Here is a 68,650-nt window from a genome sequence, read left to right as displayed (position 1 = left end):
GTAATTGTATGTGGTTATGGATATTGCAACTTGAAGTTTCGGTGTCATCCTACTTCATTCACATTTAGCTTGCATGATTAAGAACGCACGAATTTCATTACAAAATAATTTTTTTATTTAACATCTCACATTCAAAATGACAATCGATATGTATTTTAATGACTACTAGAGAATGACGCCTGCGTCCACGAGCTATTATGCTAGTTTATTTCTTAAACTTTAATCGCTGTATTCACTTTGAAGTCTCAAATGTTATAACTAAGTTATTGTTAAGAGTGAGCACTTCCTGGTTCGGAACCGAGAACCGAATCGAACCGATCAAAATTGCGGTTCCGGTTCGGTTCTTACCTAATTGGGGTCCGGTTCGGTTCTTGTTTTTCTAGAAATTTCGGTTCTTGGTTCTGTTCGGTTCTTAACATTCTAGAGCCGTAAGAACCGAACCGAACCGTATATAAATGAATAAATACAAAAATATATACAAATATATGTATATATTACATATTATGTTTTCTTATTTATAATATTTTAATAAATTTTAAGAAAAATATGATTTTTATTGTATTACTCGTTTCTTTAAATATTTATGGAGTTTTGAATATTTTTATGAATATTTTTCTTCTTAAATATTAGAAAGTAATTGAATTCAAAATGATCTGCCACTAATAAAAATCTTCTTTTACTAAGTTACCGTTAAAACGTAATCAAACTAGTCAAAATTTAAAAGTTAGAATATAAAATAATGCAAAATAAATAAATATGAAATGAAAATAAAATTCGGTTATTTCGGTTCAGAACCGAACCGAACCGAATTTTACGATTCGGTTTCGGTTCGGTTCTTACATATAAACGGGTCTAGTTCGGTTCTCAAAATATTCCTATTTCGGTTCTCGGTTCTTTCGATTCGGGTTTGGCTCGGTTGGGTTCTGACCCGTTGCTCACCCCTAATTAGTGTGACAGTGTCTATCATACTCTGTGTCATCGCAGCAGTGACAGCCCTGCTCGTGACAACAATTTTCACATTTTGGACGAAAGAGGAACTTAAAAGGTTGTGCTTGATTGGATCGTCAGTGTAACTTTATATCAGCTATGCCATGGACTCAATCCCTGGGAATCACAATCTCCTGATTTCTTGTTATATAAAGAAGATAAGGCTGGATCCATTGAGAATTGTCCGTATGCCTTTCCATTTGAGTTAAATATCAAAATGGTCACTAAATTGAAAGTCTGTTATTCCCTAACAATACAACAACAATTACAGAAGGGGGGTTGAATGTAATTCTGGCTACTTTTTACAGATTTTAAAAACAGTTCTAACTCGATAAATATAGTTTTTGATTTGCAGATTACGGAATGAAGTAGTTATATAAATCAAAACACAAAGTAATAAAAACAAAGGCTTTAAAAAATTTTGGTGGATTTGAAAGTATCCACCAGATATATATATATGAGTAAAGTTTTATGGAGTCCACCTTTAATTGGAGTCCTCGGAGTCCATATATGTTCTGCAAGTAAAATATAGCTTAAAATATTGCAAAACATATTATTTTTCGACAAACATCACTATTCTATCAAAAAATCTTGTAGATTGCATACATTTACGGGCTGAGTTCTATGGAGTCCACCTTTTGTCGAGTCCTCGGAGGTCCATCTACGTTCTGCAAATAAAATATATTGTAAAACGTGTTATTTTGCATAACATGTTACGACAAATAGCATAACTTCAACAAAATCATTCAATCTCATATATTTACAGTACAGATCTGTATGTTCTCCAATATGTTCTGCAACATGAACATTTATGTTCTGCAAATTAAACATATTTTGTAGAATACATATATTTTTGCAGATGTCCTGCTTGTAAAATGTATGCAATCTACAAGATTTTTATAGAATAGTGATGTTTGTTCGAAAAATAAAATGTTTTGCAATATGCTAAGCTATATTTACTTGCAGAACATATATGGACTCCGAGGACTCCAATTAAAAGGTGGACTCCATAGAACTTTACATATGTATTGTAGGTTATTAGGACCTCCTTGGTGGTGAGACGATAATTCTAAAACTTTGGCTCAAGTTTATGTTTATAAGAAAAATAAGCGTTATTTTATATTGCTGATAATAAGCGCGATAAGATATGCTGTAACAATCATCTGGTTCAATCATTTGTCTTATTTAACATATGATATGACATATAATAAAATTTGTGTGCTAAAGATTAGCGAATCTTGTTTGAGATCATTGTAAGATAGAAGGAAATGCACCTGAATATTATACTAATTTTTTATAATATAAAGTAACTAATCGACCAAATAAAATATACACATTGCTTTAAAATGAGTAGATGATTTTTGATGGGTTGGGCCTGACCCTGTAGTGCCCAGTAGTCTGTAATTATTAACTTGAGTGACTTGTGACTTGTTGGTACATAACTTTCTCTAAGTGGGCTTTCAGTTCTGTACTCAAGTACACGATTTATAAGTTGTTCCACAGTCTCTAATCTTGCTTGAATATTCATTTTCCTATATATTAATGCAAACAAGCAAGGTTCAACTAATCATACTTTAGCAAAACACAAAAAGTTCTAGTAATCACAAATTGTCCATAGTAAGTGCATATATATATAATATGTACTGCAGCTCCACTAATTTTGATGCCCATAGTTACATATGGTCTGTTTTTAAAATTTGTAGTTATTAAGTTCATAGATTAACCTGACAAAAAAAGGTTCATATATATTAATCCAGTAGATATGCCCAAGTAATTTACAACTAACAATATATAAATTTGTGTAAAAATCGCATGCATTTACGAATAATAAGTTGTGAGTATCAAGTTTAACTTTGTAAACAAAATTACATTCAAGTTGGAGATGACAACTGATCAAATATTTTTTTGTAAAACATACTATAAGATTTTGGAGAATGTTATATTTAAAATAAATTAATTATCATTTTTTGGTCGGGCTCCAGGTATATCTGGTACACTACGGTTAGTTAATAAAAATTGATATTCTTGTGTCGTTATTGGGGGAACTAGGGATGGATATTGGTTCTTAGACCCGTCATTTTTTCATGTATATTATATAGTAATATATTTTGAGCATATATTTATTTCGATCATTATAAATTATAATGTGATTCGAAGTTATTTTAATATTAAAAAAAACAACTTTTGTCCATACATTTAGTTCGGTCATTACAAGTTTCTAAAATAAAAAATAACAAAATCAACAAACAGTCTATGCTAAGTAAATTATTTTTAAATCTAAAATTTATGTAACGTGTTCAGCTCCATGTGAATATACTTAATTGTTTTGTTGGATTAATAACTCAAAGAGGATAGGGAGATGAGACGAGAAAATAGAAGCTTAGAAATGATGGAAAAGTTGTTTGCTAGAAAATTGTATTGTATTGTTGTGCACATCATATATAATGTGAAAAGTTGTTTGCTAGAAATCTTCGAGAGACAGGTATTATGTCTAGTTATTTCAGAAACCGCTACGTTTTATATATGTACTTCTACTACATGATAGTTCCGAATTTAAAGATCAAACTATTGAATAAAACAAGACAGTTGGCTGAAATATTATGTTTGAGCAATGTTACTATATCAAGATAGCAGCAGTTACAAATATGAATGTACATAGCGTATAGTTTAAATATTGCTGATCCCTGGCATTGTAGGTTGTTATAGGACCTCCCTGGTCTAAAACTTTCACCTCAAGTTTATGTATATAAGAAAAATAAGCGTTACTTTGTATTACGGATAATAAGCGCGATAACAATCATCTGTTCAATCATTTATCCAATTAAACATATGATATGACATATAATAAAATTTGTTTGCTAAAAGATTAGCAAATCTTGTTTGAGAATATGATAACATAGAAGGAAATGCACCTGGATATCTATTATTTTTTTATAGTATAAAGTAATTAATTTGACCTAATAAAATTTACACATCACTTTAAAATGAGTAGATGATTTTTGATGGGTTAGGCCTGACCGTGCAGTTGTTAGTGTAGGTGCCCTAGAGGCAATACATTATTCTTTTTTCTTTATGTCAGTTGATCATTCAATAAATATATTTATTATGACCTTAATTACTGCGATATTTTGTTAGCATAATAAATGTCCTTAGAATCATGATACAAATTGTATAGTTTAAATACATGACTTGAACTTGAGATTATATAATATATCATATTCTTAAAGGTCCCTAGTCGAGTATTATTATATAGGACAATAATAATACATAGATAGACTAGTAGGTTGTTTGACAAGATAACCACATCTCATTGGTTATAAGTATGGGGATACTAAAGTCAATACATAGGTACATGTGAGAGTACATGGTACTCGACAGACCCATAGTGAGATTCTTCATGTTTAATAAAGTCATAAGAAAGACTCATAGTGATAATGGTGTAACGATCCTTTGACTTGAAATTATTATATTTCTATACGAGGATTAATATACTTTAACTACATTAAAAGTTACTTTTGATCGGGTGATGATAAAAGTGGACATCGGGTATATCATGAGTCGTATGAGAAATATGAATGATAGATAAAGGATTTAACCCTCCTATAATTAGGAGAGATATTATTGGCCTCTTGATTGAGTGAGATTATAAAAGCATGGCCATGCTCAAATAATAATTTATCTCGATAATCTACTCATGGATCAAGTAAACCCGGATTAAATGTGAAGAGGATGACTAAATATATGCCTCGAGTTTAATCTATAATATGTATGGTTAAAGGGATTATATTACACGAAAAACATTAATCACGAAAGGTTTTATCTAATCACGATTTAATTATTGTTTAATTGGGTAACAATGATGTATTACTAGATACCGCTCATTATTTATAATTTTATTAGAGAATAAAATTATTGCCAATTAAATAATAGCCTATAGGGTCGCACAAATAGAGCACTTAATGGAATAGTTAATTTCAATTATGGATTTAAATTAATTGATGATTATTTGAATTTTATTATAATTAAGTAAGACTTAATTGAGATAATATAAATTCGAATTAAAAGGAATGTTTTTGCCCATAATAATTAAGTATGACTTAGTTATTAATTAAATAATGGAAATTCATTTTTATTATTTAATCCAATACCTACTAGGGTTGGGCTTTGCTATTATGGGCCTTTTTAATCAGTCATTATAAATACATAATGAGAGGTTAAAGAGGCTTGTACGTTTTTAAGAAAACCCTAGCAACAAAGAGAGGCAGAGGTAATTCAGATCGTCAAGAAGGAGGCTTGTACATCCATTCCGTAGTCAAGTTCGTGAGACGTTCTGAAGGTGCTCGTGTGGATACCATAGAGGTGTTTCTCCGAGAGGTAGACACAAAGCGTGATAGCTAGGATCTCCGTTGAGTTCGTGAAAGTTAATCTCTTGAAAGGTATGATTCGTTATCTCCATAATCTGCCCATAATTATACATGGATCCTGTTTTTGGGTTTCAAAATTTTTGTTTTATTTACGTTTATCCGCTGCATTTTTATGCCTTCGGATCCCAATAAATGGCATCAGAGCTACGTGTATAAGGGGCTGATTTGGTTACGTGTTTACTGTATTTTTACAAGTATGCATGTGTGATGAGTCTGCCATGATAACAGTTATGTTATATGAGTCTGCCATGATAACAGTTATGTTATATGAATGATATGATGAATCTGTTAATGATCTATATGATGATAGTAGTATGTTTAAGATCTGCCATAACTCATATGTATGCGATCTCTTAAAATATGTATACTGATACACGTTTTTGGTAACTGGGATATGGATCGTGTGTATACTGATACATGCTTCTGGAATAGTATTCTGATACATGTTTTTCTAGTATTCTGATACTTGATTTTGCAAAAATTTCCGCCATCGGGGGGCTCGATCCGCGTGCTTAGGGTTTCGTTTTTAATTTGTGCTTATGACATATGCTTTACTTATTTATTATTCTTGATTGGATCATGATAATTGATAAATAGTATGTCATCTTTATATGATCTATCATGTTCTTTAATGGTTACTTGAGCATGGTGCATAGTTATGGCCTTAAGACCTTAGTTGTAATGGTTTATTCTTTTGGTTTGTAATAAATACGACTTGCATGTCGTTTTCTATTTGTAGTTGTTTGATCTCGAATATAACTCGAGTTCTTTTGTAAGTTCATTAGTATAATTCTTAATGTAACATCCAAGAAGGACAAGGGAAAGAGGAGGCATCCTATGGAGGCCAAGGAGACAATGGAAGCAATAGAGAAGACATATGTAATAGTTATTTTTACACCATAGATTGACCTTGATCTTTTCATTAGCCTGAAAAGATCACATAGGATTGGGCCATAACTATTGCACGTTTACTTTACGTACTTTTCATATGATGTATAAATAGTATGTGTGGAGTAGAAAATGCATGTTTTAATTAGATTAATGATGCATGTATGTATTAGATACATCACCCATGCCATACCTTTAAACAAGATAAAATCTGTAACGACTCAAGATTTAAAATTAACAAACGATCATGAGATTCTCGTGTTTATGAAACATGAAATAAAATACGAATTTTCTTTATTTCTGACATGGGGTGATTTTGTCAACAACGGGTTCATAGAACTTGTAAGGCTGTGGGTTTTAAGCGAGACCGATGTGACTCCTCCACTACCTGGAAATCAAACCATTGACGAGTATTGATTTGAAGTATTTTATTCAAGGAAAAATTGGGAATCTCTTTATGATGGGATCATGATCGTTCTAAATTAAAAATCCCTAAGTAAAAATATTAAGTTTTAATCAGATGCTTTCCAATGAATGAACACTCATTAAATCCTAGATCGATAAGGGGAAGGGCTGTCAGTGGCAGGGGACTCCTATCTATCATGGTGAAATGCGACGAATATAAACGGTTATATTCGGACGTTGTATCATTGGGTCTAACTTAACTGAGTCATCATAATAAGGTGAATATAAACGGTTATATTCAACTATTATGAACTTAGAAGCATAGAGTTTGGTTAAAAATCTATTAGATAGATAAGATCAATTGTTGTTCACCAAATTATCCAAGAATTATATATGATATAATTGACAACTGTTGTCTACCTAAATAATCATGTTTTAAGGATACCAGTGGTTGACTTAGAACATGACGAAATATGGATCTTGGCTCACTAGAAAGATTTATGGGATATACTTTCCGAATTAATAGTTAGGGCTATTAATTTAATAAAAAAAATAGTGGGAGATATATTACGAATATATCATAATCATATGAACATAAAATTTTAACTCAGACAATCTAATGTTTATTTTGCGCTTTTATTATTGTAGATACTGAGTAATGGCAAACAACACAAACACATTATCCGTACGTTTAGTCCTTGAGAAGGACAAGCTGACAGGAGGAAACAACTTCCTAGACTGACAGAGGAATTTGAGGATTGTCCTCAGGCAGGAGCGCAAGCTTCATGTCATTGATATTCCTCCTCCAGGCCCCCTTCCTGAGGGTGCTACGACTGATGAACGAGCAGCACGCACAAGGGATGAGAATGATGCAAATGATGTTGCATGTCTTATGTTGGCAACTATGAGTGCTGTGCTTCAAAGACAGCATGTGCATATGGATGCATATACTATCAATGAGCACTTACAAAGCATGTTTGCAAGCCAAACTCGTCAAGAAAGGTTCAACACGAGTAAGTCACTTTTTAATTGCAAACAAGGGGCGAGTGAACCAGTTGGCCCACATGTTCTGAAGATGATTGGTTACATTGAGTACCTTGAAACTTTGGGTTTCCCGATTGGTCCGGAAACTGGTATTGACCTAATCATGAATTCTTTGAACAACAAATTCACTCAGTTTGTTGTGAATTACAATATGAATGAATTTGACAAAACATCTACTGAATTGTTGCATATGTTGAGAACATATGAGACCAACATGAAGACAGCTGAACCTGCTCCCATACTGATGGTGGGAAATAAAGGTAAGGCCAAAGGGAAGGGAAAATGGAAGGGTAAGAAGAAGATTGGATCTGATTCTACACCCAAGCCAAAGTCAGGTCCCAAACAGGCTTTAAAGCCTAAAGGTGGTGTATCCAAGGGTGAATATCACTACTGTAAGAAAGATGGTCACTGGAAGAGAAACTGTCCAATTTACTTGGAGGATCTGAAGAAAAAGAAAGCAGTTCAGATTTCTGGATCAGGTATTTATGTTATAGAAGTCAATTTGTCTATTTCTACATCTTGGGTATTTAATACTGAATGTGCTTCTCACATTTGTATAAATGTGCAGGGCCTGCAGAGAAGTAGAACTTTGGCTAAGGGAGAATTGGACCTAAGAGTAGGCAATGGAGCAAAAGTTGTTGCTTTAGCTGTAGGGACTTATTATTTATCTATGCCCTCTGGGCTTGTTTTAGAACTAGAAGACTGTTTTTACGTGCCTGTGATTCGCAGAAACATTATTTATGTTTCTTGTTTGGACAAGAAAGGTTTTTCGTTTACAATAAAGAACAACAGTTGCTCTTTTGCTTTGAATGATTTAACCTATGGTGTTGCGCGTTTATTTAATGGTTTATATGTTCTTGATTTAGATAACCCTGTCTATAATATAGAAAACAAACGACTTAAAATGAATGACTCAAATCAAACATACCTCTGGCATTATCGTCTAGGCCACATAAATGAGAAACGCATATCCCAATTACATAAGGATGGATACTTGGATAAGTTTGATTTTGAATCATACCAAGAATGTGAATCTTGTTTGCTTGGTAAGATGACTAAAGCCCCTTTCACTGGTAAGGGTCAAAGGGCCACTAAACGTCTGGAGCTAATACATAGTGATGTATGTGGCCCAATGCGTGTAATGGCTAGAGGAGGCTACTACTACTTCATAACATTTACTGATGATTTCAGTAGATATGGATATGTATATCTTATGAAGAACAAATCCGATTCTTTTAAAAAATTTAAAGAATACAAGGTTGAAGTAGAGAAGCAAATTGGCGGAGATGCAAGTATTAAGATCTTACGATCCGATCGTGGGGGTGAATACTTAAGCACCGAATTTAGAGAGTATTTGAAAGAGTGTGGTATTGTATCACAACTCACTCCGCCAGGAACACCTCAATGGAATGGAGTTTCAGAGAGGAGAAATCGCACCTTGTTGGACATGGTGCGATCGATGATGAGTCATGCAGATCTTCCAATTAGTTTCTGGGGTTACGCTCTAGAAACAGCGGCTTTCACACTTAACCGTGTTCCTACTAAGAAGGTTCAAAAGACTCCATATGAGATATGGAAAGAGAAACGGTCAGGCATGAACTTTATGAAAGTTTGGGGATGTAAGGCGTTTGTGAAACGTCAAGAATCTGACAAGCTTGGACCTAAATCCGAAGAGTGCATTTTTGTAGGATACCCTAATGAAACAAAGGCGTATTATTTTTATAGTCCTTCTAAGCAGAAAGTGTTTATTGCTCGAGATGCTGTCTTCATGGAAAGAGATTTTGTTTCCAAAAGAAACAGTGGGAGAACTATAGATCTCGATGAAGATCGAGAACCGCAAAATAGCATTGACCCTGAAGTGGAACAAGAGCAGAATAATGATAATGCTCAACAAACACAGGTTGTTCGTAGATCTGGTAGATTTCGCCATGAGCCAGAGAGATATGGATTTCTCATGACTCAGTGTGGTGATTTGATGCTCATAGATGAAGATGAGACTCTCACATACCAAGATGCTATGAACAGTCCAGACTCTAAGAGATGGCTTGAAGCCATGAAATCCGAGATAGATTCCATGTATGAAAACCAAGAATGGACTTTGGTTGATCCACCTGAAGGGGTAAAACCCATAGGGTGCAAATGGGTTTTTAAGAAGAAAAAGGGCATGGATGGAAATGTTCAGACCTATAAAGCTAGGCTGATTGCAAAAGGTTTCAAATAAATTCATGGTATTGACTATGATGAAACTTTCTCACCAGTGGCTATGGTCAAGTCTATAAGGATTTTACTTGCCATTGCAGCATTCCATGATTATGAAATCTGGCAAATGGATGTCAAAACAGCCTTCCTTAATGGAAGCGTTGAAGAGGATGTGTACATGACACAACCTGAGAGTTTTGTCGATCCAAGGAATGCTGGCAAGGTATGTAAATTGCGTCGATCCATTTATGGATTGAAGCAATCCTCTAGGAGATGGAATATCCATTTTGATGAAATAGTCACAGAGTATGGCTTTGTTCAAAACGAAGATGAACCGTGTGTTTACAAGAAGGTTAGTGGGAGCTATGTGGCATTCATAGTACTATATGTTGATGATATACTACTAATGGGGAATGACATACCTTCTCTAAAGGCTGTTAAGACTTAGTTAGGGAGCAATTTCTCCATTAAAGACTTAGGAGAGGCATCCAACATTCTAGGAATGAGGATCTATAGAGAAAGATCTAGAAGGATGATCGGTCTAAGTCTGAACACATACATTGATAAGGTTTTGCATCGTTTTGAAATGCAAAATGCAAAAAGGGGATATGTCCCGTGTCTCAAGGGATAACGATCTCTAAGGACCAGTGTCCGAAATCATTGGATGAGAAGGACCACATGAATAAAGTTCCATATGCTTCAGCAATTGAATCTATCATGTATGCAGTGGTATGTACTCGCCCAGATGTCTCGTATGCTTTGAGCATGACGAGCAGATACCAGTCTAATCCGGGTGAAGGTCACTGGACGGCAGTTAAGAATATTCTTAAGTACTTGAAAAGAACTAAAGATTCATTCTTGGTGTATGGAGGAGAAGAGAAACTCGTTGTAAAAGGTTACACCGATACAAGTTTCCAAACAGACAGAGATGATACTGTATCACAGTTTGGTTTTGTGTTTTGTCTAAACGGAGGTGCTGTAAGCTGGAAGAGTTCAAAGCAAGAAACAATAGCTGATTCTACAATGGAGGCTGAGTACATTATAGCTTGTGAAGCAGCTAAGGAGGCCGTTTGGATTCGAAAGTTCATTTCTGATTTGGGAGTGGTTCCATCGATCGCAGATCCCATTGATCTATACTGCGATAATAATGGAGCCATTGCACAGGCTAAAGAACCTAGATCACACTCCCGGGCTAAACATATACTCAGGAGATTTCACCTTATTCGAGAGATTAATGAAAGGGGTGATATACATATATGTAAAGTGCACACAAATGATAACATTGCAGACCCACTGACCAAAGGCTTGTCGCAGCAGAAGCACGATGGTCACACTAGTTCCATGGGTATTAGATATATGGGTGATTGGCTCTAGTGCAAGTGGGAGATTGTTAGTGTAGGTGCCCCAGAGGCAATACATTATTCTTTTTTCTTTATGTCAGTTGATCATTCAATAAATGTATTTATTATGACCTTAATTACTGCGATATTTTGTTAGCATAATAAATGTTCTTAGAATCATGATACAAATTGTATAGTTTAAGTACATGACTTGAACTTGAGATTATATAATATATCATATTCTTAAAGGTCCCTAGTCGAGTAGTATTATATAGGACAATAATAATACATAGATAGACTAGTATGTTATTTGACAAGATAATCACATCTCATTGGTTATAAGTATGGGGATACTAAAGTCAATACATAGGTACATGTGAGAGTACATGGTACTGGACAGACCCACAGTGAGATTCTTCATGTTTAATAAAGTCATAAGAAAGACTCACAGTGATAATGGTGTAACGATCCTTTGACTTGAAATCATTATATTTCTATACGAGGATTAATATACTTTGACTACATTAAAAGTTACTTTTGATCGAGTGATGATAAAAGTGGACATCGGGTATATCATGAGTCGTATGAGAAATATGAATGATAGATAAAGGATTTAACCCTCCTATAATTAGGAGAGATATTATTGGCCTCTTGATTGAGTGAGATTATAAAAGCATGGCCATGCTCAAATAATGATTTATCTCGATAATCTACTCATGGATCAAGTAAACTCGGATTAAATGTTGAAGAGGATGACTAAATACATGCCTCGAGTTTAATCTATAATATGTATGGTTAAAAGGATTATATTACACGAAAAACATTAATCACAAAAGGTTTTATCTAATCACGATTTAATTATTGTTTAATTGGGTAACAATGATGTATTACTAGATACCGCTCATTGTTTATAATTTTATTAGAGAATAAAATTATTGCCAATTAAATAATAGCCTATAGGGTCGCACAAATAAAGCACTTAATGGAATAGTTAATTTAAATTATGGATTTAAATTAATTGATGATTATTTGAATTTTATTATAATTAAGTAAGACTTAATTGAGATAATATAAATTCGAATTAAAAGGAATGTTTTTGCCCATAATAATTAAGTATAACTTAGTTATTAATTAAATAATAGAAATTCATTTTTATTATTTAATCCAATACCTACTAGGGTTGGGCTTTGCTATTATGGGCCTTTTTAATCAGTCATTATAAATACATAATGAGAGGTTAAAGAGGCTTGTACATTTTTAAGAAAACCCTAGCAGCAAAGAGAGGCAGAGGTAATTCAGATCGTCAAGAAGGAGGCTAGTACATCCATTCCGTAGTCAAGTTCGTGAGACGTTCTTGAAGGTGCTCGTGTGGATACCATAGAGGTGTTTCTCCGAGCGGTAGACACAAAGCGTGATAGCTAGGATCTCCGTTGAGTTCGTGAAAGTTAATCTCTTGAAAGGTATGATTCGTTATCTCCATAATCTGCCCATAATTATACATGGATCCTGTTTTTGAGTTTCTAAATTTTTGTTTTATTTACGTTTATCCGCTGCGTTTTATGCCTTCGGATCCCAACAGCAGTGTCCAGTAGTCTGTACTTATATACTTGAGTGAGTTGTGACTTGTTGGTACATAATTTTCTCTAACTGGTTGAACTATGTTCCAGTTCTATACTCGAGTACAGGATTTATAAGTTGTTCTACAGTCTCTGATCCTTCAGTTTCTTGCTTGAATATTCATTTTACTATATATTTATGCGAACAAGAAAGGTTCAACTAATCATACTTTAGCAAAAACAAAAAGCTTTCAAGTAATAACACATTGTCCATAGTAAGTGCAAATATTTAAATGTACTCTAGTTTCACTAATTTTTTTTCCTGATTACACACGCACACACATTAGTCGAACCCTTGATATCTCGTAAGGAGGCATAAGAGGTCAACCGGTCCACCAACACTTCGTTGACCGTCCCACTAATTTTGATGCCCCTTGTTTCTTTATTATAACAGAGTTGTTCTGTATTAACATGAGATTTGTTTATGAAAAATGTTGGAATTTTGTAGTTATTTTGTTCATATATTAACCCCGTTGATATGCCGAAGTTAATTACTACTCACAGTAAATACATTTATGTAAAAATCACGTGTATTTGCGCATAACTAAGTTGTGAGTATCAAGTTTAAAATTATAAAATTACATTTAAGTTGGAGATGACTGCTGATCAAATATTTTTTTTAAAACATATTATAAGATTTTGGAGAAAGTGATATTTAAATTAAATTAATATTGGGGGGCCTCCACGTATCCCTTCCAAATTAATTAATATCCTCCTATCGTTGGAGGGAGGAGTATTGTTTTATCGATATCACTCACCTTTCATAATTGATGTTCAGTATATAGTAATATATTTTTGACGATGAATTTATTTCAATCATTATAAATTATAATGAGATTAATTCAAAGTTATTTTTAAATTAAAAAACAACTTTTATCCATATATTTAGTTTGATCATTAAAGGTTTCTAAAATTAAAAAAAGTAAAATCAATAAACATGATGCTCAGTAAACTATTTTTAAATCTAAAAATTATGTAACGTGGGTCGGTCCGATGTGACTATACTGAATTGTTAGGATATGGGAAATTCTAAAATGGTACCATTGAAGATGTGGTAGCAGTGATATAAAAGAAAGCGAAAATTAAGTTTACAGGCCCGAATAACAAAGATATTGAGGCTTGTGTAAAATCTTTTGGTCGTGGCGCCAACAAAGAAAATACACATGTTTTCGCCTTCTAGAACAATATCTTATTACTACGAGAAAATTAGGTTGTCAAATCTTCGTAGTTACTAGAGATAACTCGGTGTCTAATAATTTTCAGATCAAGGACAAAAGAAGAAAAATGTTGTGCTTGAAGGGATGCGAAGTGTTTCGGGAAAATATCAAAATTTATTTATAAGTTTAGAACGTAAACATTTACTAATTGGTTCTAAGGTCCTTTTGTTCTTATCTCGTCTTGAATTTTGTATTTAATTTTTTTTTGAGTATTATCAATAATGGATGTCAAATTTTTATTTACTTCAAAAACGTATAAACAATTAAATATCCAAACTAGAAAAAAAGATAAGCAGACCTGGGGAAATATCACAAAAACATGATTTTTTTAATAACGATCACAAAATTACTTATGATTTTATATAATTCTAAATTTATTGAAATTTAAAAAGTTTAATTATGAATTTGGCATGATACATAATTTGAAAAACTGTCTCAACTTTTTTTCTAAGGTATCATAGAAAACTTTGAGAGACGAGTTTTCATTATTTTGGGTTTTTGGCAAAATTAAAACATTAAAATATTAATATTAAATGAATGGATTATATCAAGTCGGAGTGTTTTTTGCAAGTAATTTTTTGTTTCCTTTAAATAGCCGCTCTGTATTAACCCCATTGCTTGCATAAGTAAATAAAACTCATAACATATACATTTGGCGTAAATTACATGCATTCGTGCATAAATTAATAATGAGTATTTAGTTTAATATTGTAAATGATGTTACATTTAAGTGGAGATAAGAATTCATCACATATTTTCGTTATATTTAAGTGGAGATAAAAAGGGATCACATATTTTTTGTTTTTTAACCTATAAAATTTTGGAGGATGCTAAATTTTGTTAACGATCAAAGAATATCATAGTCTATTAATATATAGGTTTGGTAAATTTGTACCTGAAACAATTGATCAATTGTTATTTATTATGTTTGAGAGTTGTTTTGTTATGGAATAGAAAATTAAGGATATGATCGCTTTTTACCATCCAACATACGAGAATATTATAAGTTGTTAAATTATAAGGATATTCTCAAATACATATCACATGCGACATATATATATATATATAGTTAACTACACGTCGTCGCCATGAATATTACAATATTGTACATACACTTTAATACCATAGGAATAAAATTGGACTAAGACATTGTCGATTCCACATACAACAAGTTTCAATTACTGTACACCTATAAATATTGTACCTACACAAACTACAATTAGTATCGATAAATTTTTAACTCAAAGATTGCATCTACTCAAAATATCTATCATAATCAGAATCATCAAAGACTGCAAAGAAAAAAGCCGAAACACTAAAAAATATTTCATCAATAAAAAGTCAAAACATTGGGTATAAGATGTTTCGAATGATATTTTACTACACTTCAAATAAATTATTAAGTAGTATACATTTTATTTTTTAATAAAACTCGTAATAAATTTTATTAAAAAATAAAAGTAACTTTTTTTGTCTTTTTTCATGATAAAATCTAAGAACAAAACTTTGTATATAATATTAATGGCCATATTTTTTTCTTATTTTTTTAATTTTTAAATATATTTACACTTAATTTAAAATTTAAAAGGTGAAAAAACTAATAATTAGACCACCTTAAGTGACTGTAAATGATAACTTATTGAAATCGGTGAACAAAATGATATATGTGCTCCATTTCAGTGACTAGTTTAATATTTAACACACTGAAAAAATCATTAAAATACTTAATATTATATCAAGAATATCATTCTGAAACTCTGTGCATTCCAAGTTAAAATCATAAATATATTTTGTTATCCAACACTTTGATAAATACAATGTCACATGTGTCTTGTAGTGTTTACCACTTACGAAAATTGACGACAATAATGATTATGGTACGAAGTTGAAAAACTATAAGGATCCTGAATTGCCCACAAAGATGGTTTTCCTTTTAATATAAAAAGATATAATGTTATCTACATCCATACTTTAGAACTTTGCATTTTAAAATTTATTTTTCTTTTCGTAAAAGATATATAAATGTAATTGTATGTTGTTATGGATAATTGCAACTTTAAGTTTCCGGTGTCATCCTACTTCTTTCACATTTAGCTTGCATGATTAAGAACGCAGGAATTTCATTACAAAATAATTTTTTTATTTAACATCTCACATTCAAAATGATAATCGATATGTATTTTAATGACTACTAGAGAATGACGTGTGCGTCCACGAGCTATTATGCTAGTTTATTTCTTAAAATTTAATTGCTGTATTCACTTTGAAGTCTCAAATGTTATAACTAAGTTATTGTTAAGAGTGAGCACTTCCTGGTTCGGAACCGAGAACCGAATCGAACCGATCAAAATTGCGGTTCCGGTTCGGTTCTTACCTAATTGGGGTCCGGTTCGGTTCTTATTTTTCTAGAAATTTTGGTTCTTGGTTCGGTTCGGTTCTTAACATTCTAGAGCCGTAAGAACCGAACCGAATCGTATATAAATGAATAAATACAAAAATATATATAAATATATGTATATATATTACATATTATGTTTTCTTATTTATAATATTTTAATAAATTTTAAGAAAAATATGATTTTTATTGTATTACTCGTTTCTTTAAATATTTATGGAGTTTTGAATATTTTTATAAATATTTTTCTTCTTAAATATTAGAAAGTAATTGAATTCAAAATGATCTGCCACTAATAAAAATCTTCTTTTACTAAGTTACCGTTAATACGTAATCAAAACTAGTCAAAATTTAAAAAGTTAGAATACAAAATAATATGCAAAATACATAAATATGAAATGAAAATATAAATTCGGTTCTTTCGGTTAAGAACCGAACCGAACCGAATTTTACGGTTCGGTTTCGGTTCGGTTCTTACATATAAACGGGTCCAGTTCGGTTCTTAAAATATTCCTATTTCGGTTCTCGGTTCTTTCGATTCGGGTTTGGTTCGGTTCGATTCTGACCCGTTGCTCACCCCTAATTAGTGTGACAGTGTCTATCATACTCTGTGTCATCGCAGCAGTGACAGCCCTGCTCGTGACAACAATTTTCACATTTTGGACGAAAGAGGAACTTAAAAGGTTGTGCTTGATTGGATCGTCAGTGTAACTTTATATCAGCTATGCCATGGACTCAATCCCTGGGAATCACAATCTCCTGATTTCTTGTTATATAAAGAAGATAAGGCTGGATCCATTGAGAATTGTCCGTATGCCTTTCCATTTGAGTTAAATATCAAAATGGTCACTAAATTGAAAGTCTGTTATTCCCTAACAATACAATAAGAATTACAGAAGGGGGGTTGAATGTAATTTTGGCTACTTTTTCAAGATTTTAAAATCAGTTATAACTCGATAAATATATAAGTGTTTGATTTGCAGATTACGGAATGAAGTAGTTATATAAATCAAAACACAAAGTAATAAAAACAAAGGCTTTTAAAACTTTTTGGTGGATTTGAAAGTATCCACCAGATATATATATATATATATATATATATATATATATATATATCGAATGAGAACCCTGTGAAGCTTAAATAGCTCACAGCTGCTTACAAATAGAACAAACAAACTACAGAGAAATTCTTGATAAGTACAACTTTATTTATCTCTCTTTTGAAATGTGTTTGCTTAGTTGAATGTTCTACTAGCTACACTTGGTTTATATATCACCAAGTTTACATGATAATAAGACAAGATAATAAAACAAAACATATCTAGTCTAACTCCATGCTACTTCACTACTCTATTCCGCCTTCTTTGAATATCTTCACAATTGCATGGAAATGGTAACGCTTCTTTGTTCTCAAATTCCTGCTTAACAGGCTACCACATTTCTTTTGCAAACACCCAACGTATATGACTGTGTTGTCACTGTCAACAGATATATGAATTTGATCATGCGTCGGGTACATGCTCTTCATCCGTCGGGTAGCTTTGTTGATCATCCGTCGGGTATCTTTGTTGATCATCCGTCGGGTAGCTATTTGTCACTTGACTCCATTTCACTTATACAGAATTACAAGACATCTTATATTTACAATTAATCAACCTATTATGCATATCCACTAGTAGCCAACATGACTTATATGCTCCTACAAAATCTACACAAAGTTGTTTGCATAAATGTGCTACAGATTTTATTTTTACATAAGCTACTCACCCGGTGGATGTCAAGTCGGCATCCGTCGGGACTATATTTGATCATCCGTCGGGACTACAGATCATTGCCTCACATTCTGCGATTTTGGACACTTTGTGCAGTACATCCTAGCTGAACAAGAACAGAAGACTTGATGCGCGTATTGGAATTCTCATTTCCATTCAATCTAAGTATCAACAAGTTTTTACTAGTTGCTGTAATTTGCAAGTATTAAGTATGAGAACATGTTGAACTGCAGGTATATACGTTTCAGCATGGAAGAGAACAGGAACCTGAGTTTGGAAACGAAGGATTCCCCTGATCCACTTCCACCACTCATTGAATATTTGTCTACTCATGAATTGGAATGCTTTGATAGTTTGGACAAAGACACTGACTTGGACACAGTCTTTCCTTCTCTCGTGGTAAGTCAATATGTAATTCTTCGAGATTTTTGTTGTTCTTAATTGATACTGTGAATCACATGCTTTTTGATTTATTGGCATACTTAGATTTAGATATTAATCTGGATTGTCATATTTGTGTTGCTGTTCCAAATAAAACATTTTTACTCCCAAAAATGTTTGCTTGCTACATATTTTTTTTCATAGATATATCAGCTTTTAGTCTCTACATGTTTTATAAAACTTTCTATTCTGCACTGATAGTGATGCAAGATGGTTATAAATCTCTCAATCTTCATGATTCAATAGAATGATGCATTTCATAGTTACAAGTTATAACCAACGAGAAGACCGACAAGCAACAATCACTTTGCTCCTGTTTAGCTGCTGATCCTGTTCTGTTTCTTTTGTAATGGTAGTTCAAATTTTATTGGAACTTAATTACTTTAATGTTTCGTAATTTTGTGCTCTCTAAGGTCTGTCATATTAGGCTTCTGCAATAGCAAACATCACATTGCTAAAACATAAATAGACCTGGGAAAAGAATATTTTGGTGTTGCAGTCTTTTTTCTTTCAGTTTTCTGTATGTGTCCTGATCTCTATATCAATCTTATCTTAAATCCTTAACTGCTTCGACAACAAACTTGTTTGATTGGGGTCTTGCATGTGATCTTTGAACACTAGTGAGTTTAAGTTGATCAAAATTAAGTAGGTAAGAGGACAGGGCTTTTTTGTCAAATTTAAAGGATTTGAAGTGATAAAAGTATAAAACTGATATTATGAATTCATAATGTTGGACTCTTTGGAAGAAACTTCGTTAATGTCTTTAAAATTCAACTTTTTGTTATGTTTTTAGTCATATACTATCTATGTAAACATGTATACCAAGATAGCTGTTATTTAAGCTCTGCAGTACCACGGACGTATGTGCTATTGAACATTTAATTAACTCTGGAGTTTATAGTCCAAAACTATATTGCTTTGGAAAGTCTTTCCCAGTAAATATTTCACTAAACCTATGTTTATTTGTTACTTCTTGTAGTGTACATGTCATTTACCAGCAATCTCACTACTTAGTAATGTCGTTGTAGCTGTTAGATTATTACTCTTCTATCTTTTAGATTGGCTATAGCAAGGATGTGGATAATGTAATACAGTTATTATTAACTTTTAACCAGTAAAGGATCGTTGTATTTTAAATAATTTATTTATGTTTAATGCACTAGGAAACCAAGATAGATGCAGCGGAGATCCAAAACTGTGATTTTGAGTCCCACCAGAGAACACGATCCATTTCCATCAGCATGCCGCCTTCTCCTATAGAAGACCACTTGGAGGGGAAGAAAAGAGTTCTCTTTAGGGATGATTGTGAATTAATTTCCAGCAGCGGTGTTTCACATTCTCCACTTTCTACTGATATTCCAAAGATCAAACAGCCAATCTTTCGTTCACAGCCGATACCAAAAGGCTCTGAGTTAAATGATGCAGTTATAAGTGGAAAAGCTCCTGACCTCCCCCTCAGAAACCCCACGAGAAAGACTCTTACAGATAAAAGATACAATTCTTTTAAAACTTTTTCTGGAAAGTTAGATAGACAATTATCAAATTTGCGTGGAAAGGTAAATGAGACAGGAACACCACTTAAAAAAACTACTGAAATGGAGAATGTACCTGTGCACCGATATTTTGATGCCTTGGAAGGACCGGAGTTGGATACTCTTAGGGTATGTTCTGATGACCTTTTTTTTTACAAGTTCTTCATGTTCTCAATGTATTTGTGACAATTTGCATGTCAAGATTTAGCTTCTACTTGTCAAACTAAAAACCTTTATACACGGATCAAAAAGTAAAGTTTCATTTGTATGGAATTGTTACCTTTTACTAATTTGTGTGCATTCAAGCGTCACTTACACAATTATAGATATATTTGTCGAATAGTGTGCCTTTGCACACCGGAAAAATTATATTCATCTAGTTCTGGTTTTTTGTTGAAATACTAATATGTTCATATTATATGTACTGTCATCAAACTTACAGCCTTCAGAGGAAATACTGCTTCCAGACGATAAACTGTGGCCATTTCTTCTTCGTTACCCTATCTCTTCATTCGGTTTATGCCTTGGTGTCAGCAGCCAAGCCATAATGTGGAAAAATTTAGCCACAAGTACCACAATGGGATTTCTCCATATCAGCACGAAAGTAAACATTATTCTATGGTTCTTATCCGTTGTTCTTTAGCGTGGTGGCTTTCACCTACATTCTGAAGATTGTATTCTACTTTGAGGCTGTTCGTCGTGAGTACTATCATCCAATACGTGTCAACTTCTTCTTTGCTCCGTGGATAGCCTTGTTGTTCTTAGCTCTAGGAGTTCCACCTTCTTTGACAAAAGACCTGCATCAGGCTTTATGGTATGTCCTCATGACGCCTATCTTAATCCTTGAGCTGAAGATATACGGACAGTGGATGTCAGGAGGACAGAGAAGACTTTCAAAGGTAGCAAATCCATCAAACCATCTTTCTGTTGTTGGGAATTTTGTGGGGGCACTATTGGGTGCAACACTGGGGTTAAAAGAAGGACCGATTTTCTTTTTTGCGGTTGGACTGGCTCACTACACAGTCCTGTTTGTTACACTGTACCAGAGGCTTCCCAAAGGAACTCCATCCCGTGTTCTTTCTTTTTGTTGCTGCACCTAGCGTTGCTTCAATGGCATGGGCAAGAATACAAGGATCATTCGATTTTGGGTCAATGATTGCTTATTTTATCGCTCTGTTCCTTTATTTCTCACTGGTTAGTTCTTTTGCATAAATAAGCCACAAATCTTTATTTATATACCTACATTTCATTAATTCAATTCTCAGTAACACAGACTGTTGCTTCTAAACGTTTCCTATCATATTTAGGTTTAGTATGAATGACATTCAGTTTAGTAATGAATAAATTTACTTTTAGTGTTGTTTGCACAAAAAGTTGTGATACTAATCCTAGAATGATGCTCAAAAAAATATGGAAACTCATCAAGTTGATTGCGGTCCTGTTTCACTTGTTCAGTTCAAATATTTATTGGCTAAAAGTCCATCCCTCTTTTTGTTTCTGCAGGCTGTTCGAGTTAATTTCTGCCGAGGATTCAGGTATTTTCCACAATATGGATTCTGTATTTGGTATTTATGATTCCTTCAAAATATAGCTGTCTGAGGTTTTGAGCTTTATTTCCATCGTTATTTATAGGTTTTCACTGGCTTGGTGGGCCTACACTTTCCCAATGACTGGTGCTGCCATTGCAACCCTTAGGTACTCACTTGAAGTGTCAAATGTTATAACCAAGTCACTGTCGATCATACTTTGTGTCGTTGCAACATTCACACTGACAGCCCTCCTCGTGACAACAATTTTCCATGCTTTTGTGCGTAAAGACCTTTTCCCGAATGACATTGCCATTGCCATAAGTGACAAAAGGCCAAACTCTGTCCGAAAATGGTACCATCGAAGAAATGGTAGCACAGATATGAAAGAAACCGAAAACTACCTCAAGTTTACAGACTCAAATGGCAAAGATATTGAGGCCTGTCTAAAATCTTCAGGTTCAGGCGCCAATGAAGAAAATACCCATGTTTCAGCTTTCTAGAACAATATCTCACTGCATTACAGTACATGAGAAATTAACTGTCTTAATCTTCACATCTGCGAGAGAGAAACTCGTTGTTGAACCATCTTCACTTCTTGGACAAAAGAGGATAGAAGGTTGTGCTTGACGGGATGCTTAAGTGTCTATCTGTATCAGCTGTCATGAGTTCAACCCCCGGAAATCTCCTAATTTATTATATATATGTTTGAATAAGGCAAGGCTGGTGCATTGGGACTTCTCCCCTATGTGAACGCCTTCTGCAGTGTGCACGGCCTAAGAGGAACTCGCTATACAGTTCTTGAAGTTCCGATGACATTGTTGTGCACATCATATAGAATGTGAAAAGTTGTTTGCTAGAAATCTTCGAGAGGCAAGTGTTATTTCTAGTTATTTCAGAAACGGCTACGTTTTAAATATGTACTTCTACTACAGTATAGTTCCGAATTTAAAGATCAAGCTATTGAACAAATACAAGATTAGACTTTTTCATTTGAACACTTCTCTGAAATATTATGTTTGAGCAATGTTACTACATCAAGATAGCAGACCACACAGTTACTGATATGAATGTACATGGCGTGCATTATAAAGATGGCTGATTTCTGTAGGTTGTTAGAACCTCCTTGGCGGTGAGATGATAATTCTAAAACTTTTGCCTCAAGTTTATGTATATAAGAAAAATAAGTGTTACTTTATATTGCTGATAATAAGCGCAGTAAGATATGCTGCAACAATCGTCTGTTCAATCATTTGTCCAATTGAACATATGATATAAAAGATTAGCAAATCTTGTTTGAGATCATTGTAACATAGAAGGAAATGCACCTGAATATTTACTAAATTTTTATAATATAAAGTAATTAATTTGACTTAATAAAATATACACACTGCTTTTAAAACGGGTAGATGGTTTTTGATGGGTTGGGCCTGACTCTGTAGTGCCCAGTAGTCTGTACTTATATACTCAAGTGAGCTGTGACTTGTTGGTACATAATAATTTTCTTTAACTCCCCTGTACTATGTTTCAGTTCTATACTCAAGTACAGGATTTATAAGTTGTTCTACAGTCTCTACTATTTAATCCTCCGGTTTCTTGCTTGAATATTCATTTTCTTCTATATTTATGCAAACAAGCAAGGTTCAAGTAATAATACTTTAGCAAAAACAAAAAAGTAAATAATAACACATTTTCCATAGTAAGTGCAAATATTTATATGTACTCCTGTTAGACTGATTTTTTTTACTAATTAATTACACACGACCATGCATCAGTCAAATTTCTAATCTCCGGTAACGAAGTCTCTAAAAACTCAATCACTGCATCAACACTTCGTTGAATAATTTGGATGCCCTTAGTTTCTTTATTATGGTGCCTTTATGACAGCTGTTTTGTATTAACATGAGGTTTGTTTATGAAAAATGTTGGAATTCTGTAGTAATTATGTTCATGTATTAACCCTGTTGATGCGTTGAAGTAAATTACAACTCACAATATATACATTTGTGTTAAAATCACATGTATTTGTCCATAAATAAGTTGTGAGTATAAGTTTGAAATTGTAAAATTACATTTAAGTTGGATATGATGACTGATCAAATTTTGTTTGTAAAACATATTATAAGATTTTGGAGAATGCTATATTTAAATTAAATTAATCAAATGTTTTTTGTGGGCCTCCTTCCAAAGTAATTAATATTCTTCTATTATTGGATGATTATGGAAGGATATGAGTCGCTCTTTGTAATAGATGTTCAGTATATAGTAATATATTTTTGACCATATATTTATTTCGATCATTATAAATTATAATGAGATCAATTCAAAGTTATTTTCAAATTAAAAAACAACTTTTATCCATATATTTAGTTTGATCATTACATGTTTCTAAAATTTAGAAAGTAAAATCAATAAACAGGATATGCTCGGTAAATTATTTTTAAATTTAAAAATTATGTAACGTGGTTCAGTCCCACATGAATATATTAAATTATTGGGTTAATCACTCAAGAGGATATGCGAGAAATGATTGACGATTCGAAAATGGTATTCATTCTCGTCTTCGTTACGGGAGTGAAACCAAGTGATCTACGAACATATAAAATTTTAAGGATATTTGGGAAATATCTAAAAATTATGTAACTGGTTTAGTCCCACGTGAATATATTGAATTGTTGGGATAATCACTCAAGAGGATATGCGAGAAATGATTGACGATTCGAAAATGGTATTCATTCTCGTCTTCGTTATGGGGTGAAACCAAGTGATTTACGAACATATAAAATTTTAAGGAAATTTGGGCAATATATAATAAACTAGCATAATAACTTATGCGAGACACAGGTCATTTTCTAGAGTTTTTTATGCATCATGCAATTATAATGTTTGTAGAGCAACTCCAACAATATCCTTATACAAACTCTTGAGTCAAATTTTGAAGAAATTGAGATAAAATTTCTTTTCAACAAACTCCATGTCCCCCTCTATAACATTAGGAGCTTTGAATGCTTCCTCATTTTTAGGAGTGAATATTCCCTCAACTATTATTATATTATATTTTTCTTACCCGTTATTTTATATTTAATGAATAAATATAAACAGAGCAGTAAGTGTACGTTTAAAACGAAACGATTAAACTTAACCTGTAGAATGCCGTTAGTATATATTCAAATAAAAAACTACAGATTAACATATATGTTGAATACATAGTTGACCAAAATCTTGAATTTATTTAATTAAACTATATGTAATGCTCTATATTGTTACTAAGTTCACTATTAACTTACAATTAATTTACTCAATTTAAAAAGATAAAAAATACATAACAGAAGTCAGAATGACTTGCGATTATAATATACAATAATATAAAATTTATATTATTGCTAATATTAAAGTTGATTTTAATGAAAAATATTAGTTTTTGAAATTCAACGTATGTATGTATGGGAAAATGTTAGTTTTTTATTTACACTAATGTTAACAAAGTAAGATTAAGTTATATGTATGTGTGTGTTAGCATGTAAATTATTGTATGTTACATCTCTTAGTAAATTATGATGGTTTCAATTATTTATATGCTAAATATCTGATTTATGTACATGTATAATCATTATTAACATCTAGTGAGATAATTGATTACTTAAATAACATGCATTTATAATTATTCAGAAATTAAAATTATGTAATAAATAAATTGCTATAATTTATATATGGTATTCACATTATTATTGACAAACAATCCATATCAATTTTTTACGCAACCGGGTATCAATCATTATTGTAACATACAAATGAATTATATATTTTTAAAACTTATTATTGATATTCATGTTTTTTTTCAAGAATTTGAAAGAAAAATTATATTTATATCGTTATTTAAACCGTTTTTAAGTTTCTTTCATTACAACTCTAATATTTCTTCATATAATAATTTGATAACATTTTATACTATTCTTCTAAAATTAAAAATTTTCAGTTCGATAAAGTTTTATAAATATCAGTTGAACTGATTAACTCTTTCAAATTATTGAACAATATATGTTTTTTCCTTAAATAATATAAAATGCATTGAATCAAATGCTACAATATAGTATTGATATAACTTTTATTTCAATAATTCAAAATATTTGTACAATATTATCTTGATCAATGAATATTGCTGATCTAAAAGAATTCTTTTTAAAAAGTTAGTTTTTTTTTAAAGTGAAAAATGAAAAATAAATCGATTTAATATATCATCGTAGTTTTAACAAATCTAGTAAGATCTCATTTCAAATTTCAAATATTCTTAAAATTGGGACAAATCCCAAAAATAATAATGCGTTACCAGTGAAATTAGTAATTTTAATATAAATAATTACTTGACTTGATCCTATAAAGATCTCAAACACATTAATTTATATTAACATAAGTTATTAAAAAATTTCACATTATTGATAAGATATTCTCGCCGAACTTTTAATTTAAATTTACTAAACGTAGAATGTGACGATGTTTCGGCCGGGTCATGTAGTCAAATTTCGAGTATTTTTTGAACAATGAGCTAGTTTCTAAAATGCATTGATTCATTATAATTCGAACTTATCTAAATATGTAATACCAATATAGATTATTTATAAATAAGCGATTTTATTTTCAATATTTTTATAATAAAAGATATGTTAAAAATATATGAGATATATTTTCAAACTAAAAAATGACTAATAAATAAGATAATAATCCATTTATGTACTACGCCTAATTTTATATTTGGAATTCAATTCTTTAAAATTAACTGTACAAATATTTAACTAACTATCTTTTTTTTTGCGAAATTCAAGTAAGTATCTTTAAAGTTAAATAAAATATTCATTTAGCACAATTCTGTATGATAAAAAACACATGTGACAATATGGTGTAGTGGTAAGAGGTTGTATAGTTAAATTAAATAACTTGAGTTTGATTCCCATAAACCATATCTTTTATATAAATATTAAAAACAGGGGTAATTTAGTCTTTTTAATGAGATTTTTTAATCTCATGAAATTATATCTTTGTTCTTCTATTATATATAGAAGAGATTAAGGAATATTTTGTATTACAAGGGTCACAATAATGGTAACAATTGACATTTTTTATATGGATCATTAAAGATATTGTTATTATTTGAAGAGTATAAGGTCCGCGGCCTTTATTTATTATTTTAAAATTTTAGATGAGCTGATTATTTAATATGATATTGGAGTTTGGTTTAGGCAGAGACTTGGTTCCAGTACTCTCACTCCCATTTATTTGATTTAATATTTGTTGTTGATATTGATATTAGTAACCGGTTATGTTCCTCATTTATTTAATATTTAATATATTTAATGTTGATATTGATATTTTTTGTCAATTCTTCCTCTCGTACCTTTAAATTTTAGTCTCACTGTGTAAAGACCTTCCTACAGTGCCACTATAAGTGACAAAAGGTCAAAAGTTGTCCGAAAATGGTACCATTGGAGATGTGGTAGAGCTGATATGAAAGAAAGCGAAAATTATGTAAGTTTATAGTCTCGAATGACAAAGATATCGAGGCTTGTGTAATCTTTTGATCGTGGCGCCAACGAGAAATACACATGTTTACTAATATCTTATTACTAAGAAAAAATTAGATTGTCAAATTTTCGTATCTAGGAGAGAAAACTCGGTGTTGAAACATTTTCAGATTTTTGGCAAAAGAAGATAAAAATGTTGTGCTGGCAGGGATGCTAAGTGTTTAGGGGAAATATCAAAATTTATTTATAGGTTTAGCACATAAACATTTAGTAATTAGTTCTAAAGTCCTTTTTTTCTTATCTCGTCTTGAATTTTGTATTTGATTTTTTTTGAGTATTATTAATAAAGACAGTCAAATTTTTATTTACTTCAAAAACGTATACACAACAAAATATCCAAACTAGAAAAAAGATAAGCAGACTTGGGGAAATATCACAAAAACATGATTTTTATAATAATGATCACAAAATAACTTATGGTATTATATAATTTTATATTTATTGATAATTAAAAAGTTTAATTATTAGTGAATTTGGCATGATACATAATTTAAAAAAACCGTCTCACTTTTTTTTCTAGGGTATCATATAAAACTTTGAGAGATGAGTTTTCATTTTTTGGGTTTTTTGGAAAAATAAAACATTAAAATTTCAATATTAAGAGGAATGGTTATATCTAGTTAGAGTGTTTTCCTTGTAAGAAATTTTTTATTTCCTTTAAAGAGCTGCTCTGTATTAATCCCATTGCTTGCATAAGTAAATCAAAACTCATAATATATACATCCGACATAAATCACATGCATTTGGGCATAAATTATTAATGAGTATTTAGTTTAATATTGTAAACGATGTTACATTTAAGTGGAGATAAGAATTATCACATATTTTTTGTTTTTTAACATGTAAAATTTTGGAGTATGCTAGATTTTGTTAACAATCAAAGAATATGCTTGTCTTTTTATCAATTGTTATTTATTATGTTTGAGAGTTATTTTGTTATGACATAGAGAATCAAGGATATGATTTCTGTTTACCGTCCAATTCTTCATTAAACTACTGTGATAATGACAAGTGTGCTTTCCGAATTTCAAATATTAGCACTTTTAATTACTCCTGTTCACGAATCGAATATAGTCGAGGTTTTATTAAACATAACTGAATTTTATTTTATTTTTGTTTCACGAAACGAGCTGAGCCGAGCTTTCTTATCTAATAAAAATCGTGTTCGAACTCGAACTCGTTAAATAACGAGCCGAATACGAGCTTGTTCGCGAACATAAACGGGCCGAGTCGAACAGAAAAAATTCAGGTCAACCGCTATTTGACTGTAAAAATAACTTATCAAATAATTTTTTTTGAAACTTTGGTTATATAACTAAAATATATATATCTTGACATCCATATGGTTGGATAGATTAAAGATATTTTTAAAAAAATCGAAACACCAATTCATGACTAAAAACTAGTTAGCGGTGGTAGTCAAACTAATGCTTGATTGTTAAAATAACAAACCGAATAAAGTTATCTTGATCTGAAACTTTGGTTATATTACTAAAATATATTTATTTTGATATCCATATGGTTGGATCGATGATAAACATTTTAAAATAAGTTGAGACACCAATATAGTAGTGAATACTAGTTAGTAGTACTAGTCAAACTAATACTTGAGTGTTACAATAGCTATAAAATTATTTTGATCTGAAACTTTGGTTATATGAATAAAATATATATTTTATGACATCCAAAGGGTTGGATCGATAGAAAATATTTTAAAAATTTTGAAACACCAATACAGGACTAAACACTAGTTACTAACACTAGCCAAACTAATGCTTGACTATTAAAATAGCAAACCGGATAAAATTATTCTAACATGAAACTTTGTTTATAGCAATAAACTATATGTTTTATGACATCCATACGGTTGGATCAATGAGAAATATTTTTAAATAAGCCGAGACACCAATACATGACTTAAAAAATCATACCTATAGGAATTTTTTTTAGAACATCTTATAATTTTTTCGAGTTTTAACGAGCGAGTTCGAGCCGAACTCGAGCCGAGCAACCCAAAACTCGGATCGAAATCATTTTGCTTAACGAACACATTTGTCTGTTCGAGGTCAAGTTCATTAACGAGCCGAGCCAAACGAGCTCTTAACGAGCCGAGCTCGATCTTATTCGCGTATAGCTCGGTTCGTGAGCAGTCCTATTTGTTATTCCCAAACAATCTAACAACGAATTACAGAAGGGCAGGGGGTTGAATGTAATTCTGATTTCTTTTGGATTTCAAGAACTATTCTACCTCAAATATATAACAATGTTTGATTAAGCAAAAGTGTGAAATAAAAATATTGACATAATCAAACACAAAAAAATTAAACACAAGTATTTAAAACTTTCGAGTGGATTGAACTTTTCCACCAGAGATATATATAAGATCGAGAACTGTGTGATACAAATGTTGTACATAGCTGCTTACAAGTAGAACTACAAAGAACAGAAAAGTTCTTCACAGAAACAGATTTATCTATTTCTCTTGTTGATTGCTTACTTGCTTGATTGTTTTTCTACTTACTACTCTTGTTTTATATATCACCAAGTTACATTATAAAAAGACAAACTAATAAGACAAAAGTGTCTTAGTCTAATTACATGCTTCTTCATTTTTCTATCCAGCATCTTTAAATATCTTCAAGTTAGCATGAAAATTAAAATGCTTCTTTGTTCTCTAAAACCTGTAAATAGGCTGCCACACCATTTGCATCTAATCAACCCTTGCGAATGTACAATACATACATTATACATATGCATACAATAATAAGATAGCGATACAGTATATATAAATCTAGGATTAAATGAATAAAGATGAACAATTATAAGGATAAAAGCATGTATATATGAATATGAATACTTACAAGAATATTATATGTATGTATAAAGGTAAACATAGGTAAATTAAATTATTGTTAACATGAAAGTCACCGAATTCGGTTGTTTTTGTTGTTTCAAATATTTGTAAATTATTGTTTAATAAAAATAAAAGCACAGTTAAGATTAAATTCCACCGATTAAAAGCGACCGACTATAAATTCCACTGATTAAAAGCGACCGAACTTAAATTCCACCGCACGCGGTGGATTTTATTCATTCATCAACGAAAATTCTAGTTGATTTTAAATTCCACCGAAATTGGTGAAATTTAATGTCGGTGGCTTTTAGTTAGTGGAATTTAGTTATTTTTGTTGTAGTGAATCATTTTTCCTTAACATAAACAAATGAGAGAGATATATTAGTATTTTGAGAATATATTGTTAAAATGTTGTTTTTGTTAAAAAATAGGCACATGCTGCGTGCAAACTTAGGGAAGGTTTTAAAAAAATAAACATAATAAAACGATGATAATAAGAGAAACATCGAAGACTCACAACTTTACATGAATTAAATTTCAAAATTAAGCTTGTGTTATTGTTTTAAGCCTCTGATAATCATCACCACTTAAACATGGCCGAGTAAGATAATATAACATGTAACATGGTTTCAATATAAGTTTTGTTGTTGTCAATTTCTTTTTAATTTTTTAATCTTAATTTATATGCACATATTTGTAGAGTCAAAACTAGAATTTATATGCACATATTTGGTGTTAACTGGAGAAAATAAACTTGTATATACTTCTCATCAATTAAAAGATTACAAGTAGTGGTTTAAATAAAACTAAAATAATAGGTGATAACATTAAACCATCAACCACTTCCTACTATTTCTCCACTAATAAACCTAAATATCTACTACTTCCACGTACTAATCCATGTACTAATCCTACTGCTACTAATAAATAAAGCATGTTGACTTATTCAAATAAATAAAATAATAACTTCAACATATAATTTAAATTAAAATCCCAACAATCTCCCTCTTAATCTAAATTTTCCTAAATAAATACTAGCAGCCCGTATGGCTTTTAATATGGGTAACTTGTAGGTTAAAATACTAGCAGATTCTAATATAGATAACTTATAGTTTAAAATATAAGGTTTTGTTTCGTTATAAATACTCTTCATTTTTATTCATAAAATTCGTAGGGCTCTTCTCAGCATAAATCAACAGTCTTGTAAAATTTATAAAAAATTCATCGCAAGATGGAATATATTGATTCTGGACTTTTTGGAACTCTCTTTTCGTCTTTTACAACTTTCGTGTTTCGTGTTTTTCAAGAAAACGTCGTTTAGAGGGTCAAAAAGGCTAAATTCAGATCTGATCACGCTTTGAGGTAACTACTTTTTGACTTACTTTTATTTTCGGAAAAGTTTTGCGTATAAGATATAAGAATTTTGTTTCAAACTGTATAAGACATAAGATACAAGAATCTTTTGAAACTCAGTCTTTTCGAACCCGTTCATAATTTACACTATAGTTCCGGAACTAGCCTTAGATACCCTTAGTAGGCGCACTAGTGTCCAACTTTAAATACCTATTAAGGGCGCGTAATTATTGAAATTTAGATGCCGACCACTGGAAAAGTGTGGTAAATAATTATAAGAATAAGAATAAGATGTCGGCTACTGGCAAAGTGTGGTCGTAGATCAAGACTGTGGTATTTAATAAGAATATCGTTTCGTTCTGTTTTATTCTGTTCTGATCTGTTATAAAATATGCTCTGTTTTGTATTAAATTCTGAATTTTAAAATATAAAACTTTGGGTTGGATCCTACTTTAGAAATTATTTTACAAAATTATTATTGTTTTGAGAAAAATCGTTTTATTAAAACACGCATTATTTTCCAGTTAACTAGTTAGTCAATTTGTACTTGCTGGGCTTCGTAGCCATTCTTTTAATATTTCAGGTTTCGTTTAAGATTTCGAGTTGGATAACATTGGAGTTTAGAGGACTTAAGATTGAATTGGATTGACTTTTGGAAATCTGTTAACTGCGCTTTTGTAAGTCACATTTGTAATAGAGATATGGAATTAGTAAATTGTATTTTGTAATAGTTTTGGATTTAGAATTAATAGTCCGGAAGTGCGGGCTGTGACAATTATATATGATAAGTAAAAATAAATTTAATATTCTTGATTTAAATTTCACCAAAACATTCAAAAAGAGTTAACTTGAATTAGATTTATGTTTAAATAGTATGTATACAAAATAATTGTAGAAATTGCTGAATCCCAGATGAAGATGACCAAAATCCCGGATGGAGCTGACCAAAGTCCCGAGCAAATACGGTAAACAAATATTGTCTCAACTAAATACGTCGCACATATCAGCGTATATTTGTTTCACGCAAGTCCAGATATCGAATCAATTCTCATATGTGAATATCAACAACTTATCACATTCATATGCTAAATAGGATTTCCTATAATTTTGATACATTAGACTTAACAACGTACACGTGAAACGTAGAGTGTTTACTTCAAGAGCACGAGGGGTAAACCATGTACACAAAATATGACAGCGAATCTTACATCCATTCCAATAATTTATGTATATTTACCATTTGAATTTCCAAGTCAAACAAAGCTACGAGTACGAGAGTAGGGTAAAAAAATAACACCAACTGAAGATGGTGGAGAACTAATGATGCTAATTGAGATTTGAATTGACTTGGTTCATCAAATAACTTGTAATGGAAAATTATGATGTCTAAGTGTAAAAATGGAAAAGAAAGAGAAGAGAGGAGAAACTGTCCGGAGAGAGGTCGTTAGAGGTGGATATGACGATAAAAGAAGAATGTGATGATGTTGAGGTAAGAGATGAGTACATATTGTTAGAAAATGGAAAGTTTGAGGCATATTTTATATATGTTCTTGATATAATTTCCGGAAACTAACACTTGGAGGTTGTTTCTTGACATGATGACTTAAACTTTCATATTTGGATCTAAGATATTGTAACCTTTGGAGCAAATTTCTTTGGCATTGCTCTGAGGATTTTCCTATTAATCTCAGATTGAGGAATGATCCTTTCCAGAAGTGAGATGGAGTTCATTAATGTCAGAAACCTCCCTTGAGCATCTCGAACGCTTTCATCTCTTTCCAACCTGAAACCTTCATAGTCACTCATTAACATACTTAATTTTACTTCACGTACCTTAGACGTGCCTTCGTGGCTGACTTTGATCGTATCCCAAATCTGCTTGGCAGTAGTACATGCTGAAACTTTTCTTAATTCTGTAGCTACCATGCCATTGAGAAGTGAGTTCATCGCTTTAGCATTGGAGTTCATTGCATTCACTTCTTCAGGAGAAAGATCCTTGAGAGATTTTGGCTTCCCTTCTTTCATGGGAATTGTAAAACCATTTTCCACAGCATCCCATTCGAATGCATCACGCTGGAGAAAGATCTTCATATGAAACTTCCAATCATTGTAGTTTTCAGCACCATGAAGCAGTGGTGGATAATTATTTGAATACCTATCTGGTTGAGCCATGGATCGCTAGCAAAATAAACACTAAAAAGAGAATTAAATGCACCCGCTCTGATACCAAATGAAATTCGTAGGCTCAACAGAATTAGTTAAAGTGCAACTGTTCATAAATGAGACAGTCTCTTTTGTCTTAGCAAATGAGACAGGCTGTAACTGAATGAGACAGATACTATATATTCAGCAAAATGTAAGTTACAGAAATATAAACATGCAATGCTAGAAATATGTTAATGCGAGAACACCAAATCTTTTCACTTGGTTCGGCCCTTATACCTAGTCTATGGCCTACATCCAAGTCCCCATGCCAACTAGCATAGAGAATGTATTATATCCACTTAAATAAAGTACTTACAAACTTTCCTTGATTACAATCTTGGCCCTGAATGAAAGAACCCTTTCCCTAGCACACAACTACTTGGCCTTGATCTTGTAATCAATATTCCCACAACCCGGGACAAGTGATACAATACACCTTTCTTTCAAATACAAAGATAATAATGTGAAAGATTATAACTCGACTATAAACTCTTAATTAACTGGATAATCAATGAATGTAATTAAGAGGATGTTTTTCTCAGAAAGATATAAGATGGAAAGTGCAGAGAGTTGTATGTTTCTGAAAAATATCAAGTCGGTTTATATAGAAAACATGTAACGGATATAATGTATTTCAAACTCTTTTAAAAATAATAAAAGATAAGATTAGGTTTGAAATATTTGAATGTATAAAACAAGTAATCCGTTAGTTTGTTTCTTGAAAGAGATAAACCTGAGAGAGATAAGGAATTTGAAATATGTTAGGTTTATCTAAGATAGAGTTTGTTTTGAAAAGATAAGTCAAAGGTTATCCAGTTAACTAAGTTAACATTTAAACAAAACTCTAATACTTATCTAACTAACTAACAATCTGAATTGTTGTAGACTTCTTCAATGCATCATCAGAAATCACGGATTAACATTCTCCCCCTTTTATGATGATGCCAAGGGTAAAGAAGTGTTATGCTCCCCCTATTTCACTTGTTCAGTTCAAATATTTGTTGGCTAATAGTCCATCCCTTTTTTTGTTCTGCAGGCTGTTCGAGTTAATTTCTTCCGAGGATTCAGGTATTTTCCCCAATATAAATTCTGTATTTGGTATTTAAGATTCCTTCAAAATATAACTGTCTGAGGTTTTGAGGTTTATATCCTCGTCATTTATAGGTTTTCATTGGCTTGGTGGGCCTACACTTTCCCAATGACCGGTGCTGCCACTGCAACCCTTAGGTACTCACTTGAAGTCTCAAATGTTATAACCAAGTCACTGTCGATCATACTTTGTGTCGTTGTAACATTCACAGTGACAGCCCTGCTCGTGACAACAATTTTCCATGCTTTTGTGCCTAAAGACCTTTTCCCGAATGACATTGCCATTGCCATAAGTGACAAAAGGCCAAACTCTGTACGAAAATGGTACCATCGAAGAAATGGTAGCACAGATATGAAAGAAACCGAAAACTACCTCAAGTTTACAGACTCAAATGGCAAAGATATTGAGGCCTGTCTAAAATCTTCAGGTTCAGGCGACAATGAAGAAAATACCCATGTTTCAGCTTTCTAGAACAATATCTCACTGCATTACCGTACATGAGAAATTAACTGTCTTAATCTTCACATCTGCGAGAGAGAAACTCGTTGTTGAACCATCTTCACTTCTTGGACAAAAGATGATAAAAGGTTGTGCTTGACGGGATGCTTAAGTGTCTGTTTGTATCAGCTGACAAGAGTTCAACCCCCGGAAGTCTCCTAATTTATTATATATATGTTTGAATAAGGCAAGGCTGGTGCATTGGGACTTCTCCCCTATGTGAACGCCTTCTGCAGTGTGCACGGCCTAAGAGGAACTCGGTATACAGTTCTTTAAGTTCCGATGACATTGTTGTGAACATCATATAGAATGTGAAAAGTTGTTTGCTAGAAATCTTCGAGAGGCAAGTGTTATTTCTAGTTATTTCAGAAACCGCTACGTTTTAAATATGTACTTCTACTACAGTATAGTTCCGAATTTAAAGATCAAGCTATTGAACAAAAACAAGATTAGACTTGTTCATTTGAACACTTCTCTGAAATATTATGTTTGAGCAATGTTACTACATCAAGATATTATATTATAAATATATATGTATTGTAGGTTATTAGGACCTCCTTGGTGGTGAGATGATAATTCCAAAACTTTTGGCTCAAGTTTATGTTTATAAGAAAAATAAACGTTATTTTATTTTGCTGATAATAAGCGCGATAAGATATGCTGCAACAATCGTCTGTTCAATCGTTTGTCTTATTTAACATATGATATGACATATAATAAAATTTGTGTGCTAAAAGATTAGCTAATCTTGTTTGAGATCATTGTAACATAGAAGGAAATGCACCTGAATATTTACTAATTTTTTATAATATAAAGTAACTAATCGACCAAATAAAATATACACATTCCTTTAAAATGAGTAGATGATTTTTGATGGGTTGGGCCTGACCCTGTAGTGCCCAGTAGTCTGTAATTATTAACTTTAGTGAGTTGTGACTTGTTGGTACATAACTTTCTCTAACTGGGCTTTCAGTTCTGTACTCAAGTACATGATTTATAAGTTGTTCCACAGTCTCTAATCTTGCTTGAATATTCATTTTCCTATATATTAATGCAAACAAGCAAGGTTCAACTAATCATACTTTAGAAAAACAAAAAAGTTTTTAGTAATAACAAATTGTCCATAGTAAGTGCATATATATATAAATATGTACTGTAGCTCCACTAATTTTGATGCCCATAGTTACATATGGTCTGTTTTTAAAATTTGTAGTTACTAAGTTCATAGATTAACCTGACAAAAAAAGGTTCATATATATTAATCCAGTAGATATGCCCAAGTAATTTACAACTAACAATAAATAAATTTGTGTAAAAATCGCATGCATTTACAAATAAATAAGTTGTGAGTATCAAGTTTAACTTTGTAAACAAAATTACATTCAAGTTGGAGATGACAACTGATCAAATATTTTTTTGTAAAACATACTATAAGATTTTGGAGAATGTTATATTTAAAATAAATTAATTATCATTTTTTGGTCGGGCTCCAGGTATATCTGGCACACTACGGTTAGTTAATAAAAATTGATATTCTTGTGTCGTTATTGGGGAACTAGGGATGAATATTGGTTCTTGGACCCGTCATTTTTTCATGTATATTATATACTAATATATTTTGAGCATATATTTATTTCGATCATTATAAATTATAATGTGATTCGAAGTTATTTTAATATTAAAAAAAACAACTTTTGTCCATACATTTAGTTCGGTCATTACAAGTTTCTAAAATAAAAAATAACAAAATCAACAAACAGTCTATGCTAAGTAAATTATTTTTAAATCTAAAATTTATGTAACGTGTTCCGGTCCATGTGAATATATTAATTGTATTGTTGGATTAATAACTCAAAGAGGATAGGGAGATGAGACCAGAAAATAGAAGCTTAGAAATGATGGAAAAGTTGTTTGCTAGAAAATTGTATTGTATTGTTGTGCACATCATATATAATGTGAAAAGTTGTTTGCTAGAAATCTTCGAGAGACAAGTATTATGTCTAGTTATTTCAGAAACCGCTACGTTTTATATATGTACTTCTACTACATGATAGTTCCGAATTTAAAGATCAAACTATTGAATAAAACAAGACAGTTGGCTGAAATATTATGTTTGAGCAATGTTACTACATCAAGATAGCAGCAGTTACAAATATGAATGTATATAGCGTATAGTTTAAATATTGTTGATCCCTCGCATTGTAGGTTGTTATAGGATCTCCTTGGTCTAAAACTTTCGCCTCAAGTTTATGTATATAAGAAAAATAAGCGTTACTTTGTATTGCGGATAATAAGCGCGATAAGATATGCTGTAACAATCATCTGTTCAATCATTTGTCCAATTAAACATATGATATGACATATAATAAAATTTGTGTGCTAAAAGATTAGCAAATCTTGTTTGAGATTATGATAACATAGAAGGAAATGCACCTGGATATCTACTATTTTTTTATATTGTAAAGTAATTAATTTGACCTAATAAAATTTACACATCACTTTAAAATGAGTAGATGATTTTTGATGGGTTAGGCCTGACCCTGCAGTGTCCAGTAGTCTGTACTTATATACTTGAGTGAGTTGTGACTTGTTGGTAGATAATTTTCTCTAATTGGGCTGAACTATGTTCCAGTTCTATACTCGAGTACAGGATTTATAAGTTGTTCTACAGTCTCTGATCCTTCAGTTTCTTGCTTGAATATTCATTTTGCTATATATTTATGCAAACAAGAAAGGTTCAACAAATCATACTTTAGCAAAAACAAAAAGGTTTCAAGTAATAACACATTGTCCATAGTAAGTGCAAATATTTAAATGTACTCTAGTTTCACTAATTTTTTTTCCTGATTACACACGCACACACATTAGTCGAACTCCCGATATCTCGTAAGGAGGCATAAGAGGTCAATCGGTCCGCCAACACTTCGTTGACCGTCCCACTAATTTTAATGCCCCTAGTTTCTTTATTATGGTGCTTTTATACCAGAGCTGTTCTGTATTAACATGAGATTTGTTTATGAAAAATGTTGGAATTTTGTAGTTATTATGTTCATATATTAACCCCGTTGATATGCCGAAGTTAATTACTACTCACAGTAAATACATTTGTGTAAAAATCACATGTATTTGCGCATAACTAAGTTGTGAGTATCAAGTTTAAAATTATAAAATTAAATTTAAGTTGGAGATGACTACTGATCAAATATTTTTTTTTAAACATATTATAAGATTTTGGAGAAAGTGATATTTAAATTAAATTAATATTGGGGGGCCTCCACATATCTCTTCCAAATTAATTAATACCCTCCTATCGTTGGAGGGAGGAGTATTGTTTTATCGATATCACTCATCTTTCATAATTGATATCCAGTATATAGTAATATATTTTTGACCATGAATTTATTTCAATCATTATAAATTATAATGAGATTAATTCAAAGTTATTTTTAAATTAAAAAACAACTTTTATCCATATATTTAGTTTGATCATTAAAGGTTTCTAAAATTAAGAAAAGTAAAATCAATAAACATGATGCTCAGTAAACTATTTTTAAATCTAAAAATTATGTAACGTGGTTCGGTCCCATGTGAATATACTGAATTGTTAGGATATGGGAAATTCGAAAATGGTACCATTAAAGATGTGGTAGCAGTGATATGAAAGAAAGCGAAAATTAAGTTTACAGGCCCGGATAACAAAGATATCGAGGCTTGTGTAAAATCTTTTGGTCGTGGCGCCAATACACATGTTTCCGCCTTCTAGAACAATATCTTATTACTACAAGAAAATTAGGTTATCAAATCTTCGTAGTTACTAGAGAAAACTCGGTGTCTAATCATTTTCAGATCAAGGACAAAAGAAGAAAAATGTTGTGCTTGAAGGGATGCGAAGTGTTTCGGGAATATATCAAAATTTATTTATAAGTTTAGAACGTAAACATTTACTAATTGGTTCTAAGGTCCTTTTGTTCTTATCTCGTCTTGAATTTTGTATTTAAATTTTTTTTGAGTATTATCAATAATGGCAGTCAAATTTTTATTTACTTCAAAAACGTATAAACAATTAAATATCCAAACTAGAAAAAAGATAAGCAGACCTGGGGAAATATCACAAAAACATGATTTTTGTAATAACGATCACAAAATAACTTATGATTTTATATAATTCTAAATTTATTGAAATTTAAAAAGTTTAATTATGAATTTGGCATGATACATAATTTTAAAAACTGTCTCAACTTTTTTTCTAAGGTATCATAGAAAACTTTGAGAGACGAGTTTTCATTATTTCGGTTTTTTGGCAAAATTAAAACATTAAAATATTAATATTAAGATGAATGGATTATATCAAGTCGGAGTGTTTTTTGCAAGTAATTTTTTGTTTCCTTTAAATAGCCGCTCTGTATTAACCCCATTGCTTGCATAAGTAAATAAAACTCATAACATATACATTTAGCGTAAATTACATGCATTCGTGCATAAATTAATAATGAGTATTTAGTTTAATATTGTAAATGATGTTACATTTAAGTGGAGATAAGAATTCATCACATATTTTTGTTATATTTAAGTGGAGATAAAAAGGGATCACATATTTTTTTGTTTTTTAACCTATAAAATTTTGGAGGATGCTAAATTTTGTTAACGATCAAAGAATATCATAGTCTATTAATATATAGGTTTGGTAAATTTGTACCTGAAGCAATTGATCAATTGTTATTTATTATGTTTGAGAGTTGTTTTGTTATGGAATAGAAAATTAAGGATATGATCGCTTTTTACCATCCAACATACGAGAACATTATAAGTTGTTAAATTATAAGGATATTCTCAAATACATATCTCATGCGACATATATATATATATATATATATATATATATATATATATATTATTAACTACACGTCGTCGCCATGAATATTATAATATTGTACAGACACTTTAATACGATAGATATAAAATTGGACTGAGACATTGTCGATTCCACATACAACAAGTTTCAATTACTGTACACCTATAAATATTGTAACTACACAAACTACAATTAGTATCGATAAATTTTTAACTCAAAGATTGCATCTACTCAAAATATCTATCATAATCAGAATCATCAAAGACTGCAAAGAAAAAAGCCGAAACACTAAAAAATATTTCATCAATAAAAAGTCAAAACATTGGGTATAAGATGTTTCAAATGATATTTTACTACACTTCAAATAAAGTATTAAGTAGTATACATTTTATTTTTTTAATAAAACTCGTACTAAAGTTTATTAAAAAATAAAAGTAACTTTTTTTTGTCTTTTTTCATGATAAAATCTAAGAACAAAACTTTGTATATAATATTAATGGCCATATTTTTTTCTTATTTTTTAATTTTTAAATATATTTACACTTAATTTAAAATTTAAAAGGTGACAAAACTAATAATTAGACCACCTTAAATGACTGTAAATGATAACTTATTGAGATCGGTGAACAAAATGATATATGTGCTCCATTTCAGTGACTAGTTTAATATTTAACACACTGAAAAAATCATTAAAATACTTGATATTATATCAAGAATATCATTCCGAAACTTTGTGCATTCCAAGTTAAAATCACAAATATATTTCGTTATCTAACACTTTGATAAATACAATGTCACCTGTGTCTTGTAGTGTTTACCACTTACGAAAATTGACGACAATAATGATTATGGTACGAAGCTGAAAAACTATAAGGATCCTGAATTGCCCACAAAGATGGTTTTCCTTTTAATATAAAAAGATATAATGTTATCTACATCCATACTTTAGAACTTTGCATTTTAAAATTTATTTTTCTTTTCGTAAAAGATATATAGATGTAATTGTATGTTGTTATGGATAATTGCAACTTGAAGTTTCCGGTGTCATCCTACTTCATTCACATTTAGCTTGCATGATTAAGAACGCACGAATTTCATTACAAAATAATTTTTTTATTTAACATCTCACATTCAAAATGACAATCGATATGTATTTTAATGACTACTAGAGAATGACGCCTGCGTCCACGAGCTATTATGCTAGTTTATTTCTTAAACTTTAATCGCTGTATTCACTTTGAAGTCTCAAATGTTATAACTAAGTTATTGTTAAGAGTGAGCACTTCCTGGTTCGGAACCGAGAACCGAATCGAACCGATCAAAAATTGCGGTTCCGGTTCGGTTCTTACCTAATTGGGGTCCGGTTCGGTTCTTGTTTTTCTAGAAATTTCGGTTCTTGGTTCTGTTCGGTTCTTAACATTCTAGAGCCGTAAGAACCGAACCGAACCGTATATAAATGAATAAATACAAAAATATATACAAATATATGTATATATATTACATATTATGTTTTCTTATTTATAATATTTTAATAAATTTTAAGAAAAATATGATTTTTATTGTATTACTCGTTTCTTTAAATATTTATGGAGTTTTGAATATTTTTATGAATATTTTTCTTCTTAAATATTAGAAAGTAATTGAATTCAAAATGATCTGCCACTAATAAAAATCTTCTTTTACTAAGTTACCGTTAAAACGTAATCAAAACTAGTCAAAATTTAAAAAGTTAGAATATAAAATAATATGCAAAATAAATAAATATGAAATGAAAATATAAATTCGGTTATTTCGGTTCAGAACCGAACCGAACCGAATTTTACGATTCGGTTTCGGTTCGGTTCTTACATATAAACGGGTCTAGTTCGGTTCTCAAAATATTCCTATTTCGGTTCTCGGTTCTTTCGATTCGGGTTTGGCTCGGTTGGGTTCTGACCCGTTGCTCACCCCTAATTAGTGTGACAGTGTCTATCATACTCTGTGTCATCGCAGCAGTGACAGCCCTGCTCGTGACAACAATTTTCACATTTTGGACGAAAGAGGAACTTAAAAGGTTGTGCTTGATTGGATCGTCAGTGTAACTTTATATCAGCTATGCCATGGACTCAATCCCTGGGAATCACAATCTCCTGATTTCTTGTTATATAAAGAAGATAAGGCTGGATCCATTGAGAATTGTCCGTATGCCTTTCCATTTGAGTTAAATATCAAAATGGTCACTAAATTGAAAGTCTGTTATTCCCTAACAATACAACAACAATTACAGAAGGGGGGTTGAATGTAATTCTGGCTACTTTTTACAGATTTTAAAAACAGTTCTAACTCGATAAATATATAAGTTTTTGATTTGCAGATTACGGAATGAAGTAGTTATATAAATCAAAACACAAAGTAATAAAAACAAAGGCTTTAAAAAATTTTGGTGGATTTGAAAGTATCCACCAGATATATATATATATGAGTAAAGTTTTATGGAGTCCACCTTTAATTGGAGTCCTCGGAGTCCATATATGTTCTGCAAGTAAAATATAGCTTAAAATATTGCAAAACATATTATTTTTCGACAAACATCACTATTCTATCAAAAATCTTGTAGATTGCATACATTTTACGGGCTGAGTTCTATGGAGTCCACCTTTTTGTCGGAGTCCTCGGAGTCCATCTACGTTCTGCAAATAAAATATATTGTAAAACGTGTTATTTTGCATAACATGTTACACAAATAGCATAACTTCAACAAAATCATTCAAATCTCATATATTTACAGTACAATATGTATGTTCTCCAATATGTTCTGCAACATGAACATTTATGTTCTGCAAATTAAACATATTTTGTAGAATAATATATTTTTGCAATGTCCTGCTTGTAAAATGTATGCAATCTACAAGATTTTTAATAGAATAGTGATGTTTGTCGAAAAATAAAATGTTTTGCAATATTGTAAGCTATATTTTACTTGCAGAACATATATCGACTCCGAGGACTCCAATTAAAAGGTGGACTCCATAGAACTTTACATATGTATTGTAGGTTATTAGGACCTCCTTGGTGGTGAGACGATAATTCTAAAACTTTTGGCTCAAGTTTATGTTTATAAGAAAAATAAGCGTTATTTTATATTGCTGATAATAAGCGCGATAAGATATGCTGTAACAATCATCTGTTCAATCATTTGTCTTATTTAACATATGATATGACATATAATAAAATTTGTGTGCTAAAAGATTAGCGAATCTTGTTTGAGATCATTGTAAGATAGAAGGAAATGCACCTGAATATTTACTAATTTTTTATAATATAAAGTAACTAATCGACCAAATAAAATATACACATTGCTTTAAAATGAGTAGATGATTTTTGATGGGTTGGGCCTGACCCTGTAGTGCCCAGTAGTCTGTAATTATTAACTTGAGTGACTTGTGACTTGTTGGTACATAACTTTCTCTAAGTGGGCTTTCAGTTCTGTACTCAAGTACACGATTTATAAGTTGTTCCACAGTCTCTAATCTTGCTTGAATATTCATTTTCCTATATATTAATGCAAACAAGCAAGGTTCAACTAATCATACTTTAGCAAAAACAAAAAAGTTTCTAGTAATCACAAATTGTCCATAGTAAGTGCATATATATATAAATATGTACTGCAGCTCCACTAATTTTGATGCCCATAGTTACATATGGTCTGTTTTTAAAATTTGTAGTTATTAAGTTCATAGATTAACCTGACAAAAAAAGGTTCATATATATTAATCCAGTAGATATGCCCAAGTAATTTACAACTAACAATATATAAATTTGTGTAAAAATCGCATGCATTTACGAATAAATAAGTTGTGAGTATCAAGTTTAACTTTGTAAACAAAATTACATTCAAGTTGGAGATGACAACTGATCAAATATTTTTTTGTAAAACATACTATAAGATTTTGGAGAATGTTATATTTAAAATAAATTAATTATCATTTTTTGGTCGGGCTCCAGGTATATCTGGTACACTACGGTTAGTTAATAAAAATTGATATTCTTGTGTCGTTATTGGGGGAACTAGGGATGGATATTGGTTCTTAGACCCGTCATTTTTTCATGTATATTATATAGTAATATATTTTGAGCATATATTTATTTCGATCATTATAAATTATAATGTGATTCGAAGTTATTTTAATATTAAAAAAAACAACTTTTGTCCATACATTTAGTTCGGTCATTACAAGTTTCTAAAATAAAAAATAACAAAATCAACAAACAGTCTATGCTAAGTAAATTATTTTTAAATCTAAAATTTATGTAACGTGTTCAGCTCCATGTGAATATACTTAATTGTTTTGTTGGATTAATAACTCAAAGAGGATAGGGAGATGAGACGAGAAAATAGAAGCTTAGAAATGATGGAAAAGTTGTTTGCTAGAAAATTGTATTGTATTGTTGTGCACATCATATATAATGTGAAAAGTTGTTTGCTAGAAATCTTCGAGAGACAGGTATTATGTCTAGTTATTTCAGAAACCGCTACGTTTTATATATGTACTTCTACTACATGATAGTTCCGAATTTAAAGATCAAACTATTGAATAAAACAAGACAGTTGGCTGAAATATTATGTTTGAGCAATGTTACTACATCAAGATAGCAGCAGTTACAAATATGAATGTACATAGCGTATAGTTTAAATATTGCTGATCCCTGGCATTGTAGGTTGTTATAGGACCTCCCTGGTCTAAAACTTTCACCTCAAGTTTATGTATATAAGAAAAATAAGCGTTACTTTGTATTACGGATAATAAGCGCGATAACAATCATCTGTTCAATCATTTATCCAATTAAACATATGATATGACATATAATAAAATTTGTTTGCTAAAAGATTAGCAAATCTTGTTTGAGAATATGATAACATAGAAGGAAATGCACCTGGATATCTATTATTTTTTTATAGTATAAAGTAATTAATTTGACCTAATAAAATTTACACATCACTTTAAAATGAGTAGATGATTTTTGATGGGTTAGGCCTGACCGTGCAGTTGTTAGTGTAGGTGCCCTAGAGGCAATACATTATTCTTTTTTCTTTATGTCAGTTGATCATTCAATAAATATATTTATTATGACCTTAATTACTGCGATATTTTGTTAGCATAATAAATGTCCTTAGAATCATGATACAAATTGTATAGTTTAAATACATGACTTGAACTTGAGATTATATAATATATCATATTCTTAAAGGTCCCTAGTCGAGTATTATTATATAGGACAATAATAATACATAGATAGACTAGTAGGTTGTTTGACAAGATAACCACATCTCATTGGTTATAAGTATGGGGATACTAAAGTCAATACATAGGTACATGTGAGAGTACATGGTACTCGACAGACCCATAGTGAGATTCTTCATGTTTAATAAAGTCATAAGAAAGACTCATAGTGATAATGGTGTAACGATCCTTTGACTTGAAATTATTATATTTCTATACGAGGATTAATATACTTTAACTACATTAAAAGTTACTTTTGATCGGGTGATGATAAAAGTGGACATCGGGTATATCATGAGTCGTATGAGAAATATGAATGATAGATAAAGGATTTAACCCTCCTATAATTAGGAGAGATATTATTGGCCTCTTGATTGAGTGAGATTATAAAAGCATGGCCATGCTCAAATAATAATTTATCTCGATAATCTACTCATGGATCAAGTAAACCCGGATTAAATGTTGAAGAGGATGACTAAATACATGCCTCGAGTTTAATCTATAATATGTATGGTTAAAGGGATTATATTACACGAAAAACATTAATCACGAAAGGTTTTATCTAATCACGATTTAATTATTGTTTAATTGGGTAACAATGATGTATTACTAGATACCGCTCATTATTTATAATTTTATTAGAGAATAAAATTATTGCCAATTAAATAATAGCCTATAGGGTCGCACAAATAGAGCACTTAATGGAATAGTTAATTTCAATTATGGATTTAAATTAATTGATGATTATTTGAATTTTATTATAATTAAGTAAGACTTAATTGAGATAATATAAATTCGAATTAAAAGGAATGTTTTTGCCCATAATAATTAAGTATGACTTAGTTATTAATTAAATAATGGAAATTCATTTTTATTATTTAATCCAATACCTACTAGGGTTGGGCTTTGCTATTATGGGCCTTTTTAATCAGTCATTATAAATACATAATGAGAGGTTAAAGAGGCTTGTACGTTTTTAAGAAAACCCTAGCAACAAAGAGAGGCAGAGGTAATTCAGATCGTCAAGAAGGAGGCTTGTACATCCATTCCGTAGTCAAGTTCGTGAGACGTTCTTGAAGGTGCTCGTGTGGATACCATAGAGGTGTTTCTCCGAGAGGTAGACACAAAGCGTGATAGCTAGGATCTCCGTTGAGTTCGTGAAAGTTAATCTCTTGAAAGGTATGATTCGTTATCTCCATAATCTGCCCATAATTATACATGGATCCTGTTTTTGGGTTTCAAAATTTTTGTTTTATTTACGTTTATCCGCTGCATTTTTATGCCTTCGGATCCCAATAAATGGCATCAGAGCTACGTGTATAAGGGGCTGATTTGGTTACGTGTTTACTGTATTTTACAAGTATGCATGTGTGATGAGTCTGCCATGATAACAGTTATGTTATATGAGTCTGCCATGATAACAGTTATGTTATATGAATGATATGATGAATCTGTTAATGATCTATATGATGATAGTAGTATGTTTAAGATCTGCCATAACTCATATGTATGCGATCTCTTAAAATATGTATACTGATACACGTTTTTGGTAACTGGGATATGGATCGTGTGTATACTGATACATGCTTCTGGAATAGTATTCTGATACATGTTTTTCTAGTATTCTGATACTTGATTTTGCAAAAATTTCCGCCATCGGGGGGCTCGATCCGCGTGCTTAGGGTTTCGTTTTTAATTTGTGCTTATGACATATGCTTTACTTATTTATTATTCTTGATTGGATCATGATAATTGATAAATAGTATGTCATCTTTATATGATCTATCATGTTCTTTAATGGTTACTTGAGCATGGTGCATAGTTATGGCCTTAAGACCTTAGTTGTAATGGTTTATTCTTTTGGTTTGTAATAAATACGACTTGCATGTCGTTTTCTATTTGTAGTTGTTTGATCTCGAATATAACTCGAGTTCTTTTGTAAGTTCATTAGTATAATTCTTAATGTAACATCCAAGAAGGACAAGGGAAAGAGGAGGCATCCTATGGAGGCCAAGGAGACAATGGAAGCAATAGAGAAGACATATGTAATAGTTATTTTTACACCATAGATTGACCTTGATCTTTTCATTAGCCTGAAAAGATCACATAGGATTGGGCCATAACTATTGCACGTTTACTTTACGTACTTTTCATATGATGTATAAATAGTATGTGTGGAGTAGAAAATGCATGTTTTAATTAGATTAATGATGCATGTATGTATTAGATACATCACCCATGCCATACCTTTAAACAAGATAAAATCTGTAACGACTCAAGATTTAAAATTAACAAACGATCATGAGATTCTCGTGTTTATGAAACATGAAATAAAATACGAATTTTCTTTATTTCTGACATGGGGTGATTTTGTCAACAACGGGTTCATAGAACTTGTAAGGCTGTGGGTTTTAAGCGAGACCGATGTGACTCCTCCACTACCTGGAAATCAAACCATTGACGAGTATTGATTTGAAGTATTTTATTCAAGGAAAAATTGGGAATCTCTTTATGATGGGATCATGATCGTTCTAAATTAAAAATCCCTAAGTAAAAATATTAAGTTTTAATCAGATGCTTTCCAATGAATGAACACTCATTAAATCCTAGATCGATAAGGGGAAGGGCTGTCAGTGGCAGGGGACTCCTATCTATCATGGTGAAATGCGACGAATATAAACGGTTATATTCGGACGTTGTATCATTGGGTCTAACTTAACTGAGTCATCATAATAAGGTGAATATAAACGGTTATATTCAACTATTATGAACTTAGAAGCATAGAGTTTGGTTAAAAATCTATTAGATAGATAAGATCAATTGTTGTTCACCAAATTATCCAAGAATTATATATGATATAATTGACAACTGTTGTCTACCTAAATAATCATGTTTTAAGGATACCAGTGGTTGACTTAGAACATGACGAAATATGGATCTTGGCTCACTAGAAAGATTTATGGGATATACTTTCCGAATTAATAGTTAGGGCTATTAATTTAATAAAAAAAAATAGTGGGAGATATATTACGAATATATCATAATCATATGAACATAAAATTTTAACTCAGACAATCTAATGTTTATTTTGCGCTTTTATTATTGTAGATACTGAGTAATGGCAAACAACACAAACACATTATCCGTACGTTTAGTCCTTGAGAAGGACAAGCTGACAGGAGGAAACAACTTCCTAGACTGACAGAGGAATTTGAGGATTGTCCTCAGGCAGGAGCGCAAGCTTCATGTCATTGATATTCCTCCTCCAGGCCCCCTTCCTGAGGGTGCTACGACTGATGAACGAGCAGCACGCACAAGGGATGAGAATGATGCAAATGATGTTGCATGTCTTATGTTGGCAACTATGAGTGCTGTGCTTCAAAGACAGCATGTGCATATGGATGCATATACTATCAATGAGCACTTACAAAGCATGTTTGCAAGCCAAACTCGTCAAGAAAGGTTCAACACGAGTAAGTCACTTTTTAATTGCAAACAAGGGGCGAGTGAACCAGTTGGCCCACATGTTCTGAAGATGATTGGTTACATTGAGTACCTTGAAACTTTGGGTTTCCCGATTGGTCCGGAAACTGGTATTGACCTAATCATGAATTCTTTGAACAACAAATTCACTCAGTTTGTTGTGAATTACAATATGAATGAATTTGACAAAACATCTACTGAATTGTTGCATATGTTGAGAACATATGAGACCAACATGAAGACAGCTGAACCTGCTCCCATACTGATGGTGGGAAATAAAGGTAAGGCCAAAGGGAAGGGAAAATGGAAGGGTAAGAAGAAGATTGGATCTGATTCTACACCCAAGCCAAAGTCAGGTCCCAAACAGGCTTTAAAGCCTAAAGGTGGTGTATCCAAGGGTGAATATCACTACTGTAAGAAAGATGGTCACTGGAAGAGAAACTGTCCAATTTACTTGGAGGATCTGAAGAAAAAGAAAGCAGTTCAGATTTCTGGATCAGGTATTTATGTTATAGAAGTCAATTTGTCTATTTCTACATCTTGGGTATTTAATACTGAATGAGCTTCTCACATTTGTATAAATGTGCAGGGCCTGCAGAGAAGTAGAACTTTGGCTAAGGGAGAATTGGACCTAAGAGTAGGCAATGGAGCAAAAGTTGTTGCTTTAGCTGTAGGGACTTATTATTTATCTATGCCCTCTGGGCTTGTTTTAGAACTAGAAGACTGTTTTTACGTGCCTGTGATTCGCAGAAACATTATTTATGTTTCTTGTTTGGACAAGAAAGGTTTTTCGTTTACAATAAAGAACAACAGTTGCTCTTTTGCTTTGAATGATTTAACCTATGGTGTTGTGCGTTTATTTAATGGTTTATATGTTCTTGATTTAGATAACCCTGTCTATAATATAGAAAACAAACGACTTAAAATGAATGACTCAAATCAAACATACCTCTGGCATTATCGTCTAGGCCACATAAATGAGAAACGCATATCCCAATTACATAAGGATGGATACTTGGATAAGTTTGATTTTGAATCATACCAAGAATGTGAATCTTGTTTGCTTGGTAAGATGACTAAAGCCCCTTTCACTGGTAAGGGTCAAAGGGCCACTAAACGTCTGGAGCTAATACATAGTGATGTATGTGGCCCAATGCGTGTAATGGCTAGAGGAGGCTACTACTACTTCATAACATTTACTGATGATTTCAGTAGATATGGATATGTATATCTTATGAAGAACAAATCCGATTCTTTTAAAAAATTTAAAGAATACAAGGTTGAAGTAGAGAAGCAAATTGGCGGAGATGCAAGTATTAAGATCTTACGATCCGATCGTGGGGGTGAATACTTAAGCACCGAATTTAGAGAGTATTTGAAAGAGTGTGGTATTGTATCACAACTCATTCCGCCAGGAACACCTCAATGGAATGGAGTTTCAGAGAGGAGAAATCGCACCTTGTTGGACATGGTGCGATCGATGATGAGTCATGCAGATCTTCCAATTAGTTTCTGGGGTTACGCTCTAGAAACAGCGGCTTTCACACTTAACCGTGTTCCTACTAAGAAGGTTCAAAAGACTCCATATGAGATATGGAAAGAGAAACGGTCAGGCATGAACTTTATGAAAGTTTGGGGATGTAAGGCGTTTGTGAAACGTCAAGAATCTGACAAGCTTGGACCTAAATCCGAAGAGTGCATTTTTGTAGGATACCCTAATGAAACAAAGGCGTATTATTTTTATAGTCCTTCTAAGCAGAAAGTGTTTATTGCTCGAGATGCTGTCTTCATGGAAAGAGATTTTGTTTCCAAAAGAAACAGTGGGAGAACTATAGATCTCGATGAAGATCGAGAACCGCAAAATAGCATTGACCCTGAAGTGGAACAAGAGCAGAATAATGATAATGCTCAACAAACACAGGTTGTTCGTAGATCTGGTAGATTTCGCCATGAGCCAGAGAGATATGGATTTCTCATGACTCAGTGTGGTGATTTGATGCTCATAGATGAAGATGAGACTCTCACATACCAAGATGCTATGAACAGTCCAGACTCTAAGAGATGGCTTGAAGCCATGAAATCCGAGATAGATTCCATGTATGAAAACCAAGAATGGACTTTGGTTGATCCACCTGAAGGGGTAAAACCCATAGGGTGCAAATGGGTTTTTAAGAAGAAAAAGGGCATGGATGGAAATGTTCAGACCTATAAAGCTAGGCTGATTGCAAAAGGTTTCAAATAAATTCATGGTATTGACTATGATGAAACTTTCTCACCAGTGGCTATGGTCAAGTCTATAAGGATTTTACTTGCCATTGCAGCATTCCATGATTATGAAATCTGGCAAATGGATGTCAAAACAGCCTTCCTTAATGGAAGCGTTGAAGAGGATGTGTACATGACACAACCTGAGAGTTTTGTCGATCCAAGGAATGCTGGCAAGGTATGTAAATTGCGTCGATCCATTTATGGATTGAAGCAATCCTCTAGGAGATGGAATATCCATTTTGATGAAATAGTCACAGAGTATGGCTTTGTTCAAAACGAAGATGAACCGTGTGTTTACAAGAAGGTTAGTGGGAGCTATGTGGCATTCATAGTACTATATGTTGATGATATACTACTAATGGGGAATGACATACCTTCTCTAAAGGCTGTTAAGACTTAGTTAGGGAGCAATTTCTCCATTAAAGACTTAGGAGAGGCATCCAACATTCTAGGAATGAGGATCTATAGAGAAAGATCTAGAAGGATGATCGGTCTAAGTCTGAACACATACATTGATAAGGTTTTGCATCGTTTTGAAATGCAAAATGCAAAAAGGGGATATGTCCCGTGTCTCAAGGGATAACGATCTCTAAGGACCAGTGTCCGAAATCATTGGATGAGAAGGACCACATGAATAAAGTTCCATATGCTTCAGCAATTGAATCTATCATGTATGCAGTGGTATGTACTCGCCCAGATGTCTCGTATGCTTTGAGCATGACGAGCAGATACCAGTCTAATCCGGGTGAAGGTCACTGGACGGCAGTTAAGAATATTCTTAAGTACTTGAAAAGAACTAAAGATTCATTCTTGGTGTATGGAGGAGAAGAGAAACTCGTTGTAAAAGGTTACACCGATACAAGTTTCCAAACAGACAGAGATGATACTGTATCACAGTTTGGTTTTGTGTTTTGTCTAAACGGAGGTGCTGTAAGCTGGAAGAGTTCAAAGCAAGAAACAATAGCTGATTCTACAATGGAGGCTGAGTACATTATAGCTTGTGAAGCAGCTAAGGAGGCCGTTTGGATTCGAAAGTTCATTTCTGATTTGGGAGTGGTTCCATCGATCGCAGATCCCATTGATCTATACTGCGATAATAATGGAGCCATTGCACAGGCTAAAGAACCTAGATCACACTCCCGGGCTAAACATATACTCAGGAGATTTCACCTTATTCGAGAGATTAATGAAAGGGGTGATATACATATATGTAAAGTGCACACAAATGATAACATTGCAGACCCACTGACCAAAGGCTTGTCGCAGCAGAAGCACGATGGTCACACTAGTTCCATGGGTATTAGATATATGGGTGATTGGCTCTAGTGCAAGTGGGAGATTGTTAGTGTAGGTGCCCCAGAGGCAATACATTATTCTTTTTTCTTTATGTCAGTTGATCATTCAATAAATGTATTTATTATGACCTTAATTACTGCGATATTTTGTTAGCATAATAAATGTTCTTAGAATCATGATACAAATTGTATAGTTTAAGTACATGACTTGAACTTGAGATTATATAATATATCATATTCTTAAAGGTCCCTAGTCGAGTAGTATTATATAGGACAATAATAATACATAGATAGACTAGTATGTTATTTGACAAGATAATCACATCTCATTGGTTATAAGTATGGGGATACTAAAGTCAATACATAGGTACATGTGAGAGTACATGGTACTGGACAGACCCACAGTGAGATTCTTCATGTTTAATAAAGTCATAAGAAAGACTCACAGTGATAATGGTGTAACGATCCTTTGACTTGAAATCATTATATTTCTATACGAGGATTAATATACTTTGACTACATTAAAAGTTACTTTTGATCGAGTGATGATAAAAGTGGACATCGGGTATATCATGAGTCGTATGAGAAATATGAATGATAGATAAAGGATTTAACCCTCCTATAATTAGGAGAGATATTATTGGCCTCTTGATTGAGTGAGATTATAAAAGCATGGCCATGCTCAAATAATGATTTATCTCGATAATCTACTCATGGATCAAGTAAACTCGGATTAAATGTTGAAGAGGATGACTAAATACATGCCTCGAGTTTAATCTATAATATGTATGGTTAAAAGGATTATATTACACGAAAAACATTAATCACAAAAGGTTTTATCTAATCACGATTTAATTATTGTTTAATTGGGTAACAATGATGTATTACTAGATACCGCTCATTGTTTATAATTTTATTAGAGAATAAAATTATTGCCAATTAAATAATAGCCTATAGGGTCGCACAAATAAAGCACTTAATGGAATAGTTAATTTAAATTATGGATTTAAATTAATTGATGATTATTTGAATTTTATTATAATTAAGTAAGACTTAATTGAGATAATATAAATTCGAATTAAAAGGAATGTTTTTGCCCATAATAATTAAGTATAACTTAGTTATTAATTAAATAATAGAAATTCATTTTTATTATTTAATCCAATACCTACTAGGGTTGGGCTTTGCTATTATGGGCCTTTTTAATCAGTCATTATAAATACATAATGAGAGGTTAAAGAGGCTTGTACATTTTTAAGAAAACCCTAGCAGCAAAGAGAGGCAGAGGTAATTCAGATCGTCAAGAAGGAGGCTAGTACATCCATTCCGTAGTCAAGTTCGTGAGACGTTCTTGAAGGTGCTCGTGTGGATACCATAGAGGTGTTTCTCCGAGCGGTAGACACAAAGCGTGATAGCTAGGATCTCCGTTGAGTTCGTGAAAGTTAATCTCTTGAAAGGTATGATTCGTTATCTCCATAATCTGCCCATAATTATACATGGATCCTGTTTTTGAGTTTCTAAATTTTTGTTTTATTTACGTTTATCCGCTGCATTTTATGCCTTCGGATCCCAACAGCAGTGTCCAGTAGTCTGTACTTATATACTTGAGTGAGTTGTGACTTGTTGGTACATAATTTTCTCTAACTGGTTGAACTATGTTCCAGTTCTATACTCGAGTACAGGATTTATAAGTTGTTCTACAGTCTCTGATCCTTCAGTTTCTTGCTTGAATATTCATTTTACTATATATTTATGCGAACAAGAAAGGTTCAACTAATCATACTTTAGCAAAAACAAAAAGCTTTCAAGTAATAACACATTGTCCATAGTAAGTGCAAATATTTAAATGTACTCTAGTTTCACTAATTTTTTTTCCTGATTACACACGCACACACATTAGTCGAACCCTTGATATCTCGTAAGGAGGCATAAGAGGTCAACCGGTCCACCAACACTTCGTTGACCGTCCCACTAATTTTGATGCCCCTTGTTTCTTTATTATAACAGAGTTGTTCTGTATTAACATGAGATTTGTTTATGAAAAATGTTGGAATTTTGTAGTTATTTTGTTCATATATTAACCCCGTTGATATGCCGAAGTTAATTACTACTCACAGTAAATACATTTATGTAAAAATCACGTGTATTTGCGCATAACTAAGTTGTGAGTATCAAGTTTAAAATTATAAAATTACATTTAAGTTGGAGATGACTGCTGATCAAATATTTTTTTTAAAACATATTATAAGATTTTGGAGAAAGTGATATTTAAATTAAATTAATATTGGGGGGCCTCCACGTATCCCTTCCAAATTAATTAATATCCTCCTATCGTTGGAGGGAGGAGTATTGTTTTATCGATATCACTCACCTTTCATAATTGATGTTCAGTATATAGTAATATATTTTTGACGATGAATTTATTTCAATCATTATAAATTATAATGAGATTAATTCAAAGTTATTTTTAAATTAAAAAACAACTTTTATCCATATATTTAGTTTGATCATTAAAGGTTTCTAAAATTAAAAAAAGTAAAATCAATAAACATGATGCTCAGTAAACTATTTTTAAATCTAAAAATTATGTAACGTGGGTCGGTCCGATGTGACTATACTGAATTGTTAGGATATGGGAAATTCTAAAATGGTACCATTGAAGATGTGGTAGCAGTGATATAAAAGAAAGCGAAAATTAAGTTTACAGGCCCGAATAACAAAGATATTGAGGCTTGTGTAAAATCTTTTGGTCGTGGCGCCAACAAAGAAAATACACATGTTTTCGCCTTCTAGAACAATATCTTATTACTACGAGAAAATTAGGTTGTCAAATCTTCGTAGTTACTAGAGATAACTCGGTGTCTAATAATTTTCAGATCAAGGACAAAAGAAGAAAAATGTTGTGCTTGAAGGGATGCGAAGTGTTTCGGGAAAATATCAAAATTTATTTATAAGTTTAGAACGTAAACATTTACTAATTGGTTCTAAGGTCCTTTTGTTCTTATCTCGTCTTGAATTTTGTATTTAATTTTTTTTTGAGTATTATCAATAATGGATGTCAAATTTTTATTTACTTCAAAAACGTATAAACAATTAAATATCCAAACAAGAAAAAAAGATAAGCAGACCTGGGGAAATATCACAAAAACATGATTTTTTTAATAACGATCACAAAATTACTTATGATTTTATATAATTCTAAATTTATTGAAATTTAAAAAGTTTAATTATGAATTTGGCATGATACATAATTTGAAAAACTGTCTCAACTTTTTTTCTAAGGTATCATAGAAAACTTTGAGAGACGAGTTTTCATTATTTTGGGTTTTTGGCAAAATTAAAACATTAAAATATTAATATTAAGATGAATGGATTATATCAAGTCGGAGTGTTTTTTGCAAGTAATTTTTTGTTTCCTTTAAATAGCCGCTCTGTATTAACCCCATTGCTTGCATAAGTAAATAAAACTCATAACATATACATTTGGCGTAAATTACATGCATTCGTGCATAAATTAATAATGAGTATTTAGTTTAATATTGTAAATGATGTTACATTTAAGTGGAGATAAGAATTCATCACATATTTTCGTTATATTTAAGTGGAGATAAAAAGGGATCACATATTTTTTGTTTTTTAACCTATAAAATTTTGGAGGATGCTAAATTTTGTTAACGATCAAAGAATATCATAGTCTATTAATATATAGGTTTGGTAAATTTGTACCTGAAACAATTGATCAATTGTTATTTATTATGTTTGAGAGTTGTTTTGTTATGGAATAGAAAATTAAGGATATGATCGCTTTTTACCATCCAACATACGAGAATATTATAAGTTGTTAAATTATAAGGATATTCTCAAATACATATCACATGCGACATATATATATATATATAGTTAACTACACGTCGTCGCCATGAATATTACAATATTGTACATACACTTTAATACCATAGGAATAAAATTGGACTAAGACATTGTCGATTCCACATACAACAAGTTTCAATTACTGTACACCTATAAATATTGTACCTACACAAACTACAATTAGTATCGATAAATTTTTAACTCAAAGATTGCATCTACTCAAAATATCTATCATAATCAGAATCATCAAAGACTGCAAAGAAAAAAGCCGAAACACTAAAAAATATTTCATCAATAAAAAGTCAAAACATTGGGTATAAGATGTTTCGAATGATATTTTACTACACTTCAAATAAATTATTAAGTAGTATACATTTTATTTTTTAATAAAACTCGTAATAAATTTTATTAAAAAATAAAAGTAACTTTTTTTGTCTTTTTTCATGATAAAATCTAAGAACAAAACTTTGTATATAATATTAATGGCCATATTTTTTTCTTATTTTTTTAATTTTTAAATATATTTACACTTAATTTAAAATTTAAAAGGTGAAAAAACTAATAATTAGACCACCTTAAGTGACTGTAAATGATAACTTATTGAAATCGGTGAACAAAATGATATATGTGCTCCATTTCAGTGACTAGTTTAATATTTAACACACTGAAAAAATCATTAAAATACTTAATATTATATCAAGAATATCATTCTGAAACTCTGTGCATTCCAAGTTAAAATCATAAATATATTTTGTTATCCAACACTTTGATAAATACAATGTCACATGTGTCTTGTAGTGTTTACCACTTACGAAAATTGACGACAATAATGATTATGGTACGAAGTTGAAAAACTATAAGGATCCTGAATTGCCCACAAAGATGGTTTTCCTTTTAATATAAAAAGATATAATGTTATCTACATCCATACTTTAGAACTTTGCATTTTAAAATTTATTTTTCTTTTCGTAAAAGATATATAAATGTAATTGTATGTTGTTATGGATAATTGCAACTTTAAGTTTCCGGTGTCATCCTACTTCTTTCACATTTAGCTTGCATGATTAAGAACGCAGGAATTTCATTACAAAATAATTTTTTATTTAACATCTCACATTCAAAATGATAATCGATATATATTTTAATGACTACTAGAGAATGACGTGTGCGTCCACGAGCTATTATGCTAGTTTATTTCTTAAAATTTAATTGCTGTATTCACTTTGAAGTCTCAAATGTTATAACTAAGTTATTGTTAAGAGTGAGCACTTCCTGGTTCGGAACCGAGAACCGAATCGAACCGATCAAAAATTGCGGTTCCGGTTCGGTTCTTACCTAATTGGGGTCCGGTTCGGTTCTTATTTTTCTAGAAATTTTGGTTCTTGGTTCGGTTCGGTTCTTAACATTCTAGAGCCGTAAGAACCGAACCGAATCGTATATAAATGAATAAATACAAAAATATATATAAATATATGTATATATATTACATATTATGTTTTCTTATTTATAATATTTTAATAAATTTTAAGAAAAATATGATTTTTATTGTATTACTCGTTTCTTTAAATATTTATGGAGTTTTGAATATTTTTATAAATATTTTTCTTCTTAAATATTAGAAAGTAATTGAATTCAAAATGATCTGCCACTAATAAAAATCTTCTTTTACTAAGTTACCGTTAATACGTAATCAAAACTAGTCAAAATTTAAAAAGTTAGAATACAAAATAATATGCAAAATACATAAATATGAAATGAAAATATAAATTCGGTTCTTTCGGTTAAGAACCGAACCGAACCGAATTTTACGGTTCGGTTTCGGTTCGGTTCTTACATATAAACGGGTCCAGTTCGGTTCTTAAAATATTCCTATTTCGGTTCTCGGTTCTTTCGATTCGGGTTTGGTTCGGTTCGATTCTGACCCGTTGCTCACCCCTAATTAGTGTGACAGTGTCTATCATACTCTGTGTCATCGCAGCAGTGACAGCCCTGCTCGTGACAACAATTTTCACATTTTGGACGAAAGAGGAACTTAAAAGGTTGTGCTTGATTGGATCGTCAGTGTAACTTTATATCAGCTATGCCATGGACTCAATCCCTGGGAATCACAATCTCCTGATTTCTTGTTATATAAAGAAGATAAGGCTGGATCCATTGAGAATTGTCCGTATGCCTTTCCATTTGAGTTAAATATCAAAATGGTCACTAAATTGAAAGTCTGTTATTCCCTAACAATACAATAAGAATTACAGAAGGGGGGTTGAATGTAATTTTGGCTACTTTTTCAAGATTTTAAAATCAGTTATAACTCGATAAATATATAAGTGTTTGATTTGCAGATTACGGAATGAAGTAGTTATATAAATCAAAACACAAAGTAATAAAAACAAAGGCTTTTAAAACTTTTTGGTGGATTTGAAAATATCCACCAGATATATATATATATATATATATATCGAATGAGAACCCTGTGAAGCTTAAATAGCTCACAGCTGCTTACAAGTAGAACAAACAAACTACAGAGAAATTCTTGATAAGTACAACTTTATTTATCTCTCTTTTGAAATGTGTTTGCTTAGTTGAATGTTCTACTAGCTACACTTGGTTTATATATCACCAAGTTTACATGATAATAAGACAAGATAATAAAAAAAAACATATCTAGTCTAACTCCATGCTACTTCACTACTCTATTCCGCCTTCTTTGAATATCTTCACAATTGCATGGAAATGGTAACGCTTCTTTGTTCTCAAATTCCTGCTTAACAGGCTACCACATTTCTTTTGCAAACACCCAACGTATATGACTGTGTTGTCACTGTCAACAGATATATGAATTTGATCATGCGTCGGGTACATGCTCTTCATCCGTCGGGTAGCTTTGTTGATCATCCGTCGGGTAGCTTTGTTGATCATCCGTCGGGTAGCTATTTGTCACTTGACTCCATTTCACTTATACAGAATTACAAGACATCTTATATTTACAATTAATCAACCTATTATGCATATCCACTAGTAGCCAACATGACTTATATGCTCCTACAAAATCTACACAAAGTTGTTTGCATAAATGTGCTACAGATTTTATTTTTACATAAGCTACTCACCCGGTGGATGTCAAGTCGGCATCCGTCGGGACTATATTTGATCATCCGTCGGGACTACAGATCATTGCCTCACATTCTGCGATTTTGGACACTTTGTGCAGTACATCCTAGCTGAACAAGAACAGAAGACTTGATGCGCGTATTGGAATTCTCATTTCCATTCAATCTAAGTATCAACAAGTTTTTACTAGTTGCTGTAATTTGCAAGTATTAAGTATGAGAACATGTTGAACTGCAGGTATATACGTTTCAGCATGGAAGAGAACAGGAACCTGAGTTTGGAAACGAAGGATTCCCCTGATCCACTTCCACCACTCATTGAATATTTGTCTACTCATGAATTGGAATGCTTTGATAGTTTGGACAAAGACACTGACTTGGACACAGTCTTTCCTTCTCTCGTGGTAAGTCAATATGTAATTCTTCGAGATTTTTGTTGTTCTTAATTGATACTGTGAATCACATGCTTTTTGATTTATTGGCATACTTAGATTTAGATATTAATCTGGATTGTCATATTTGTGTTGCTGTTCCAAATAAAACATTTTTACTCCCAAAAATGTTTGCTTGCTACATATTTTTTTTCATAGATATATCAGCTTTTAGTCTCTACATGTTTTATAAAACTTTCTATTCTGCACTGATAGTGATGCAAGATGGTTATAAATCTCTCAATCTTCATGATTCAATAGAATGATGCATTTCATAGTTACAAGTTATAACCAACGAGAAGACCGACAAGCAACAATCACTTTGCTCCTGTTTAGCTGCTGATCCTGTTCTGTTTCTTTTGTAATGGTAGTTCAAATTTTATTGGAACTTAATTACTTTAATGTTTCGTAATTTTGTGCTCTCTAAGGTCTGTCATATTAGGCTTCTGCAATAGCAAACATCACATTGCTAAAACATAAATAGACCTGGGAAAAGAATATTTTGGTGTTGCAGTCTTTTTTCTTTCAGTTTTCTGTATGTGTCCTGATCTCTATATCAATCTTATCTTAAATCCTTAACTGCTTCGACAACAAACTTGTTTGATTGGGGTCTTGCATGTGATCTTTGAACACTAGTGAGTTTAAGTTGATCAAAATTAAGTAGGTAAGAGGACAGGGCTTTTTTGTCAAATTTAAAGGATTTGAAGTGATAAAAGTATAAAACTGATATTATGAATTCATAATGTTGGACTCTTTGGAAGAAACTTCGTTAATGTCTTTAAAATTCAACTTTTTGTTATGTTTTTAGTCATATACTATCTATGTAAACATGTATACCAAGATAGCTGTTATTTAAGCTCTGCAGTACCACGGACGTATGTGCTATTGAACATTTAATTAACTCTGGAGTTTATAGTCCAAAACTATATTGCTTTGGAAAGTCTTTCCCAGTAAATATTTCACTAAACCTATGTTTATTTGTTACTTCTTGTAGTGTACATGTCATTTACCAGCAATCTCACTACTTAGTAATGTCGTTGTAGCTGTTAGATTATTACTCTTCTATCTTTTAGATTGGCTATAGCAAGGATGTGGATAATGTAATACAGTTATTATTAACTTTTAACCAGTAAAGGATCGTTGTATTTTAAATAATTTATTTATGTTTAATGCACTAGGAAACCAAGATAGATGCAGCGGAGATCCAAAACTGTGATTTTGAGTCCCACCAGAGAACACGATCCATTTCCATCAGCATGCCGCCTTCTCCTATAGAAGACCACTTGGAGGGGAAGAAAAGAGTTCTCTTTAGGGATGATTGTGAATTAATTTCCAGCAGCGGTGTTTCACATTCTCCACTTTCTACTGATATTCCAAAGATCAAACAGCCAATCTTTCGTTCACAGCCGATACCAAAAGGCTCTGAGTTAAATGATGCAGTTATAAGTGGAAAAGCTCCTGACCTCCCCCTCAGAAACCCCACGAGAAAGACTCTTACAGATAAAAGATACAATTCTTTTAAAACTTTTTCTGGAAAGTTAGATAGACAATTATCAAATTTGCGTGGAAAGGTAAATGAGACAGGAACACCACTTAAAAAAACTACTGAAATGGAGAATGTACCTGTGCACCGATATTTTGATGCCTTGGAAGGACCGGAGTTGGATACTCTTAGGGTATGTTCTGATGACCTTTTTTTTTACAAGTTCTTCATGTTCTCAATGTATTTGTGACAATTTGCATGTCAAGATTTAGCTTCTACTTGTCAAACTAAAAACCTTTATACACGGATCAAAAAGTAAAGTTTCATTTGTATGGAATTGTTACCTTTTACTAATTTGTGTGCATTCAAGCGTCACTTACACAATTATAGATATATTTGTCAAATAGTGTGCCTTTGCACACCGGAAAAATTATATTCATCTAGTTCTGGTTTTTTGTTGAAATACTAATATGTTCATATTATATGTACTGTCATCAAACTTACAGCCTTCAGAGGAAATACTGCTTCCAGACGATAAACTGTGGCCATTTCTTCTTCGTTACCCTATCTCTTCATTCGGTTTATGCCTTGGTGTCAGCAGCCAAGCCATAATGTGGAAAAATTTAGCCACAAGTACCACAATGGGATTTCTCCATATCAGCACGAAAGTAAACATTATTCTATGGTTCTTATCCGTTGTTCTTTAGCGTGGTGGCTTTCACCTACATTCTGAAGATTGTATTCTACTTTGAGGCTGTTCGTCGTGAGTACTATCATCCAATACGTGTCAACTTCTTCTTTGCTCCGTGGATAGCCTTGTTGTTCTTAGCTCTAGGAGTTCCACCTTCTTTGACAAAAGACCTGCATCAGGCTTTATGGTATGTCCTCATGACGCCTATCTTAATCCTTGAGCTGAAGATATACGGACAGTGGATGTCAGGAGGACAGAGAAGACTTTCAAAGGTAGCAAATCCATCAAACCATCTTTCTGTTGTTGGGAATTTTGTGGGGGCACTATTGGGTGCAACACTGGGGTTAAAAGAAGGACCGATTTTCTTTTTTGCGGTTGGACTGGCTCACTACACAGTCCTGTTTGTTACACTGTACCAGAGGCTTCCCAAAGGAACTCCATCCCGTGTTCTTTCTTTTTGTTGCTGCACCTAGCGTTGCTTCAATGGCATGGGCAAGAATACAAGGATCATTCGATTTTGGGTCAATGATTGCTTATTTTATCGCTCTGTTCCTTTATTTCTCACTGGTTAGTTCTTTTGCATAAATAAGCCACAAATCTTTATTTATATACCTACATTTCATTAATTCAATTCTCAGTAACACAGACTGTTGCTTCTAAACGTTTCCTATCATATTTAGGTTTAGTATGAATGACATTCAGTTTAGTAATGAATAAATTTACTTTTAGTGTTGTTTGCACAAAAAGTTGTGATACTAATCCTAGAATGATGCTCAAAAAAATATGGAAACTCATCAAGTTGATTGCGGTCCTGTTTCACTTGTTCAGTTCAAATATTTATTGGCTAAAAGTCCATCCCTCTTTTTGTTTCTGCAGGCTGTTCGAGTTAATTTCTGCCGAGGATTCAGGTATTTTCCACAATATGGATTCTGTATTTGGTATTTATGATTCCTTCAAAATATAGCTGTCTGAGGTTTTGAGCTTTATTTCCATCGTTATTTATAGGTTTTCACTGGCTTGGTGGGCCTACACTTTCCCAATGACTGGTGCTGCCATTGCAACCCTTAGGTACTCACTTGAAGTGTCAAATGTTATAACCAAGTCACTGTCGATCATACTTTGTGTCGTTGCAACATTCACACTGACAGCCCTCCTCGTGACAACAATTTTCCATGCTTTTGTGCGTAAAGACCTTTTCCCGAATGACATTGCCATTGCCATAAGTGACAAAAGGCCAAACTCTGTCCGAAAATGGTACCATCGAAGAAATGGTAGCACAGATATGAAAGAAACCGAAAACTACCTCAAGTTTACAGACTCAAATGGCAAAGATATTGAGGCCTGTCTAAAATCTTCAGGTTCAGGCGCCAATGAAGAAAATACCCATGTTTCAGCTTTCTAGAACAATATCTCACTGCATTACAGTACATGAGAAATTAACTGTCTTAATCTTCACATCTGCGAGAGAGAAACTCGTTGTTGAACCATCTTCACTTCTTGGACAAAAGAGGATAGAAGGTTGTGCTTGACGGGATGCTTAAGTGTCTATCTGTATCAGCTGTCATGAGTTCAACCCCCGGAAATCTCCTAATTTATTATATATGTTTGAATAAGGCAAGGCTGGTGCATTGGGACTTCTCCCCTATGTGAACGCCTTCTGCAGTGTGCACGGCCTAAGAGGAACTCGCTATACAGTTCTTGAAGTTCCGATGACATTGTTGTGCACATCATATAGAATGTGAAAAGTTGTTTGCTAGAAATCTTCGAGAGGCAAGTGTTATTTCTAGTTATTTCAGAAACGGCTACGTTTTAAATATGTACTTCTACTACAGTATAGTTCCGAATTTAAAGATCAAGCTATTGAACAAATACAAGATTAGACTTTTTCATTTGAACACTTCTCTGAAATATTATGTTTGAGCAATGTTACTACATCAAGATAGCAGACCACACAGTTACTGATATGAATGTACATGGCGTGCATTATAAAGATGGCTGATTTCTGTAGGTTGTTAGAACCTCCTTGGCGGTGAGATGATAATTCTAAAACTTTTGCCTCAAGTTTATGTATATAAGAAAAATAAGTGTTACTTTATATTGCTGATAATAAGCGCAGTAAGATATGCTGCAACAATCGTCTGTTCAATCATTTGTCCAATTGAACATATGATATAAAAGATTAGCAAATCTTGTTTGAGATCATTGTAACATAGAAGGAAATGCACCTGAATATTTACTAAATTTTTATAATATAAAGTAATTAATTTGACTTAATAAAATATACACACTGCTTTTAAAACGGGTAGATGGTTTTTGATGGGTTGGGCCTGACTCTGTAGTGCCCAGTAGTCTGTACTTATATACTCAAGTGAGCTGTGACTTGTTGGTACATAATAATTTTCTTTAACTCCCCTGTACTATGTTTCAGTTCTATACTCAAGTACAGGATTTATAAGTTGTTCTACAGTCTCTACTATTTAATCCTCCGGTTTCTTGCTTGAATATTCATTTTCTTCTATATTTATGCAAACAAGCAAGGTTCAAGTAATAATACTTTAGCAAAAACAAAAAAGTAAATAATAACACATTTTCCATAGTAAGTGCAAATATTTATATGTACTCCTGTTAGACTGATTTTTTTTACTAATTAATTACACACGACCATGCATCAGTCAAATTTCTAATCTCCGGTAACGAAGTCTCTAAAAACTCAATCACTGCATCAACACTTCGTTGAATAATTTGGATGCCCTTAGTTTCTTTATTATGGTGCCTTTATGACAGCTGTTTTGTATTAACATGAGGTTTGTTTATGAAAAATGTTGGAATTCTGTAGTAATTATGTTCATGTATTAACCCTGTTGATGCGTTGAAGTAAATTACAACTCACAATATATACATTTGTGTTAAAATCACATGTATTTGTCCATAAATAAGTTGTGAGTATAAGTTTGAAATTGTAAAATTACATTTAAGTTGGATATGATGACTGATCAAATTTTGTTTGTAAAACATATTATAAGATTTTGGAGAATGCTATATTTAAATTAAATTAATCAAATGTTTTTTGTGGGCCTCCTTCCAAAGTAATTAATATTCTTCTATTATTGGATGATTATGGAAGGATATGAGTCGCTCTTTGTAATAGATGTTCAGTATATAGTAATATATTTTTGACCATATATTTATTTCGATCATTATAAATTATAATGAGATCAATTCAAAGTTATTTTCAAATTAAAAAACAACTTTTATCCATATATTTAGTTTGATCATTACATGTTTCTAAAATTTAGAAAGTAAAATCAATAAACAGGATATGCTCGGTAAATTATTTTTAAATTTAAAAATTATGTAACGTGGTTCAGTCCCACATGAATATATTAAATTATTGGGTTAATCACTCAAGAGGATATGCGAGAAATGATTGACGATTCGAAAATGGTATTCATTCTCGTCTTCGTTACGGGAGTGAAACCAAGTGATCTACGAACATATAAAATTTTAAGGATATTTGGGAAATATCTAAAAATTATGTAACTGGTTTAGTCCCATGTGAATATATTGAATTGTTGGGATAATCACTCAAGAGGATATGCGAGAAATGATTGACGATTCGAAAATGGTATTCATTCTCGTCTTCGTTATGGGGTGAAACCAAGTGATTTACGAACATATAAAATTTTAAGGAAATTTGGGCAATATATAATAAACTAGCATAATAACTTATGCGAGACACAGGTCATTTTCTAGAGTTTTTTATGCATCATGCAATTATAATGTTTGTAGAGCAACTCCAACAATATCCTTATACAAACTCTTGAGTCAAATTTTGAAGAAATTGAGATAAAATTTCTTTTCAACAAACTCCATGTCCCCCTCTATAACATTAGGAGCTTTGAATGCTTCCTCATTTTTAGGAGTGAATATTCCCTCAACTATTATTATATTATATTTTTCTTACCCGTTATTTTATATTTAATGAATAAATATAAACAGAGCAGTAAGTGTACGTTTAAACGAAACGATTAAACTTAACCTGTAGAATGCCGTTAGTATATATTCAAATAAAAAACTACAGATTAACATATATGTTGAATACATAGTTGACCAAAATCTTGAATTTATTTAATTAAACTATATGTAATGCTCTATATTGTTACTAAGTTCACTATTAACTTACAATTAATTTACTCAATTTAAAAAGATAAAAAATACATAACAGAAGTCAGAATGACTTGCGATTATAATATACAATAATATAAAATTTATATTATTGCTAATATTAAAGTTGATTTTAATGAAAAATATTAGTTTTTGAAATTCAACGTATGTATGTATGGGAAAATGTTAGTTTTTTATTTACACTAATGTTAACAAAGTAAGATTAAGTTATATGTATGTGTGTGTTAGCATGTAAATTATTGTATGTTACATCTCTTAGTAAATTATGATGGTTTCAATTATTATATGCTAAATATCTGATTTATGTACATGTATAATCATTATTAACATCTAGTGAGATAATTGATTACTTAAATAACATGCATTTATAATTATTCAGAAATTAAAATTATGTAATAAATAAATTGCTATAATTTATATATGGTATTCACATTATTATTGACAAACAATCCATATCAATTTTTTACGCAACCGGGTATCAATCATTATTGTAACATACAAATGAATTATATATTTTTAAAACTTATTATTGATATTCATGTTTTTTTTCAAGAATTTGAAAGAAAAATTATATTTATATCGTTATTTAAACCGTTTTTAAGTTTCTTTCATTACAACTCTAATATTTCTTCATATAATAATTTGATAACATTTTATACTATTCTTCTAAAATTAAAAATTTTCAGTTCGATAAAGTTTTATAAATATCAGTTGAACTGATTAACTCTTTCAAATTATTGAACAATATATGTTTTTTTCCTTAAATAATATAAAATGCATTGAATCAAATGCTACAATATAGTATTGATATAACTTTTATTTCAATAATTCAAAATATTTGTACAATATTATCTTGATCAATGAATATTGCTGATCTAAAAGAATTCTTTTTAAAAAGTTAGTTTTTTTTAAAGTGAAAAATGAAAAATAAATCGATTTAATATATCATCGTAGTTTTAACAAATCTAGTAAGATCTCATTTCAAATTTCAAATATTCTTAAAATTGGGACAAATCCCAAAAATAATAATGCGTTACCAGTGAAATTAGTAATTTTAATATAAATAATTACTTGACTTGATCCTATAAAGATCTCAAACACATTAATTTATATTAACATAAGTTATTAAAAAATTTCACATTATTGATAAGATATTCTCGCCGAACTTTTAATTTAAATTTACTAAACGTAGAATGTGACGATGTTTCGGCCGGGTCATGTAGTCAAATTTCGAGTATTTTTTGAACAATGAGCTAGTTCTAAAATGCATTGATTCATTATAATTCGAACTTATCTAAATATGTAATACCAATATAGATTATTTATAAATAAGCGATTTTATTTTCAATATTTTTATAATAAAAGATATGTTAAAAATATATGAGATATATTTTCAAACTAAAAAATGACTAATAATAAGATAATAATCCATTTATGTACTACGCCTAATTTTATATTTGGAATTCAATTCTTTAAAATTAACTGTACAAATATTTAACTAACTATCTTTTTTTTTGCGAAATTCAAGTAAGTATCTTTAAAGTTAAATAAAATATTCATTTAGCACAATTCTGTATGATAAAAAACACATGTGACAATATGGTGTAGTGGTAAGAGGTTGTATAGTTAAATTAAATAACTTGAGTTTGATTCCCATAACCATATCTTTTAATAAATATTAAAACAGGGGTAATTTAGTCTTTTTAATGAGATTTTTTAATCTCATGAAATTATATCTTTGTTCTTCTATTATATATAGAAGAGATTAAGGAATATTTTGTATTACAAGGGTCACAATAATGGTAACAATTGACATTTTTATATGGATCATTAAAGATATTGTTATTATTTGAAGAGTATAAGGTCCGCGGCCTTTATTTATTATTTTAAAATTTTAGATGAGCTGATTTTAATATGATATTGGAGTTTGGTTTAGGCAGAGACTTGGTTCCAGTACTCTCACTCCCATTTATTTGATTTAATATTGTTGTTGATATTGATATTAGTAACCGGTTATGTTCCTCATTTATTTAATATTTATATATTTAATGTTGATATTGATATTTTTTGTCAATTCTTCCTCTCGTACCTTTAAATTTTAGTCTCACTGTGTAAAGACCTTCCTACAGTGCCACTATAAGTGACAAAAGGTCAAAAGTTGTCCGAAAATGGTACCATTGGAGATGTGGTAGAGCTGATATGAAAGAAAGCGAAAATTATGTAAGTTTATAGTCTCGAATGACAAAGATATCGAGGCTTGTGTAATCTTTTGATCGTGGCGCCAACGAGAAATACACATGTTTACTAATATCTTATTACTAAGAAAAAATGATTGTCAAATTTTCGTATCTAGGAGAGAACT

The 68,650-nt window shown here is 31.6% G+C and overlaps 1 protein-coding gene and 2 pseudogenes across 1 annotated transcript; all 3 read left to right on the top strand.

The window, feature by feature from the left end:
• Positions 1 to 18,536: 18,536 nt before the first annotated feature.
• On the top strand, positions 18,537 to 22,724 carry LOC141705142 (S-type anion channel SLAH2-like; annotated as a pseudogene).
• Positions 22,725 to 33,025: 10,301 nt separating this feature from the next.
• LOC141705141 (S-type anion channel SLAH3-like) lies at positions 33,026 to 35,335 on the top strand. The gene is made up of 3 exons (XM_074508214.1): positions 33,026 to 33,058; positions 34,811 to 34,842; positions 34,939 to 35,335. The coding sequence occupies exons 1-3, from the start codon at positions 33,026 to 33,028 to the stop codon at positions 35,333 to 35,335; spliced, it is 462 nt and encodes a 153-aa protein (XP_074364315.1).
• A 24,417-nt stretch (positions 35,336 to 59,752) lies between these two features.
• LOC141705140 (S-type anion channel SLAH2-like) lies at positions 59,753 to 63,927 on the top strand (annotated as a pseudogene).
• Positions 63,928 to 68,650: the final 4,723 nt, after the last annotated feature.

This window comes from Apium graveolens, unplaced genomic scaffold (genome assembly GCF_009905375.1).
Source record: "Apium graveolens cultivar Ventura unplaced genomic scaffold, ASM990537v1 ctg8591, whole genome shotgun sequence".
In the NCBI taxonomy this organism is placed as follows: Eukaryota; Viridiplantae; Streptophyta; class Magnoliopsida; order Apiales; family Apiaceae; genus Apium; species Apium graveolens.
This window is presented reverse-complemented; position numbering and strand designations above follow the sequence as displayed.

Coding starts and splice junctions, on each gene's coding strand:
- LOC141705141 (XM_074508214.1), top strand. CDS start 33,026: ATGACGATAAAAGAAGAATGTGATGATGTTGAG. Junction 33,059..34,810: donor AAGAATGTGATGATGTTGAG/GTAAGAGATGAG, acceptor TTTGTTCTGCAG/GCTGTTCGAGTTAATTTCTT. Junction 34,843..34,938: donor AATTTCTTCCGAGGATTCAG/GTATTTTCCCCA, acceptor CGTCATTTATAG/GTTTTCATTGGCTTGGTGGG.